The sequence below is a fragment of the Cervus canadensis genome, chromosome 1 (genome assembly GCF_019320065.1).
Source record: "Cervus canadensis isolate Bull #8, Minnesota chromosome 1, ASM1932006v1, whole genome shotgun sequence".
NCBI lineage: Eukaryota > Metazoa > Chordata > Mammalia > Artiodactyla > Cervidae > Cervus > Cervus canadensis.
Window position 1 is genome coordinate 116,367,489 of NC_057386.1, and position 68,914 is coordinate 116,436,402.

General features: G+C 54.3%; 3 protein-coding genes across 10 annotated transcripts in view; 2 read left to right on the forward strand and 1 right to left on the reverse strand.

Moving 5' to 3' along the window:
• Positions 1-15,243, forward strand: part of UBE3B (ubiquitin protein ligase E3B) — a 48,460-nt gene extending 33,217 nt beyond the window's left edge. For all 7 annotated transcript variants that reach the window (XM_043438566.1, XM_043438550.1, XM_043438574.1 and 4 more), the window contains 9 exons: positions 1,036-1,212; positions 1,321-1,431; positions 3,271-3,408; positions 3,751-3,816; positions 6,978-7,036; positions 9,867-10,049; positions 10,538-10,649; positions 12,238-12,330; positions 13,184-15,243. In XM_043438566.1, the coding sequence (XP_043294501.1) occupies positions 1,036-1,212; positions 1,321-1,431; positions 3,271-3,408; positions 3,751-3,816; positions 6,978-7,036; positions 9,867-10,049; positions 10,538-10,649; positions 12,238-12,330; positions 13,184-13,375 (1,131 nt within the window). In that variant the 3' untranslated portion in view covers positions 13,376-15,243. The remainder of the gene's footprint in view (positions 1-1,035; positions 1,213-1,320; positions 1,432-3,270; positions 3,409-3,750; positions 3,817-6,977; positions 7,037-9,866; positions 10,050-10,537; positions 10,650-12,237; positions 12,331-13,183) is intronic.
• Positions 15,244-25,986: 10,743 nt separating this feature from the next.
• Positions 25,987-37,039, reverse strand: MMAB (metabolism of cobalamin associated B). The gene is made up of 9 exons (XM_043438636.1): positions 36,858-37,039; positions 35,300-35,361; positions 34,591-34,684; positions 32,289-32,346; positions 29,776-29,848; positions 29,440-29,537; positions 28,827-28,891; positions 27,001-27,060; positions 25,987-26,385 (listed from the first exon to the last, which is right to left on the reverse strand). The coding sequence occupies exons 1-9, from the start codon at positions 36,971-36,973 to the stop codon at positions 26,286-26,288; spliced, it is 726 nt and encodes a 241-aa protein (XP_043294571.1). The 5' UTR covers positions 36,974-37,039; the 3' UTR covers positions 25,987-26,285.
• Positions 37,040-37,224: 185 nt separating this feature from the next.
• On the forward strand, positions 37,225-56,541 carry MVK (mevalonate kinase). 2 transcript variants are annotated; one of them, XM_043438649.1, is made up of 11 exons: positions 37,225-37,346; positions 38,495-38,586; positions 39,858-40,005; positions 41,078-41,222; positions 42,410-42,565; positions 45,610-45,713; positions 46,965-47,010; positions 50,713-50,803; positions 51,166-51,282; positions 54,681-54,834; positions 55,811-56,541. In XM_043438649.1, exons 2-11 carry the CDS (start codon positions 38,509-38,511, stop codon positions 55,960-55,962), a joined length of 1,191 nt encoding a protein of 396 aa, XP_043294584.1. In that variant the 5' UTR covers positions 37,225-37,346; positions 38,495-38,508; the 3' UTR covers positions 55,963-56,541. The 2 variants fall into 2 exon arrangements, with proteins under 2 accessions (XP_043294584.1, XP_043294593.1); XM_043438658.1 differs by lacking the exon at positions 42,410-42,565.
• The last annotated feature ends 12,373 nt before the right edge of the window (positions 56,542-68,914 follow it).

Sequence of the window (68,914 nt, forward strand, 5' to 3'; positions counted from 1 at the left end):
GTGTCAGTGGAGCATCCGCGGTCACAGCTCTTTAGACTGAGGGTGGGGAATGTGTGTGGGGGGGGCAGGGGGCACAAGAGGACGGACATGGCAACTGATTTGTACCCTGTTCTGGGACAGTATCTGAAGACACAGGTTTGTCCCTGGTTAAGCTGTGGGGCTTCTCACGCCAGGCCAAAGGACTACCGCCTGGGCCCTGTCCTGTCCTGAGCACTGTTTTTTATAGTCACCTCTCCGAAATGAAAGCCTAAGCAGCTTGCCCATCAGTGCCCACATGCCAGGAATCCATTCGATGACAGGATCAGGCAACAGGAAGACCTCAGCAGATCAGAACCAAGAGAGAAACTGGGTGTGGTGATTATCTAGCAGGAGGACACTGACGTCACATCCTAGGTTCTGAACAGGGATACGTGCCCGATGGCTCCATCTTGGGCGTGGACTGCAAACTGGAGGTGCTGAGGCCTCTCCTCCCACTGCCCCTGCCCTCCAGGCCCATCATCGCCCCTGCACCCATCTCCCCACTTCCCACCAGCCCTCGGCTCTGCTTCCAACAGAAAGATCTTCCTAAGACACAAAGCCAGCTGTGTCACTCTCTGCCTAAACCCTTCTGTGGCTCCCCAGCACCCTCAGGTTCTAACCTAAGCTCAGCAGGACTCAGCCTCTCCTGATCTGGGCAGAGGTACCAGGAGTTGAGCGGTGAGGGACTTCTTTTATTCATCTCCCAGCATTTCTCGTGTCTTCGTCTCTCCCATCCTGATGACCAAGAGCTTGCTGTCACGCATCTGGTCTAATTTGTCCATCTCACTGCTAGGCACCCTCCTGAGGGCAGTATCCCCTTGCCCAAGAGTGGTAAAGCCATGTCCCCCAAAATGAATTCCTCTTCTATCAGGCTCTCCTCACGCGCTTGTGCGTCCTGACACATTTAGTAATGACGCCGGGAAGGCTGCACTCGGGGGAGAAGGAGCTTTGAGGAGTGAGCCCTGCATCATACAGGGGGCCTTGGGTTCCTAATGGACTATATTTCTGCCCTCGCAGGACGGCTATGAGCAGCTCCGGCAGCTCTCACAGCACGCCATGAAGGGCGTCATCCGAGTCAAGTTTGTCAACGACCTCGGGGTGGACGAGGCCGGGATTGACCAAGACGGTGTTTTCAAGGAGTTCTTGGAAGAGATCATCAAGAGAGTGTTCGACCCAGCGCTCAATCTGTTCAAGGTATTTAAAGGGTGCAAGTGCGCGGTGGACGGCAGCCAGATTCAAGGTGAGAGATGAAAAGTGGAGGCGTTTCACCTCCCTGCCCCTCCCCGTCCTTCTGCCTTGCAGACGACCAGTGGAGACGAGAGACTCTACCCTTCGCCCACGTCCTACATCCATGAGAATTACCTGCAGCTCTTTGAATTTGTGGGCAAGATGCTGGGGAAGGCGGTGTACGAGGTAAACATCTTAAGGACCATTGAGCTGAAATGGAAAATAAAATGTTGTAAGTACGGAGGGCTTCGTGTACGTGGAGGTGACCTGGCATGTAGTGGCAATTACCTGTCATGAAGCTGAAGTCAAGGACAGGGACAGGGACCAACACCAACCATGTTCTCAGCAGTGAGGTGGTGGGTGAGAGAGCTGGTTATTGGGGTGCTAGAAGTAGTAAGTGAACTGATACAGGTGAACACCTCCCTGGTGGCTGGCAGGTCAGGGCTGCCAGCATCACTGTTACTAGGAGGGAGGGTGTCTGAGCTTCCACTCCTTGGTGTCGTGGCTTTGGGGTGGTTGGACTTCCCAGCCACCCCGGGAGCCCACCTGGCTCCTGGTCCCCCTCCCCTGAGAGCTGCACCCCAGCCATCAGAACTGCCTCCAGGTGGCGCTGGGTCCTCAGCCCTTCCGGTCCTGCTACCCAGGAAGGAAGTAAAGCCACCGCTCCAGCCCATCACCGCCTGTCCTCGTGGCCTTGGCAGTGGACTCCAGAGGGGCAGGGGACCATTCTCTCCTCACCCCAGGGGCCACCCCCTGAGCAGCGCTCACATCCCACCCCTCACAGGGGCCGGGTAGGCCAGGACACTCTTCAGAGGCACAGCCCGCTGCAGGCCCGACTAAGAAAGGTGGCCATGTGGGCCAAAAGTGCTTTGAGTCTTGAATAATCCATCATTCCCCCTGTGTAAACAGCCCCATCCACGGCCTCAGTCCCCGGTATGATGATGTCAGGGGCCCCGTCTGAGTCCAAGTTCCCTCCAGTCCTCCTGCCCGGACTGGTTAGGCGTCCTAGGCCCCTTCTCTGCCTCAGTTTCCACATCTGCAAAATGGTAACACTCCTCAGTTGATCCCCCTTTTTTACAAAACAAGCAAGCAAAATCCCAAGGCACCCCCTCCCCGGTCGTTTGCCGTGTTTTTCCTCTTCGAATGTGTAGCTGTGACGAGACCCAGAAGCATCTAGGCCAGCTGAAGGCACGACTTCCTGGCTTTGTAAACGTCCTCCCCCACATGCTGGGCTGAGTCTCTGCCTTCTCCCTCTCCAGCAGCAAGGACTCCCCGGGCCCAGTGAGGAGCGGCCTGTGTTCACTCACTTCCCACTTGTGATCCTTAGGACAGGGTATCATGGAGTCAGCCTGTCTCTCCCATCTCTGTCTCCCCGGTCTGCACACTCCCAGTGTTCTGTGAGGGCGTCTTGGCCATGTCCCCGCCTCCCAACCATTCCTCACAGGCGGTACAGGTCCACACGTCCCTGCTGGGAGCCCGCCCAGGGCTCGGGAGAGAGTCCAGGCTCCAGGAGGCTCATGAGCACTTTCCAGTCGGGCCCTGCTGCCTCCCCGGCCTCCCCGCTCACCCCCTCCCTCACACACCCTCCTGTGGCCAGACCTGCATCCCAGCCCTGGAGCACACCCGCAGGCCTTGTACTCAGGGCCTCATGCTCGGCTACCCTTCCTCCTGGAAGCATTCCCCCACCCTGCTCGGTTAACCCTGGAAGCTGAGGCTCTGCTGGTGCGCATTTACCGATGAGCAAGCTGGTGCCCCATGGCCTGGCAGCCACGGAGCTGGGGTTTGATGGCTGAGCTGTGAGGTTGCAGGGCCGAGGCCCTCAACCACTGTGCCATGAGGTCCCCAGGAGGCACTCAGCGATGTTGTAAGTGCTAGGGGGCATCGTCGTCCAGAGCGAACATCTCGGCAGTGTTTAGAGGTGTCACTGGGGCCCTCGGAGCCCCCTCTGCAGCCCGAGCTGCCCCGATGAGATCATAAGATGGGGTCCCGGGCAGTAGGTGGCAGCTCCCACCTCCTCTCTGGCAGGGAATCGTGGTCGACGTGCCCTTCGCGTCCTTCTTCCTGAGCCAGCTGCTTGGGCACCACCACAGCGTCTTCTACAGCTCTGTGGATGAGCTGCCCTCTCTGGACTCAGAGTTCTACAAAAACCTCACATCCATCAAGGTCAGTGTGGAAGGCGGGATGGCCTGGCTGAGTGCCCGTAGGGTCTCGGGGAAGGGACGCCCACAGGCTCCAGCTCTGCCTGGCTGTCGTGGGAGGGGCGGGGTCGCCTGCCATGGGGGCTCGGCCCACTCCCTGGTCACGGCAGGCCCTTGTGTCTGAGCACTTCCTCCCGAGACTGATGCTCACAGCCTCCTTCCTGCAGAGGGGCCCCTTACCTTGCTTCAAGTCTCATGGCAGCCACAGTGGCAGCCATGCAGGCAGACACCGTCAGAGGGGGTGTTCAAGCCGTCGGGGGTGCAGGACTCGCCAGCCCCTACATCATCCCTTTCTCTGTTGCTTTAGCGGTACGACGGGGACATCGCTGACTTGGGCCTGACACTGTCATATGACGAGGATGTCATGGGTCAGGTACGTGGGCTTCTCTGGCTGGGCTTTCTGCCTGCTTCCTCCTTTGGCTCCCTGAGACCTGCCCTCAGTTCAGTTCAGTCGCTCAGTCGTGTCTGACTGTTTGCGACCCCATGGACTGCACCACACCAGGCTTCCCTGATCATCATCAACTCCCAGAGCTTACTCAAACTCATGTCCATTGAGTCAGTGATGCCATCCAACCATCTCGTCCTCTGTCATCCCCTTCTCCTCCTGCCCCTAATCTTTCCCAACATCATTTGCATCAGGTGGCCAAAGTATTGGAGTTTCAGTTTCAGCATAAGTCCTTTCAATGAATATTCAGGACTGATTTCCTTTAGGTTTGACTGTTTGGATTTCCTTTCTGTCCAAGGGACTCTTCAAGGGTCTTCTCCAGCACTGCAGTTCAAAAGCATCATTTCTTCGGTGCTCAGTTTTCTTTATAGTCCAACTCTAACATCCATACATGACTACTGGGAAAACCATAGCTTTGAGTAGATGGACCTTTGTTGGCAAAGTAATGTCTCTGCTTTTTAATATGCTGTCTAGGTTGGTCATAGCTTTTCTTCTAAAGAGCAAGTGTCTTTTATTTTCATGGCTGCAGTTACCATCTGCAGGGATTTTAGAGCCCAAGAAAATAAAGTTTCTCACTGTTTCCATTGTTTCCCCATCTATTTGCCATGAAGTGATGGGACCGGATGCCATGATCTTAGTTTTCTGAATGTTGAGTTTTAAGCCAGCTTTTTTGCTCTCCTCTTTCACTTTCATCAAGAGGCTCTTTAGTTCCTCTTCACTTTCTGCCTTTAGGGTGGTTGGTGTCATCTGCATATCTGAGGTTATTGGTATTTTTCCTGGCAATCTTGATTCCAGCTTGTGCTTCATCCAGCCTGATTTTGCATGATATACTCTGCATAGAAGTTAAATAAGCAGGGTGACAATATACAGCCTTTTTATACTCCTTTCCCTATTTGGAACCAGTCCATTGTTCCATGTCTGGTTCTAACTGTTGCTTCTTGACCTGCATACAGATTTCTCAGGAGGCAGGTCAGGTGGTCTAGTATTCCCATCTCTTGAAGAATTTTCCACAGTTTGTTGTGATCTGCATAGTCAGATTTCTGGAACTCTTGCTTTTTCGATGATCCAGGGGATGTTGGCAATTTGATCTCTGGTTCCTCTGCCTTTTCTAAATCCAGCTTGAACATTTGGAAGTTCTCGGTTCACATACTTTTGAAGCCTGGCTTGGAGAATTTTGAGCATTACTTTGCTAGCGTGTGAGATAAACTGAATTGTGCAGTAGTTTGAGCATTCTTTGGCATTGCCTTTCTTTGGGATTGGAATGAAAACTGACCTTTTCCAGTCCTGTGGCCACTGCTGAGTTTTCCAAATTTGCTGGCATGTTGAGTGCAGCACTTTCACAGCATCATCTTTTAGGATTTGAAATAGCTCAACTGGAATTCCATCACCTCCACTAGCTTTGTTTGTAGTGATGCTTTCTAAGGCCCACTTGACTTCCCATTCCAGGATGTCTGGCTCTAGGTGAGTGATCACACCATCGTGGTTATCTGGGTCATGAAGATCTTTTTTGTGTAGTCCTTCTGTATATTCTTGCCACCTCTTCTTAATATCTTCTGCTTCTGTTAGGTCCATACCATTTCTGTCTTTATTGTGCCCATCTTTGCATGAAATGTTCCCTTGGTATCTCTAATTTTCTTGAAGAGATCTCTATAGTTTTTCCCATTCTATTATTTTCCTCTATTTCTTTACATCTTAATCCCTGAGGAAGGCTTTCTTATCTCTCCTTGCTGTTCTTTGGAACTCTGCATTCAAATGGGTATATCTTTCCTTTTCTCCTTTGCCTTTAGCTTTTCTTTTCTCAGCTATTTGTAAGGCCTCCTCAGACAGCCGTTTTGCTTTTTTGCATTTCTTTTTCTTGGGGATGGTCTTGATCCCTGTCTTGTGTACAGTGTCATGAACCTCCATCCATAGTTCATCAGGCTCTCTGTCTATCAGATCTAGTCCCGTAAATCTATTTCTCACTTCCACTGTATAATCAAAAGGGATTTGATTTAGGTCATACATGAATGGTCTAGTGGTTTTCCCTACTTTCGTCAATTTAAGTCTGAATATGGCAATAAGGAGTTCATGATCTGAGCCACAGTCAGCTCCCGATCTTGAGACCTGCCCTACTCTGGTGTTTTCCCTAGGAGACCCACAGACTGGGGCTCTGTCCGTCTGTGCATCCTTCTCCTCTGCCTGCCCAGCCCCTCCCCCGCACTGCCAGGCGGGCGGGTGCTCGCCTCCCCCTGCCATGACCCAGCCTGGACCTGCCGGCCCGCCACAGAGACCCTGCTCTATTCCCAGTGGGCTTCGGGGTTATTCTCGAGGGAACAGTGACTCCCGCTTTTCGTTACCATGGTGAGGATTAGCTGTTCCAAATGGAGGATCTGGACTGGGACAGGGCCAAAGCCACCCAACAGGAGGGACCTCTCACAGAATCCTGTCCTTGCTTCTTCTCGGCACGGAGAGCAGAGCAGGGGAAAGAAAAAAGACCCTTGAAGTCATGGTGGCAGAGGGGCTCCCCCAGACTCGCTGTCTTCCTTTCCCCCGCAGGGCTCCCGGCCCCGCCAGTGGGATCCCTGGGCCCCTGCACGAGCCCCAGTGTGCACATGGTCCGAGGGCTGCCCCGGAGCTCGTAGTACGAGGCCAGCTTCCCAGGGCCTTAGCAGGGTCACTGCGCCTCCCTGAGCACACTTTCCTTAGCCCAACACATGCCACTTGTCAAATGAGTCCTTGTTGGGACCAGGGTCATGTCTTCATCATATTTTCTGACAGCGCCGCTGTATTCCAAGGCATGGTCAGCATGCCACTGTTTATTTACCCGTCTTCCTGTGCTCTTCACTAACACGTTCCCCTCCACGACACCCTGCAGCCTTAATACACACGTGTGAACGAGTATGAGATGAGAAGAAACCTTCCTATTGATCAGGCAGGGCCTGCTTGTTGACATTTAAGCCCTGACTTTCTGTGGAAATGATTGTTCCCACACACGACTCATCTTCCTCCTGTGATTATTATGGATGTCAGCGTCGCGCCTTTCGTCTTCGGGAAGCTTTATTTCCTCGTTAGAAATCTCTTGAATAATTGCTCCCCCTCCTTTCCTCCAGCTTGTTTGCCATGAACTGGTTCCTGGAGGGAAGACCATTCCTGTTACAAATGAAAATAAGTGAGTATGGCAATTAGATTTTTAAGGTCACCACTTGAAAAGACTTCATTCTGGCTCTCCAGGCTTACTTTGATAATTTATTAAGATAGATTGAAGTAGAAAGAGGCCATAAATATCATAATGGAATTTACTGGTTACAGTTCATAGGCCGAAGTCATATTAAATTCGATTTGCAGAATAAGAATTGACAATTTATTTTTTTGCAGTAGCACTTCTAAGGTCAGAGGCACCCAGGCAGCGGTGTTCCTAGGAATTTAATGACGGCTGTAGATGCAGACAGATGGGTTCTGAGCCGTTTGGGTGTGCAGTCCTGAACCCAGAGAGTGCAGAAGCGGAAAGACTCCTCGAAGGAGCAGATTATTTTGGAACGAGGGTGTGTGGCCGTGGTATAAAATGCTGCTCTTGAAAAGACAGCAGTGGTGAACTCAGATGCAGCAGACAGGTCCGCAGTCATGGGGAGACCCTGAGGCCAGACAACCTTGTCCCAGAAAGCAGCCTTTTATAAGTCTATCATCAGTGGTCCCTAAGATCAAAGCCCCTCCAGGCATGTCTGCACCCAGCCCTGTTCTTGCCTAATTGATCGTAGGACCCGGCACAGAGAGTCAGTATTGGCCCTTCTGTCTGTCAGTCTCCTGTCAGCAGGCTCAGCTGAGCATCTGAACTGCTCATCTGAGTTTCACTGACTTCGGTGACGGGTGAGAGCTTAGCCCTGCCTGGTGAGTCACGGGGATCAGATGCATGTCACAGCCGCTGTCCCCAGCATCACGTCCCTCTTGGGTCGGATCGGTCAGTCCTTGCGTTCGGGTAGCTTTTATTTAGACGGTCAGTACAGCAGACCAAATTATCATCACGATTGATTGATTCTTATCATGCAGTTTTGGCTCTTGGCCTCAGAGCCTTTGTGTGACGACAGCTGAGAAAGATCAGGGACCACAGGTTGGGAGGAAGCTACCTGGGGGTGTCAGAGAGCAGGATGGGTCCTGAGCCTGCCTACCACGTGCCTGCAACCATCCCTTCAGAGGGCTTCACGTGAGAGCACCTGCAAAGTACCTTCCGGGATATCTGGTGCCACAGAGGGCCTTAATAAATGAGAGCAGTGACCCCACCATCATCAGATGTATCCCCCATCAGGGGGGCCCTGTTTTGCCAGGGGTGGCACGGGGGTGATGGTTGGAGCTGTGTGTCCAGCAGCCAGTGGAGGTGGGTTGATGCAGTTGGAGCGAGGTTCCTGTCCTGCCTGGAAACCTACGTGGAAAGTCATGTCACAAACTCTTCCCTGTTCTTAGCATAAAACCTCAGTAGGTTTTATGAGGGCAAGGGCATTCCATTCTGCAGGCTCTTTAAAAGGCCTGGCATCACCAGGACCCACTTCTGCAGGTGAGGCCTGATCTTGCACTTCCTGGGTGTTGGCCAGGAAAGTCTCGCAGATTCCCTCACTCTCTTTTGGTAAAATGGAAAACTGTCAATCACCAGCTTCAGCGAGCCCATGAAAGGAGTTGCAGTGATAGAAAAAGTCCTATTTAAGTGTATCATGGGCAGGCTTGCCCCTGGAAGCTTTTTTCCTTAATGTTTATTATCTGGGTTGCTGTGCAGGCTTTTCTCTAGTCGCATCGCCTGGGGACTCTCTGCAGCCGCAGCGTATGGACTTCTCATTGCGGTGGCTTCTCTCGTTGTGGAGCACAGGCTCTAGGCACACTGGCTCCAGTCGTGGCGGCACACGGGCTCAGCAGCTGTGGCGCTTGGGTTTAGTGGCCCCGAGGCACGTGGAGTCCTCCCAGATCAGGGATCGAACCCGTGTCTCCTACACTGGCCGGTGGATTCTTTACCACTGAGCCACCAGGGAAGCCCCTGCAAGCTTTTTTAAAACAGGGACATTTTCAAGGTCAGTAACTCAGATCTGAGCATCATGGGGTAAACAGATTTATTTGGACTGTACGGATTTGGAATTTTGAGAGTTGCACCTGGACTGGGCTCACGTTCTTCCGTCTCTGAGTAAATGGTTTGCTGAGAAATCGGCCGTGCTGGCAAGCCTGTAGGAGTGGCTCTCCCCTGGCCCGAGGCATCGCGTTGTGTTGTGAGCTGCACCTGAGCTAAAAGCAGACCCAGGAGGCCAGCCATTTAGAACCCTTTTTGGTGCTCCGACTTTCTCCCTGAGCCTAATCGTCCGCCAGCCGCATGTGGTTAAAACTTTCCGCAGCCCTGCCTTCCCATGGCCTGGACTCTTTGTCCAGTCTAGGAAGATTTTGACCGAAGTTTCTTTTCTTTTCTTATTTATTTGGCTCCACTGGGTCTTAGTTGTGGCATGCGGGATCTTTAGTTGCAGATATGGAATCTAGTTCCCTGACCAGGGATCGAATCCCGGTCCTCTGCACTGGGAGCTTGGAGTCTTAGCTGCTAGACCACCAGGGATGTCCCCTAAAGTTTCAGCCTGAAACAGTTTTTCTCTGGAGAACTGAATGGTATCTTAAATGGTGCATGTCCAAGAGGATGAAATGAAATAAAAGTCCCTTTGTACTGAGAAGGGCCCTCTCCTTAGCTGGAGCATGTCTCACTGTGATTCTTGACAGTGGAGTGGTACCCCCTTGTCTCACCCACTGGCTTTGGGGAGGCGTGCACGAGGGGATGCCCTTGACACTGAGGCTGTCCCAGTGGCTGGCCGTGGGCCGTCCAGGAGAGCTGTCATCCTCGTCGCCGTAGTTCTGGTGAAATGTCCTGGCGCTCCTTGTGTTTGTATAAGACACCTCAGAGCCGACAGGATTCATCTTCCAGCCCGTCGGCACCCGCCCGCCCTGCCCCGTTAATTCCCGTTGTTTTCCCCTGGTGGTGACAGAATTAGCTACATCCATCTGATGGCCCACTTTCGAATGCACACGCAAATCAAGAACCAGACAGCTGCCCTCATTAGTGGCTTCCGTTCCATCATCAAGCCTGAGTGGATCCGGATGTTCTCGACCCCTGAGCTGCAGCGACTCATCTCTGGGGACAACGCCGAGATCGATCTGGAAGATCTGAAGTAAGGAGCGAGTGCGGGGGGCAAGGGTGAGATTCTTAGGTCTCCCAGAAAGCACACTGCTCTTTCACCGGGCTCCTTTTGGAGGGTTCTCAGGGTCCTGCCTCCAGAGGGATTCTTCCTCCCTGATCTCGCCTTCCTTGTGAACTGCTTTGGAAGAAAACCTCAAAACCCTTGTCTCCCTGGAGACTGAAAAGCGGAAGCAGAGTCTGAGGCTGGGGTGGGAGGACTCTCCGAAGTCCTGGGAGACAGTGATTCAGGGTCTCCTGTCAGCTTCTGCTGAGGAGGACCAGGGCCTGCCACGCAACACTCTGCCCATTGGGCTTTCGGAACCAGGGGTTACTAAGGCATGAACTTCTGACATAAGAGCAGTTGGTCGTCACCCAGGCTGGGCAGAGTTCACTGTGCCGCTTGTCTGAATTCCATGCCTGCCTGTGTCTGCACGCGCCCGGCAGCGTGTGTGGCTGAGCCCTTGTCTGCATTGTTTTCAGGAAGCACACGGTGTACTACGGAGGTTTCCATGGGAGCCACAGGGTCATCATCTGGCTCTGGGATATCCTGGCCTCTGACTTCACGCCTGACGAAAGAGCCATGTTTCTGAAGGTAGTTTATACGTTACCTCTGCATTCAGGGGGCCATCATTCCAGAAGCTAATTTTCAGGAGAATCAGTTTTTCCAGGGACTTCCCTCATGATCCAGTGGCTAAGACCCTGTCCTCCCAATGCAGGGGGCCTGGGTTTGATCCCTGGTCAGGGAACTAGATCCCACATGCCACAACTAAGATCTGCTGCAGCCAAGTAAATAAAAATTTTAAAAAATCATGCCTATTGAAAAAAAGAGAATCAGTTTTCCTAACAGGGCCTCTTGTAAGCATCAAACAGTCTCTGCCAACATACAGCACGGCTCGCCCCCCTCTCCTAGAAAAAAGGAAAGCAGATCTCTCCTAAGCATGCACTCACGCCCCTCATGGCGGGCGAGTTTGTGTCTCTGGGTGGCCTGTCCCCGTACCTGCAGTTCCTCGTCCTGGGCTTGCCCTTTTCTGTGGCTGCAGACAGTTAAGGAGGGGTTGGGGGGCGGCCCCAGAACTGTCGTACAGGAGAGGACATGCCTTCTTTAGATGTAATGATGACAGAGTCCCGCAGCTGCCCCTGCCCTCCGATCCTCCTCCCATCCTAGGAGGCTGACCACGCCTCCCTCCCTGGACCAGCCCTGGCTGGCTTCGGGCAGCGGGCCTGAGCAGCCCGAACTGGGGGGGGCACAGACTCTTCCTACATCTGTCTCCACATCCTTCAGACGGATGGAGTCACACAGTGCCCGAGACCTGGTTAGATGGGGTCGGGTCCACAGTGGACTCAGCTCAGGGTGGAAATGCTTCTAAACCAGGTCTGTTGTTACAGTCTTTCTGGTGGAAAACACAGGGTATTAGGCTAGTAATATATCTTGTCAATAGTTTTTGTAAAAACGGTTTTTGAAGCACAACATACAGACTTTTTGGACGGTCTCAGGACTCTCACCACCATTTATAACATTGTTTAAATGGAAGCCTTTGTCTTCCCAAGCACTCATCTTGCCGTGGAGTTTTGATACCCAGCGCAGCTCTATCAGTAGCAGGTCCCTGGAGCCCCTCGAGAAGGGAAAGTGTTGCACTAATGTTGAACTAAAGAAAGCAAAGGGATTCTTAGCACTTCCTGGGCAGGGGTAGCCGTTGGATTTCTGGGCAGGTCGATGCCTCTGTCCAGGTAGGACTAGTCATTTAGGGAAATGACTCGGGAACTGCCATCTGAAAGATGCCAGGAATTCCAGGGCGGCAGCGGGGATGCGAGGCTGGGCCCACAGCCCCCACTGGGGGCGTCCAGTACCTTGGTCCACCCTCAGCCTCACTGGTGCCCGAGGCCAGGTGTTGGTCAGCCTGCTGAGAGCCGGCCAGGGGCCACGCTCATGGGGACAGCCCTGCCACCAGCAGGCCTCATGCTGGCGTGCCTGAGCTGCCACGTGGGCAGGCAGGTGCCGAGCGAGCGAGCTGTTGGTGGTGTGACGCGTGTTTCGGAGCCTCAGCCCTCAGCTCAGCCTCGCCTGCCGCGCTCAGCGGGCCCCCTGCCTCCTGCCTCCCCCTCCGTGGTGCTGTTGCGTGGTCTCTCCCCCAAGGACAGCGTCTCCCCACTCTGACCACCGGCCCCGCCTTCTGTTGCAGTTTGTGACCAGCTGTTCCCGGCCCCCGCTCCTGGGATTCGCCTACCTCAAGCCTCCTTTCTCCATCCGCTGTGTCGAAGTGTCGGATGATCAGGTATACCATCGCTGGGGTAGGGCCAACCCCCCCGGGGGTCATCTGCTGGGGCCCACCGACCAGGCAGGGCGCTCACCAGGTTGTGTCTACAGGGCGGGCTGCTCGGCGCCTCGGTGCCCCAGGCGGTCCCTTTCTCATGACTCCCTCGGGAAGGAATACCTGTGGGGTGTTTCCGGTAGTTGTGCCGCCCGGGTTCCAGGTCTGAACTGCAGTGTGAGAGAAGGGTTGGGATGTGGGCTCAGGAATGGGACAAGTGCAGGCCTCAGTCCAGTTCCTTTACCTGCCGGCTCTGCACACCTAGGCCAGCAGCCGCCTTCCTCCCCTGCAGAGGGAGAGTGGACGCCCTTGGGGTAACTGCGTTCCGTGTGCCGCCACCTGACCCATAGTGGGTGCTCAGGTGGTGGCTGTTGTTAGACGTTTCTCACCTCCGTGAAAACCCAGGGGTCTCTGAGTGGTTGCTGCTCTCCAAGATGCCCTGTCTGCACTCTGCGCCCTCCTCTTAGGTAATCCCAGACAACTTTCACCCCCTTACTGAAGGAAGGCTGCCCTGAGTTACAGTCTGCGCTGGCAAGATCAGGGAGGAAATGCTAGGCTGCATTCAGAAGTGTTTTGTTACGAAAACATGTGGACAGTGAGTGCTCCAGCTCTTTGAGAATTGGTTCACTGATAGTTAGCGGGTGACCAGAAGGCCCTGTTTCCCAGAGCTGCTTCATGCAGGCCCCTCTGTGGGGGACCTAAGGAATCAGGCTTGCTTCCCGGGCACCCATCTCTCCAGTTGTCCTCGGGGGGACCAGCCCAACCCTCTCCCAGGGCGGCGCCCCTTCCAACCCAAGGCTGTGGGCTATGCTTGCAGGACACAGGGGATACCTTGGGCAGCGTCCTCCGGGGCTTCTTCACCATCCGCAAGCGGGAGCCAGGCGGCCGCCTGCCCACCTCCTCCACCTGCTTCAACCTGCTCAAGCTGCCCAACTACAGCAAGAAGAGTGTCCTGCGGGAGAAGCTACGCTACGCCATCAGCATGAACACGGGCTTTGAGCTCTCCTAGCCCCCGCCGTGCCGACTCGAGGCTCCCAGGCAGCCTCGGCCCTTCTCTATAGCCATGAGATGCCCCTCTGGCCTCAAGAACTTGGATTCACGTGAGGACGCGACCCAGCGCTCTCCAGGTGACACTAACGGGAAGCGGGTGTTGGAAATAAACCTCCAGATTCGGCCATCATCGGTCCCTCTTTCCTGCTTTCCAGGGGCCTCACGCCCGGGCCTGTGACCGCAGCCGGGCTTCTCTTTTTGATAGTCTGGTCTTTTCATGAGTGTTTCTGGTCCTTAACTTCCTGAGCGAGCCGTGCATGAACAAGTCCCAGGAACCCCCAGGCTCCAGAGTGGTTTTCAGGGCATGGGCCTGAACCCACCAAGCCGACCAGGCGGGAGATGCTTCCCTTCTGTTTCTGAAAATTCTCTACTCAGGTAAGGCCTCTCCAGCCTCTCTGCACCCGGCAGTCCCGACCTCCGGCCCTTCCGCAGCGGCCTCTCTGCAGCCAGCCAGGCCCGCCAGCTCCCAGGGCAGCAGAAGCACCTGCCGGGGAGACCGTGGGGCACCGGAGGCTCGGGGTGCTGTTCCCACCTGGGAGCCCCGTGTTCCCGCAGCAGCAGTCCCCTGCCCACTGTCCCCTCGGGGGCTCCCGAGTCCTCAGCGGCCCACTCCCGTCTTGGGCACTTACGTCGGCATCCTGAGCTTGGGAGAGAAAACCCGTCGGCCCTTAAGAGCAGCTGCTTCCAGTGGGCGCTGGCTGCTTGTCCGGCCACCCTTACAGTCCAGTGAGGGACAAACACCAGCTGAAGGTCCCTGGCCCGTCTGGCAGTGGCTTCACTCCGTAGATGGTAGAAGTCCTCAAAACGTGGGTTTTGTTCCCCGTCCTTCCTCAGCACCAGGAGCCCGGGAGCCCTTGACGCTGACGGGGGCTCACGAGGCCGAGGAAAGGTGAGGGCACTCCAGGTTGGTGTTTGGTGTTTCGCTTCGTTTGCTCCTCCAACCCATTGCACTCATCTGCCTTCACCTTTGTCACGAGAACTTTGCTCCAGATCCAGGGAATCGAGGCAGAAGCCATGTTAGTGTCTGTCTGGACAGCCATGCACCCTCGCCCACCTCACCGCCTGTCCCGGCCACCCAGACTGAAGCCAGATGAGAGGTCAGGAGCGCCCGGTCCCTTGGCCCTGCGGAGCCAGTGGAGGGCATGCCACATAACTCTCCTCCAAGCAGAGAAAAAAAAACCCTTCCAGAAAGAACCTTCATGTTGGCGGCAAAGCAGGCAGGACCTATCTCCGTGGCCTCTGGCAGGGGGTCTCAGCTGGGTACCGGCGTCCTGCCCAGGCCCAGGCTGGCCTTGTTAGAGGCCCAGGCTTTTAAAAAACAGAGCGTGTGTTTTACCCTGACAGCAAGGAATCTAAGGACAGACAGGAATTTATTATTTAAGATATGTTAGTAACCTCAGATTCTGTGGACTTGCCACTGTCTAAACACTCAGTTCCTTTGAAAATCTCTTCTAAATATATGTGTTGTGCTCTGGGCAGGTGGGTACATTTATGCTGGTGGCTGAAGGATTGTCAGCCTACATGAAGAGGTTTGATGTGTGTTCCCTAGGAGTCGGCCAGGGTGGGATCACAGAAAGTGGTTTCTATGCATCAACGTCAGCTTCGCCCTTTTGATGAAGAGGGGTAGTTTGTAATTTCATTTAATTTCCGGCTGGCAGTATTGCACTAATGAAGCCCTGAATCTGTACTTTTCTAGCTGGTGTTCACAGACACCATGATGGCTCTTGATGGCTCTAAAAAGTTGTGGGGGGTGGGGTGGGGTTGTTTTCATAGATAACTTATGGATTAAAACATGATCAAAGACTTTATTAAATTTGTATTTCAGCACACAGTGGCTGTGTTCTGCTTTTTTTCCCCTTGGTCCGTGCCTGGTGGCATATGGGATCTTAGTTCCCTGACCAGGGATTGAACCTACACCCCCTGCAATGGAAGCTCATGAGTCTGAAACCACTGGACCACCAGGGAAGTCCCTCTGTTCTGTTTCTCATGTCAGGAAGGCGCGCTTTCGGCCGAGTACCTGGGCAGCTGGTGATGGGGCATCTGGAGCTTAAAGAGCTCAAGGCTCCTGGGGTGGGAAGAGGACCCAGGACGAGACGGCGGACAGCCGAGGCCACTGCCTCCCCAGAGTCAGCGCTGGTGGAAGGTTTGCTCTACAAAGAGAGTCACCTTTCAGACAAAGTTCAAGTCCCTCAGGTACCCTCCATGTCCCCCACCCCCACCCCATCCTTCTCACTCACTATCCAGTGGCATCCCCACCCTGGATCACACGTCTTACCCGGTAACATAATACGGTGACAGGTGTCTGTTGAAAAGAATCCACATAATTTGATAATGCTCAAACTGAGATTTTCTAGCTCCTCTGGGTGTGTTCAGCTTTCCTCCCTTACCGAAAGTTGCAGTTGCAGGACACACCAGCCCTGTCTCATCCTGTCACACAAGCCCAGGTTTACACTCAGCAGAAAACCCATCTCAACCCTGCCCGTCTTTCCAGCTCCTCCCGGGAATTGTCGCTGCCTCCCTTGGGCTGGGAGCACCTGAGCATCTGAGCATCAGGAGAGGTCTTAAAAGCCTGACAGCTGGGCCACCCGGCCTCCCGAGAGGAATCTGGGAGTAACTCTGAGAAGGGGCTGCTCTGAGGCCCAGACAGGAACTGTAGTTCTCTCCAGCCTTCGGAGCGTGGAGTCAGAATGAAACAGCTTCCTCATTATAACCCTCATGATGGTTGACATTTGTTGCAAACATGCTCTTAACAGGTCACAGCTGACTCCCGAGTCCAGCTGAGTGCAGCTCTAACTGAGGGCGCTGGAGAGACCTCGGCCTTCAGAGCATCTGGACCTGGGTTCGTGTCCAGCTCTGCTGCGAGGCTGGGGGGCAAGGCCCTTTGCTTCTCTGGGCTGCCATTGAATAAGAAGCAAGGCACCCTCCCCTGGGAAGGAGAATGAGAAGTGCATCCTCTCCAGAGCTGTTTCCTGCTGATGTCAGCAGGACCCCCGAGGATCTCCTGCTGGGTTCCGGGCTCAGCCCCCAGGGTCACGGCTCCTTCTCTGCCAAGCCCCGACCAAGCTTCTGTGCACTCAGGCCAGGCATCTCCCCAACCCAGGACTCACAGCCACATTCCTTTCGTGCTTATCTCAGCCCTTGGGAATTTGGGGGGACTGGGGTGAGTCTGTGGAATTACAGACCTTCTACCAAGAAACCAAATGGCTGGCATCCACTCCGTGACAATAGAAGCAGTCCTGCTGAAGATGGGCCCCGGAGGACCCTGCAGAGGAGCCAAGTCAGAGTGTCACGGACACTCACCTGCACATTGAGTCCCTGGGGGAGGTCCTACTTCCGCAGGTCTGGCTGGGGCACCGCACCACAGACCACGCTGAGGAGCAAGGGTCAGGGTGCTGTCTTCCACGGCCCAGCCATCAGGTGCACCCTGACCTTGGCATCAAAAAGGGGCACAGATCAGCTGAGTGACCCCAGGTAAGTTTCTAACTCCGTGAACCTTCTTGCCTCGTCAGTAAAATCGCCCCAGTAATAGTTGTCTCTGTCCTGAGAATCTCACAAACGGGAAACGGGCTGTGGGCTCACAGGACGGGTGCTGGGCCCAGCCCAGCCGCCCACTGGATGCAACCGATTTGACCACCTCCATGAACCTCTGGTTCCTTCTCCAAGAACTGGGCGGAGTGAGGACTCCTTAAAGCGCATCTTCGTGGTAGCAAATAGTGCACGGGTCAGATAGAGCAGTTTAAGCAGGGAAGGGCCAATAAAGGAGGCGTTTTTTCATTTTCACTTGGAAAGAGGGTTTCCTCTTTTTTCCTGGAGACGGGAAGGGAGGCATCTGGGGCAGAGGAAGCAGCCAGACCAGAGGGGTGGAGGTGGTGGGGGGAGGTTGGAACACATCTGTCAGCAGGGACAGGAGTAGGGGCGTCGTGCCATGAATGGTGATGGTGGTAGCTACCTTCGCCCAAGCCCAGCTCTGCGCTCAGCCCTCTGCACAAGCAGTCACGTTGCGTCCACCCAAGGACCCTGGGCCCTGGACGAGTCACTGCTCGGTTCTGCAGATGAGGAGGACACAGGTTCAGAGAGGTGGATTCACTTGCCTGAGGCCACACAGCTCAAAAGCACGGGAAGTGGGATTTAGCCCTGCGTCTGCGTGGCCAGGGAGGTCCCCCTTCCACCTCCACGGGCCCTGCGGCCACAGGGAAGTGTCCACACCAGACACCCTGTGCGGTGGGGGCTGCTGGGGGTGGGAAAGCCAAGGGGGCTAGAAGTCATGGGGTGCAAACAGCCCCGGGGGAGCTTCAGGAGAGGGACCTCCAGCAGCAGGAAGGGGAGCCTGAAGGAGGCAGAAAGAGACAAGTCGGGGGGCACAGGGACGCTTTGGCCTCCATGGTCCTTTCCCCTCCCCCTGGGTCTGGCCACACTGACATCCTGCCCTGCCCGTGGCCCACCCAGGGAAAGGGGGCACCACCCACGTGGGGCAGTGCAGGGCCACGTGAAGTCGGCCCTGCAGCCTGGGTGGTGTCGTCCCCATTACAGAGGGTGCCAGATGGGCCTGGCAAGCTGGCAGGTGTCCCAGCCCAGGAGCTGGCCCGGGGAAGCCAGACTGCCAGGGAGTTCAGGCCAAGTCCATTCATCCAGCAAATATTAATAGATACCCAGGACCTACTAGGCTCCGGGCTGGGCTGGGCACTGGCGGTTCTGGTGGAAGAACGTGGACACCACCCTGCTTTGCAGCACTCACAGTGGGGTTGTGGAAGAGGCGTGTCTAATCCGAGGAGACCTCGCACAGGTTGGCGGCTGTGCCTGCCTGACCCTCCAGCGTCTCTGTTACAGCGTTAGCCTCATCACTCTTCGCTCCTGCTAGGGGTTTAGTGAGACATCCAATCGCAGAACTACCTCTGCTTCCTTGACCCCTCCCCAAAGCACCCAACAGGAGCCCGAATCCTCTAAGTTCTTTCTGATACCCGCTCCCTGCATCATGTGCTCACTCTCTGCAACGAGACAATATGCCCAACTATGGGTGCAATCTTAGCGGTCTTTGGCTGGAGGGCACTGTAAATCAGAAACCCAAAAGTGCCCCCCTGAACAAAGCTTTTGCCTCAGCCCAAGGAAGCAGCTTGTAGAACCACAGCCTCTGCCCCCAGGAGACCTGCCTGCTGGGTGATGGAGGCAGGAGGTTGGAGGTGGGCTGGGGCGGGAGGCATCAAGCCATTTCTCACCAGCTTTAATCTTAACTTTGCATGTTTTAATGTGAAATGTAATTACAGATTCTAAATTACAGTGGTGCGCTCGTCAGGGCTGACTAATCAATTAGTCAGATTTATAAGGATCTCGTTCTCAGAGATTCTATGACCCTTGATGTGTTGTCTCAAAGCCCTGAGAAATCCCTTTCCTGCCCTTTTGCTTTCTTGGGAGCCCATAGGGTTGGGAGAACCCTAAGGCAGCCTGAAGATCCATACCTACCTCTGAGGTCCCCACACTTTGGAAATCTGTGAGGGCTTTGGCCCAAGATTCAGAAATGTCAAACACACACGATTTATTCCATTACCTCTGTAGCAAGTCATGGCAGACATTACTAATGGATTACCAAACTCGTTCCTGCGGAATCTGGATCCAGCTTCAGGTTCCTTCTCTCCGCAGCCCCTCAGGCAGCCACTGCTGATCAGTCGGAATTGGCTTTGTTTCTTGCCGTCTCTGGGATAAGCCCTGTCTCAGCAGAACAGAGTTGAAAAAAGGAAGCTGGATTCTGCCCTGGAAGGCCTGAGGTGGAGTGCTGGTTTTTCCACTTGCTGACTGCAGCACCTAGGAGTCATTCCTCTACGGGTCAGGGCGCCAGCTTGTCCAGGTGAACGCAAGGTGATAACGCGGGATGAAAATGCACACAAGATGATTGAATGTGGAAGTCTGCTGTCTCCTCTCAAATTCTGTACAAGTCAAAGATGCAGCAAGCAACCGAGGAGAAAGAAGGATGCCAGTGTCCTGTGAAAAGCTGGCGTGATGCCCCACCGGGGGGCCCTTCAGCAGGGCTGTGATCATTTCTCTTTCCTCTGCCGTCGTCCTAGAATGGAAGCCAAGCGTCCACACACAGGCTGCATGGGGGGCGGCTGCTCTCCAGACAGCCAGCTGTCTCCAACAGAACAAACTCAGAGCACAGTCTCTGGGCTTCTAGTCTTTGGAGAGGCCCTGTGGCTTTGGCTACTGGTGGCTGCCCTCCCCTGGGGCTGTGCTCTTGGCTCTAAACATCCGAGGGAGGTAAATGACTTATTATAGGCAGGGAAAGCAGTTGTCAGTTTCCTTACACTTTTTAAATTATGTTTGTCACACAAGTAAGCCTCTGTTAAATCTAACCCAAATTCATCATAAAAAAAAAAAATTAGAAAATTCATACAAAAATGAAAGCTAAAACCACCCAATAATCCTGTGATTTAGAGGTAAGTGTTATTAACGTAGGGCTTCCCTGGTGGCTCAGACCGTAAAGAATTTGCCTGCAATGCAGGAGACCCAGGTTGCATTCCTGGGTTGGGAAGATCTCCTAGAGAAGGGGATGGCAACCCACTCGAGTATTCTTTCGTGAAGAATTCCAAGGACAGAGGAGCCTGGTGAGCTACAGTCCACGGGGTTACAAAGAGTCAGACACGACTGAGTGACACACACACACACACACACACACACACACATTATTAACATATGGAACAGATCCTTGCATTTTTTTTATACTCTAGTATATTTACACTTATATATCTCTCTTACAGGATTTCGATCATTCTATACCTCTCATTTTATAACTTGGGTTTTTTTTTTCACTTAATAGATTGTGAACACTTTTCCATAGTAATAAAAGTATAGGTACCTTCCTTTTCAGTAGCTTATGATATTTCTTACAGTCCTTTACTGTTAAATATCCCTTCTTGAATAATAAGCTCCCTATTGTTGGGCATTTGTTTCCAATTTTTCTCTTTAATGAGCAGCAAGCACTGAAAACCGTCACCAACAGCCACCCTGTGATTCCACTGATGAATCTCTTTCCTTCGGAGAAATTCTCAGACGTGGAGTTGTGGGGCCAGAGGGACACACATTTCCACGACTCGGATAGGCGTTGCCAGAGCGCCCTTCTGAGAGGTCGAACCTGATGCCACCCCCCAACAGCGCCGAGTCAGCGTTTCTCTCTCCCCGCTGATGTCTGCAGGTGGAGATCCACAGGCTCGGAACTCTCTCCAGCTGTCGGTCCTGCAGCCAGACCCCCGAAGGCCCCAGGACTCCAGTTCCTCTTCTCCCAATCCCCTCCACCCAGTCACCCAGGGCATCCAGTCACCAGGCAGGGCCAGGGTCCCGATGCCACCTGGCACGGCCCCCAGCAAACCCCAACCCCGCTCCCCTTCCACGTGGGCGCCTGGATACCTCTTCTCAAGGCCCGCAGCCCCCACCTCTTGACGGGACAGCGAGCTTCTGAGTTATCGGCAGCCTTATTTCCCTCTACAGCTCCTACGGAGTTAACAGATGTACGCACGTCTGAGGCAGTCATGCGGTAAGAGACTTTGGGGCCAATCCTTCCCGTTTTGACAGTGTGTAATCGAGGTAAAGCCATAAATTTTATAAACAAGAATAAACGACCCTCAGCAACATATGTCTGCTCGACCCTTCCAAGGTGATCATAAATAAAGGCACCTGCTCGCCGGGGAGGGGTGTGGGTACCACAGATGGCCAGAGTCAAGGGCCGGAGGGTCTCTGCCTTGGGAGCATCTGCTGGGGGGAGGAGCCCCCCACCCCAGTCCTGAGTGGACTGGACACCTTTCTGCCATTTATTCAATCTCTTCCCCAGGCTGCCTTTGCCCTGGTGTACCCTGAGCTGGCCTGTGTCTCACCCTTCCTCGGAGAGATTGCTTGAAGCGGGGTCCTCCTGGGTTTATGGTCCCCTCTTCTCCTCCTCAGGGCTTTCCTGGTGGCTCAGTGGTAAAGAAGCTGCCTGTCTAGGCAGGAGACACAGGTTTGATCCCTGGATCGGGAAGATCCCCTGGAGGAGGAAATGGCAATCCACTCCAGTATTCTCACCTGGGAAATCCCCTGGACAGAAGAGCCTGGTGGGCTACAGTCCATGGGGTCCTAAGAGTCAGACACGACTCAACAACTCCTCCTCCTCTGCCCAAGTTATCACACTCTCTGTCCCAAGAGGAAACTCTTGCGGGAATCTGAAGACCAGTCTTCTTGTCCAGCTCTGCTACTGCCCACAGGGAGTCCATGGGTGGCGACCCCTTAAAGCTCTCCCTGACCTGTGACCAGGTCACCTTCCTTTGCACTTTGGCCCTGGTGCTCCTGGAGCCACGTCCCCTGGCGGACCCAGCCCCTCCAGGGGGGCCCTGTCTCCCACAGGCTCAGGACGTCTAAGCAAACCAGAGATGCTGCTCAGTGGTCCTCTGGGCATCACCTGGGCCAGAGCTATTGGAAGTGCTTTGAAAAAGGATAAACACTTGATTCGACAATAGCTACATTTTTTTTTTTTGAGCTGCAGTCATGTGCCACACCCATGCAGGCCCGTGGGCATATTTCCTGAACCCTTGGAAGCTGGTATCATTATTCCCAAAGATGAAAGTAGGAAAAAAAAAAAGAAAGTAGGAGATGGAGGCTCAGAGTAGAGAAGTAGGTTGCAGGATTTTCTCAAGGTGCCTCAGCTTGGAAGTGGCAGAACTGGAACTTGAATTCAAATAGTAACAATCAACTATAATAACAGCAGCTAACGTGTGACAGGGGCACCCTGAGCAGTTTAAACATTGCCTCATTTATCTCTCCCAGTGGCCCTGTGGGGTAGATATGCTTCACGTTCCCATTTTACAGACGAAGAAGCAAGTGCCAGGAAGATGGAATGACTGGCCCAGAGTCGTGACGCTAGGAAGTGACAGACTGGTCTTGAACCCAGGTCTGCCTGAAGCCGATGCCTGCGCTGAGCGTTTGACTGTTGCTCACACCCGCATGCTCCTTGTCACACCTCTGGGGCTCCACACGGCTGGCAGCGAGGCCGATGAAGCAGGCAGCCCCGTGCATGGATTCGCTCCTGCAGCGAGAGCCAAGAGCAAGGGTTCTTCCCTGGGGCTTCCACAGACCTCTTCAGGTTGTACACAGACTGTGAACACCTATCCAGGGAGAAGGTGCACAGAGCCTTCATTGGAAGTTTCTGAATCTGGGGACTTCCCGGGTGGTCCAGTGGTTAAGACTCATCGCTCCCCAATGCAGGGGACCCAGGTTCAATCCCTGCTCAGGGAACTAGATCTCGCATGCCACATGAGGATCAAAACTCCTGTGTGCTGCAACTGAGACCCAGCGCAGCCAAATAAATAAATGTTTAAAAGAAGAAGTTTCCGAATCTGTGGATGGGTGAACACCAGGATCACCCCCAAAGTTCCTGGGTACCCCCCTAACCTTCCAAATGCTATGTCCCCAGTCAGCATGTCTCCTGTTTCTGTTTGCACCCAGGCACTGTCTCCCACGATGGACTCCCAGAGAAGAAAAGTGACAGGTTGAGGCAAATGAACCCCGCACCCCAGCTGGGCTGCAAGGGAGGCCTCGGTCCCCTCTGTAAGCAAGATCAGACCGGCCTGCAGGGAGGGATGAGCCACAAAGCCTCCCAGGAACTGATTTATGTCGCGTTCATGTGGAATTTATTACACAAAGGATTTTATTCAATTAAACTTGAAATGCGTCTGGGTTCTTAAAGGTTCAGTAGTGATAACTGGGACAGAGGGATCATAAAACTGGATGGGTTGTCGGAGAAAGGTGTCAGGGCGGGGTGGGGAGGAGACGAGGGTGACATTGCAGCTGATGGGGGTGGGGGAGGATTCGGTACCGGGGACGTTTGTCATTGGGATGTGTTACAAGTTCGGGCTGTGAAAATTACTCGGTGAAAAAAATGCACATTAACAATAGCCATGAAATATCAGTTAAGGGAAACTAGGTTGAGAAATGAGACAGCAGAATCTATTAGCGCCTGACATTGTTCTCGGCGGCCCAGGTCGTGATTAAAATGACTGTCAAGTGGCGGCAGGGGGAGGGGCACCCAGCCAGGAGTCACAGGGCCACGTCCTGGGCCCACATCCTGGCCTTGACTCCCTGACACGAGTTGGTTCTCAAGTCTGTTCCCTCCACTGCTAAGAGGACACAGACGGTGCAGGGCTGCTGGATGATTTCAACAACATAATGTCGATGGAGCCCCTGGCCCGGGGCCTGGCACATCAAGCCCTTCAGTGATGTCACCCGGAAATGGGCTTCTCGCCGCTGGAATATCCAACCACCTCCGGCCGTGGCACTAAATACATTCCTGAGAGCTAGACCAGGACCAGCAGGAGGCAGGTGGGGCACTTTCTTGGGTGCAAAATGTATGGAAATGCCTCCAAATCCAGGGAGCAAGAGAAATAATGCTTTCATGCCGTAATTTTTTAAAAATCAAAATTATGCAAAAAAAAAATCTATGATCGACAGGGTATCACAATTATAAATAAAAACTGCCTGCCTTTTCTCCGCCAACCCTCGTTACCGTGCGATGGAAACAATCGTTTATGAGGGCTGACAATGGCTGCAAACGGGCCCTGTTGACAGTTGTGTGTTTTGATCGTGGAGTTTCGTTAACTTTTCCCACTGGGTTCCAGACCCAGGCGGATCTTTTGAGGAGTGTCTGGGGGATGAACACATTTTCCCTTTCGCTTCTGGCTCCCATGTGGCTGCGTCAGGCACAGGACATGCCTACATCTGCACGTTTCTCAGGGGTGTTTCTTCAAATGTCTGTTTCTCAGAGATGTTCACAATGGAAGGGATGGTGTGGAGTGGTCGGGACTTGGGAACCTGGGGCTACCATCTGGCCTACCACAGCCCTTCCCAGCAAGGGCTGGTGGGGCGGGGATTTGGCTACAGGCAAAAGGCCTTATTTCAAAGATCAGCCCTTGAGGACGCTATCTACTCAAACCACTTGTCTTCTCCTTTGTAGGATGGTCTACCATGGCAGGGAGTGCAGGGCTGGTGTTTTATTATGTACAACCTGCTCCTTCTTGGATGATGCTACGGTGCAGGAAGGATCGAGTGACTTGATGGATTCTAGGAGCTCCTAGAACATACCCCTCCCCAGCCCAGCCTGAGTGCCCACCCGCTCAGCCACACGCTGCCTTTAGCCTGTTCGGTGCCGTTCTCAGCTCTGTTCACACCGGCCGAGCCGCCTGCTGTCCACCAGACCTGGTGCCGACCGCTGGTCGGGGCCACTTCCTGGAGGGTTTTCGCTGTCACTCACGGTCACCTGCACCTTACCCACTTTGCCCAAGTCCAGGAACAACAGGACCCAGAGGGGAGGAGATATGATGTTCCCTCCAGCAAAATGAGCAGGCAAGTTGGTTAAGAATGAAAGCAGAGGCAAGCACAAAACTCATCATTTTACTGTTTGCTGACTTGCTGGCAAAGGATGGCCGGAGGGACCCGCCTTCCCGCGCTTCATGCTAATGACCGATGGCCGGATGGAGTTCACTGGACCTTTCCGCCCTGCCTGTGAGAGCCGGTCCCCCCCACCGCCCAACTCGTTTCCTGCAATTAGAGGTGTGGAACCTTCAGGATCTCAGGGCTGCTGCCTCGCCCTTCATAAATATCTCCCTTCCCAAGGACACAGCTGGCGCGGGCAGTGTTGCTTCATAGCGGGAGGGAGCCGCGGTGACAACTGAAATAAAATACAGCCGTGGTCTGGATCTCAGAGGCATAAACCAGCCAAGTGCAATATCAGAGAAGTTGGTCTGGTCTGTATCAGCCTCGCTGGAACCGTAAGAGCTTATTCTCTGAAGCTGAAGGCACTCCACCTCTGGCCCCTGGACACTGCTGCCCCAGGCAGGACAGGCCCCCCTCAAAGCGGCAGTGTCCCTCTCTTGCAGGGGCCTCTGGCCCCAATGGAGGGAGACTCTCCTTGAGAGAGGATTCCCCAGGCCGCACCCCCCGCCACGCACACACTTCAAGTCCAAGTGTTTCCAAGGCCTCACCTGCCAGTCTGCTGCCATCCTCCGCCTGTGATGAGTGGCTCTGAGGTGACTAAACTCCAAATCCTGTCTGCCTTCCCCTTTATAAATGTGACATTTAAAGCCCCTTTGGCACAGGTAAATCACAATTACATTTCCAAGGGCCTCTGGTACCATTCCAAATCCTCAGACAGCCAGAGTTGCCAGTGGAAGGCCTCGTGCTCTGACACACACACACACACACACACACACACACACACACACACACACACACACACACACACACACACACACACACACACACACACACACACACACACACGGTGCACGCCGTTCCCACTTTTATTCTTTCCAAGGCCTCGTGCTCTGACACACACACACACACACACACACACACACACACACACACACACACACACACACACACACACACACACACACACACGGTGCACGCCGTTCCCACTTTTATTCTTTCCAAATCCTCAGACAGCCAGAGTTGCCAGTGGAAGGCCTCGTGCTCTGACACACACACACACACACACACACACACACACACACACACACACACACACACACACACACACACACACACACACACACACGGTGCACGCCGTTCCCACTTTTATTCTTTTTTTCTGCTTGGTTCCTCAATGAAGCAATCACTTTTTCTTTCCTGCAGCAGCGAGTTCATTCCCATTTCCTGGAAGACCGAGGAGAATCCAGGGGAAGAGGGTAGGATTCTCCACCAACCACAGCTCCCAAAGGAAGTGGCAGGGCTGTGACAGGAAGCCGGGTCTGGACGGAAGACCAGCTTCTGGCCCCTGTGGGTGAGATTTTCAGGGATCAGGACGTGAGGGCGAAGTCTTCCCTTCACCGTTGTCACTTCCATTCTTTCCCAGAGTCTCAGGTGCGATCCGACGGGTCATTTTTCTTGTATATCTTTTCTGGATTCCCTTCCTTCATGGCTGTGTATCTGGCTAATGTGAAGAGATAGTCGCTGAGTCTGGAGGGGCAGAAGCAGGCAAACAGAATGGACTGAAATGAGAGATCAATGCTAACCGGGTCCTCCCTAAACGAGCCTTCAAGGAGGAAATATCAATCACACACCCCCAGGAGCATCGGGCAGGACAGCGGGTGCTCAGCCAACCCAGGCTTGATGGATGGCACGCGAGGCCAGCTTCCATGCGAGCCCGCCACCCGCTCTGGCGCCAGGGCTGGGCGGTTTCCGCAGGAAGAGGCCGCTGCCCTGCCCAGCCTCATGGGGCTGGCGACTTTGGGCCCCATCCCTGGTTTCTGCACCTTCCGATGACCAGGGCTGGTGCCTCCCAAACTGGGGTGTGCACACAAGTCCCCTGGGGATCCTGGCGACACGCAGATCAGATTCTGATTGGAGAGGACCGGCTGGGCCGGGCCTGGATTTGGCAAGTGTAAGCGACACCCAGGCGATACTGGAGCTGCTGGTCTAAGGAACTCACTTTGAGGAGAGGGGGGGCCTAGGACTGGCTTCTCAACCTCGACACAACTGAAGCAAATGAATGAGGGAGGCTCGTTCCGTGGTTGTTACTCCCCACAGTGTGCCTACGTTTCCCGACAGGCTCTTCAGATCCCATCTGAGTACCTGTTTAAGAACTTGGCCACGTTTGCATCGGTCTCACCCATCTGGACAAGAGGCACCACGCTAGAAGAGGAGGAAACACAGCGTCACACTGTTGTTACGGATTCAACACGCTCGGGGCCCAGGGCTGTGTCCTGAGCCAGCATCTCCCTCCCACTGCAGCCTGACCGGGCATCCTCGCCAGTCTGTGCACAGACATTCTAGAAGATGCTCATTGGAGATGAGGGCCAATGACGTGGCAGCCCCTCCGGGCCCGTTGCCTCTGCTGCATAACCCCTGCTGGGAGGTGCTCACCCCAAACCGAGGCCCAGGTTTATGTCCCCACCCCAGGGGCTTCATCACCCAGGCATGGGTTTGGTGTCCTGAGGACCCTCCTCTGCTCGGCCAGCCCCCATTGTTGGACCTTTCTTTGGACTGTCTCCACGTTTTTGCTACTATGAGCACTGCTGATGTGGATGGCTCTGTGCAAATGACTCTTTTTTTTCCCTCTGAAGCTGAAGCTCTTCTGTGACCCAGAGTCCCTTTACGAACCACTTGGGTCCAAGAGTCTTTCATGAGAAGTGAAACCTTCATGACACGGGGCCGTGGACAGAGCTCAGGTTTGGAGCAGACACACCTGGGTTCCAGTCTGAACTCTGCCATGGACCACCCAGGGGACCCTGGCCACGGTGTCACCTCTGAGCCCCAATTTCCTGACCCCGGCAGAGTGGGGACTGCCACCACCTCTCTTCCAAGCTTACCACAAGGAATCAATGAAATAATGAATACAAAGCGCCCAGCACGGCCTCGTCTGTTGTATACAGACGCTTTATTGTCGTTTTTCTGTAAAGCTGAGTGGCAGCCTGGCTAATGAATCGTGTTAAATGGAGATTTTGCACAATCACTCTTTTATTTATTTCAATATTTATTTGACTGTGCTGGGTTTTGGATGGGATCTTTGTTGCGGCATGTAGGATCCTTTTTTTTTTTTTTTAGTATTTATTTATTTTGCTGCCCTGGGTCGTAACTTGTGGCAGGTAGGATCTTTTTAGTAGTGGCATGTGAACTCTTAGTTGCGGCATGTGGGATCTAGTTCCCTGACCCGGAATCGAACCCGGGCCCCCTGCGTTGGGAATGTGGAGTCTTAGCCACTGGACCCTCAGGGAAGTCCCTGCAATTGCTCTTTTAATGTTTCCTTGATAAGGCTGTCAGCAGCTTCTGGGAGGTTCCCTCCTCTCCGACTCTGAACTTGGGGACAGGGGCAGCTGGTGGCTGGCTGGTCTGGGCCCTTCTCCACCCAGCACCCAGTAGTCACCCCATGGCCTAGAGCCAGTCATCAGCTTTCAGGATAAAGGCAGAGCCCTTGGGTGCAGGAGGCTCTGCCTGGCCTGGCCTGGGCTCAGCCTCCGGCCTCACTGTGCCCCACGCCCCTCACTCTGGACCAGACCTCCGGCCTCCTTTCTGTGCGTTCAGCGCAGACTGCTCCTCTGCCCTTGCTGTCCCCTTGCCCTGGACACTCTGTCCACCATTCTCCCCCACTCACTACTGCGCCCCCATGCCCAGCTGCAGGCTGGGTCACCCTGGGGCCAAGCACCCTCCATCACAGCTGTCATCATGCTGTCGAGCTTTTCGATCTGTTTAAGTTAACCTGAAGAACGGGGAGCCTTCACTGAAGACGTATCTGAATTTCACACCACCTGAGTGGTATTATCATTATGATTAATCAACTAGACCTGCTGGGCCTCCCCCGCCCCGCTGTTGCTGGAGCTGTCCGCTTCAGCACCAGCTCTGATCTCACCAGGGACCACTGTGTCCCCCCCACAGAGGCCCCGCTCCCGGGGGCCCCGTACCGTCTCTCGGCTCGGCGACATACGGCCCGACAGAAGTGCAGTGCGGAGCTGCTCTTGCCTCCTGACTGAAAGCAGAAAGCGGGTGTTGGCTGGGGTGGGGTTGAGGGGGTTGGGGGTTGCCCACTACAGACAGGGAGCTCAGATGGACTGATGGGCATGCAGGCTCACCACAACCCAGGGCAGTGTTCTGCCTCCAGGGGCCCTACTGGGGCGTAGTCTCCGGGTGTTGTCACTCAGTCGTGTCTGACTCTTTATGACCCCATGGACTGTGGCCCGCCAGGCTCCTCTGTCCATGGGATTCTCCAGGCAAGAATATGGGGTTGCCATGCCCTTCTCCAGGGGATCTTCCCAACCCAGGGATTGAACCCGGGTCTCCTGCACCGCAGGCAGATTCTTTACTGTCTGAGCCTCAAGGGAAGCCTCTGGGTACCCACCGTCTAAGGCAGGCAGGGATGGGAATGGGACCAGTGAGGGTCTGGAGGGGACTTGGGGGCTGGGGGACAGCTTCTGTCACCGTTACACATTAAAGAGGGGGACTTTATCACTGCCGGTGTGTTGGGGTCAATACACGCACCCGCCGCCACCCTACAGGCTGAGGCAGCCGGGTACCTACAGGCAGGATGAAAGCGGTGAGTGGAGGCAGCTGGCCAGAGTATCTGTCGATCCACTGCTCCAGCTCCAGGACAGGCCCCGCCTCGAACGTGGCATGTTCTGCGGAGCCAAGGAGACCAGCACTGCGTGAGGCCATGGCCCCGGGATCACAAGGAGCCCGCCCTGGTCTCTTTCCATCCAGGTGCCCCGCAAACCACTCCACTGGCTCAGAGGCACCTTCCCTCTCAGGCTGCAAGGCCAGGCTGACAGGGGTCCCAGGTGCCCCCCAGGAGAGGGTTCCCCAGGCCTCCACAGGGCCCTCTGAGCACACACCCAGTGCATTCAGGGAGAGATTTACTTAAGTGAGCCTCCCTGGCTGAGGAGCGCGGAGTCGCCAGGGCAGAGCCGACGTCCTGCAGGGAGCACTGGATCTGGGGGAGGAAAGGAAGGCGCGGTTCAGAACCTTGTCAAGCAGGCCATGCGAGGTCCCCTGCGTCCATGCACAGGACCTGGGGAGCTGGGGCTCTGGACCAGAGCCCTCAGATCCTCAGGCTGCTAAGGAGCCGGCATCTAAAGGCTGTTAGCAAGCTGTCTGAACCCGCAGAACATCTGCCCTGGTTGGCAGGGGACCTGGTTCCCTTGGGGACATCTGGGTGATACAGACGGTGAGTGTTAAGGGCCCCGGGGTGGTTAGGAGAATCCTCTCGCCCGACCCTCCTCTCCCATATGCAGGGGCCCTGTGAGGTCTTTTTCTTTTCTCTAACCTAACGGCCTTGGTTTTCTAACCTATAACACCTGGGCTGAGAGACCCAAGGTGGCAGTGCTTTTTATTTTATCTATATCCTTCTTTTTCAATAATTTATTTTTGGCTGCACTGGATCTTTGCTGCTGAGTGGGCTTTTCTCCAGTTGTGGCGAGTGGGGGCTACCCTCTAGTGGCAGGGTCTGGGCTTCTCATTGCCGTGGCTTCTCTTGTTGTGGAGCTTGGGCTCTAGGGCTCGGGTTTCAGTAGTTGTGGCACACAGGCTCTAGAACGCAGGCTCAATAAGTTGTGGTGCATGGGCTTAGTCACTCTGCGGCATGTGGCATCTTCCTGGATCAGGGATCGAACCTGTGTCTCTGGCATCGGCAGGCAGATTTTTTACCACTGAGCCACCAGGTAAGCCTGCCAGTGCTTTTTAAACTGGACAGGACAGATCTGCCCTCTGATGAGAAGGCCACCATGGCAATGTGCTGGAAGCAGGACAGAGCTCCTTGGGCCACCAGGCCGCAGACTCTGCTTGAGTTATGTGACCATGTGGCATCTCCATGGCTTCCGGCTGAAAGTGACCTCACAGTCCCACCCCGCGGCTGGCCACCTGCAGTGTTCGCCCTGGGGCTGGAGAGAGGTGACCGCCACCTGGGAATTGGATCCTAGCCCCGCTGGGATTCCTGGCTGCGGGGCCTCGGCCTGAGCCTCACTTTTGTCCTCTGTAAGATGTGAAAGCTGGCCTCCACCTCATGGACTTCTGCAGGGAGAGCTGGGAACAGGCTGCCTGGCCTTCTACAGGCCCCGGAGCAACCTAGGAGAACAAGTCACAGTCCACATCCTTGGGGAACCCAGGCCATATGCCTGGTGATTCCTATCTGTGGTAGCTCAGATGGTAAAGTGTCTGCCTGCAATGTGGGAGACCTGGGTTCGATCCCTGGGTTGGGAAGATCCCTGAGTTGGGAGGATCCTCTGGAGAAGGAACTGACAACCCACTCCAGTTTTCTTGACTGGAAGATCCCATGGACGGTGGAGGCTGGTGGGCTACAGTCAATGAGGTCGCAAAGAGTCAGAAACGACTGAGTGACTAACACTTTCACTTTCGACCAGAAGCACAGGAACTGTGGGAGCCTGGGAGAGGCACAGTTGGAGGCGGGGGTGGCCTGAACAGCCTTGGAGAAGATGTTGGAACTGTCACTCAAAGTATGCGGCCTAAAGTAAGGGGGGCTCATCATGTCATTGCACCCCCCTGCCCCCAGGCAAACCCTGCTCAGAGGTGGGCACAGCAGACCAGAAACGACCGCTGTGGGCGCCAACCGTTCCTCATGATGAGGCTGAAGACCAGTCTCCCTCACACAGGAGGTGCCGCATTCATAGAATGTTCCAGCTGTTTATGCCTCCCAACCTTGGGCAGCCCCTCACTGCCCTGCGTCTGCTCCCAGGGGCCCCTGCGTGCTCCAGTCTGGCCTCAGCGGGCTGAGGGCTGACCCCCCAGGGGCCAGCAGACTCAGGTCAGCATGTAGACTGAAGCCTGGGGTGTGTCCTTTGTGCTCTAGGGGTGGCAGTCCTGCCTCCATTTCTGAAGTCCTCTCTGAGGGCCAAAGCCTGGCTGCCTCTTAAGGAACAGAGCCGTCATTCTAAGAACCCTACTATCCCCCAACCAAGGGTTTCCCGCAGCTGGGCCTCCCGGGTTTCTCAACCTCACAGCCACTGACACTTTGGCCCAGGTTATCCTCTGGGGTGGGGGTGGGGGTGCGGGGTCGGGGGTGTCCTGTGCGTTGTAGGACATTTAGCTGCTTCTCTGCCTCTACCCACCAGACCCCAACAGCACTTCCACCTCCAGTTGTGACGACCAAAAACATCTCCGGACATTGCCCCATGTCCTGGGCTGAGACCACTGACCTCACATTTCCCTCTCTGAGAGACAGCCTCCTCACTCACCTGTGAGGGAGGGTGATCTCTGTGTGTTCCCATCTTACAGATGAAGAAACTGAGGCTCACAGAGGGAAAGTGACTAGTCCCAGGTGACACAGAGAGGAAGTGATGGTCGAATGACAATTCCAGTTATGGCCACCAGGCCTCGGGTGGAAAATTCCCAGCTCCCGGTAAGACAATGTTACTCACTTTCTGAAGCTCTTCCACAAACGGGTGGCCCTTTTCTGCAATTAATTCCATAGCAAACCTACGAGGAAAATGGAAAAAGAATTTGCCTTGAATATAACATCCCTAGGCCCCGTCTTGAGTGTTAGTTGCTCCATCTTTCAGATCTGTAGCTCACCAGGCTGCTCTGTCCATGGAATTCTCCAGGCAAGAATACTGGAGTGGGTAGAGATTCCCTTCCCCAGGGGATCTTCCCCATCTAGGGATCAAACCCAGGTCTCTCACACTGCAGGCAGATACTTTATCATCTGAGCCACCAGGGAAGCCCTGTCTTGCTGGAAGGTAACACCTTCTCAGCTGACAGACCATTTTGCTAACTGAGCTATCACAAGAAAGGGTTTTTTTTTTTGTTGTTGACGACAATGTTTTTAAAACATCATAACCTTACATATGATTGGGGGTATTTGTTTTTCATATCACTCATCCAGTCAACAACTCTTCTCTCAGTGCCCTCTGACCAGGCCTAGGTGATCCATATGAACAGAGGTGACACAGGCAGCAGAATCCACAGCTGAGTTTTGGCCGGGCCCCTGACCCACGTCACCTGAGGGATGATGGGCTGCTGATTGGCTAATTCCAAACAACCAGTGATGCTAGAACCTGCTTCCCGGCCCTCTGCCTGCTTCATCTTGTGTCTACCTCTCCTTTCCCACACTCTTCCCACACACACCAAGAGGTCTGCCCTCTACTCTGCTGGCAGTCTAGTTCCACCTCCCATTATCCATCCTGAAAACCTTATTTAGTCAGGCTTGTCATTGAGAACTGACAGCCCTGAACAAGTAGCTCTTAATAATTAATAATAATGATGATAATAATAATAGCAAGCATTACAATTAGTGCTAGCTACCTGGCACTAAGCGGGGAACATGGAATTCTCTCATTCCATCCTCACAAGAAACCACTGAGATTGGATACTTTTACTATGATCATTTGACAGAACAGAAAACAGGCTCAGAGGCCAGGTGATTTGCCTAAAGTCACACAGCCAGTCGGCCAGAATTTGAACCCACATCATTGATTTCTTGGAGAAGGAAATGGCAACCCACTCCAGTGTTCTTGCCATCCCCCAGGGATGGGGGAGCCTGGTGAGCTGCCGTCTATGGGGTCGCACAGAGTCGAACACGACTGAAGCGACTTAGCAGCAGCAGCAGCAGCATTGATTTCTACTGTTGCCTTTGAAATGTATGATAAGTGAAACTCGCTCAGTCTTGTCTGACTCTTTGTGACTCCATGGACTGTAGCCGGCCAGGCTCCTCTGTCCATGGAATTCTCCAGGCAAGAATACTGGAATGGGTTGCCACTTCCTTCTCCAGGGGCTCTCCCCAACCCAGGGGTTGAACCTGGGGCTTCTGTATTGCAGGCAGACTCTTTACCATCTGAGCCACCAGGGAAGTCCTTCATACTATGATCATTTGACAGAACAAGAAACTGAGGCTCAGAAAGACCAGGTGATCAGCCTGAAGTCACACAGCCCGTCGGAAGTGTGAGAGAATTTGAACCCAGGTCCATCTGACTACCATGACCTTCACCCCCAAGGCCACACCAGAGCTCAAGAACAAGCACTGACAGTAACAACAGCTCACACTGCCAACAGCCTCCGGAGTGGCTTGTACTTTGTTCTCTAGTATTTGCTGCCCCTCCCACCCCTGCCACTGGCAGGTATGTCCACATGCCTGGCTCTGGCCAGTGAAACATGAGCAGAGATGGCACATCACTTCGTGGAAGCCTTAAGAGCCCGCATGGGCATTGCCTTGACCTCTCTTCCCTCTGCCGTGATTACTGGCCAACGCCAGTAATCGTGTTCCAGACAGAAGCTGTCCTGCCAGCCTGAGTCCCAGAGCGAAGGCCATGCAGAGAAACACACCCAACCCAGGATGGGCTTGAAGTAAGAGGATGAAATATCCCTTTGGTGGTGTTAAGTCACGAGATGTGGGCACCATTACCCCAGCAAGGCCTGGCCGATCCTGACGACTTCCCCAAGTCCACCTTCTAAGTCATGAGCACAGTGAGGGAGCAGGGAGGGAAGGGTGAGGCAGGGGCACACAGCCCGGGGACACACAGGGACAGAAGGCAGCACATGAGCCAACGGGAAGGGTGAAGGGCATCCGCAGCCCGCAGTCTAGTGGAGCTGACTGGCTGCCCCTGTGCCTCCAGGCCGAGGAAGGTGCATTGAGGGCAAGCAGCCTCCGGGACTGGCTCTGGAGGGCCGCACCTCAGTCACGCCTGCTAATGACCCACTCACACCCAACCTCAAGTTCAGCCTTACCCGATGGCTGAGCTTAACTCATCTGTAGTTCCCACGGCTTCAAACACCTGGTCGTCTTTGGGTCTTCTTTCTCCAGTGAAGGTGCTAGAAAATCCTGTGAAAAATATTTTGCTTCCCAAATTAAAGAGTTTGTTTTTTTTTACCTTGATATACTCCCTCCCCCCCCCAATATTTATTGATTTATTTGGCGGCACTGAGTCAGTTGCAGCATGTGGGATCTAGTTCCCTGATCAGGGATTGGACCCAGGCCCCCTGCATTGAGAGTGCAGTCTTAGCCACTGAACCACCAGGGAAGTACCCTGTTCTGACAGATTTTAAATTATCAAAACAATATATGCTCATTACAAAAGACAACAGGATAGGATAAAAGTATGTACAGCAAACAATGAAAGCCTGCCTGTTCATTCCTCTCTCTCACTATTCAATCTCTCTCCCAGGTAACAGTCCAAGGTGTAACCTTTCACACTGCCTTTCTGAACACACATATAAACACACACACACTTTCATCCAATGTATCCCAGCTCTGGATTGTTCTGCAACTTGCTTTTGTCATTTAATTTATCTTAGGCATCTTTCGTTTCGCATCACGCTTGGGTGATGCCTACTGAGATCTGTCGCATACTTTTTAATGTCTGCAAAGAATATGGAAGAACTTTAAGACAGAAGCTGCCATCTCTTACTCTGCATTTTTCACCTGTCCCCACTTTACCTTTGTCTCCTGTTTTGGTGTAGATCTTGGGGACCTTGGGAGTCTTCAAGGAAGGCTGTGTCCTAAGGAGAAATACACATCAAAAGAGGGTGAGTGAGGATGGATGGCATATCCAGTGAGACACCTTCTTCAGTGGGTGACTTTGCTACCTGTACCCTTAGTGTGAGAACTTACCCCTTCAGCTTGGATCTCTTGAAATCTTTCCCCTCTGTTCCTCTTAGTTTTAAGCCCTTTGTGGGCCAGTTCTGTGTCTTGTCACACCTGTACCTGCAGAGTAGCTGATGTACTACATTGCTTAATGCAGACACTCAATAAATATTTGCTGAAAGAATTTATTGATCACTTTCCTAGTCTCTGCACTGTGCTAAGTGAGTTACTGGCATTATCTCCTGGTATTATCCCTGGAATCTTCCCAAGCCCCAAAGGGAGGCACTATCTATGATGTTCATTTTATGTTTGAGGAATCTGTAGCTCACAGGATGAGACTCACCTTTCTAGGTCACCTAGGGAAGAAGTAGTAGGGCTGGATTCTGGCCCAAGACTTATTCCACAACCCCAAACCATCACTTCTATTCTACCAAGCCAGGAACTCTCTTTTTAAAAAATATTTACTTTTATTTATTTGGCTGCACTGGATCTTTAGTTGGGCATGTGGTTTCTTAAATCTTCATTGTAGCATGTGGAATCTTTAGTTGCAGCATGTGGGATCGAGGGATGGAACCCAGGCCCCCTGCATTGGGAGATTGGTCTCAGCTACTGGTAAAGAATCCGCCTGCAATGCCGGAGACCTGGGTTCAATCCCAGGGTTGGGAAGATCCCTTGGAGAAGGGAAAGGCTACCCACTCCATTAGTCTGGCCTGGAGAATTCCATGGACTGCATAGTCCATGGGGTCACAAAGAGTCAGACATGACTGAGTGACTTTCACTTTCACTGGAAAACAAGGGAAGTCCCAAGCCAAGGGCTCTTGAAAGGGGAAAAAAAAAAAACCCTTCATACTATGAAGTTTCAAGTATACTCTGAAATGGAGAATTGCCAAAATAGGGTTCAAAAACAGGCATTTTCAAATAGCAACACCTTTAATACAGACTTCAACATTAAAATGTGACATTAAAAGGTTATTCAGAGGTTGAATTACCGGATCTATAAAACATATTAATCCAGTACTAAGTCAGGTTCTGAGGTCCGGGATGGGGTGCAAGTTTCAAGGTATGTGATGAGAGCCATCTTTACATCACGCTGGTGTCTCTCTGTGTCTTGACTTCTTTGCAGACAGGTTAAGATCCGAATTGAGGACACCTCCTGATTGTGAGGTCAGGCAAGACGACCCTCTTGGTTCACGTGGGCTATGCCCGGTCCTGATGGATGCTGGGTTTCGTTTGGACTTGTCTCGTGCTAAGAAATCTTGGTCTCTGGTTTCCCCGGAGCCCACGTTGCCATGGTGAAGTCAGAATTAAAGAGGATTAAATCACCTGGCGATTGCTGCGGTGACCTCCCAGTGGTGTGACGTAAACACCGACAACAACTCAGGTCAGGTGTCTGAGTTAACCAGGTACTCACCTGTCCCCGTCTTCCACGCCCTGGGGGCCGCGGCTCTGGAAACGGGGACACAATAGCTTGCGGGCTCCAAGGCACCCGCGCAAGCCAAGGCGACCTCCCGGGCCCCACACAGCCATGCCCCAGGCCTGTTATCAAGGGCTGACCCCGCCAGCTTCCCGTCCAGGTTCCGAGGTGACTCCACCTACCGCCGGCCGCGCCACCGCTCAGCCGCCGTCTTCTATTGGTCCGTGCCTCTCTCCCCAGGGCGGGACACTCCCAGGGACTTGCTTCCCATTGGTCCACGGAAGGAGTTGGGCGGGGAAATCCGTGAGGACTTGGTAAACAAGAGCTATTGGCCAATGCTCAAGCCAATTGGTAAAGAGAACTCTCGGCTCGCGCGCTCTGATTGGCTTGGCAGAAGGAAGAAGCCGCCTCTCCTCCTTACCCGCGAGCTCGGGTATGGAGTCCTGGAGCTGCTCGGCTTCGGGAGCAGAACACCTGAGGCGACAGGTGAGAGAGGTTGGGGTTGCGAGGCGGGGTGGCGCGAAGTTCGAGGCCGAGACCCAGAACGACCCCGGACTGGGCTCTCGGTCTCTCAGGCTCAGTGTCTCCTCAGCTCTGAGAATCCGTCCTCAGGAGCCGGAGACCTGGAAACTGACAGGATTTTGAATCTCGGACAAGCAGTAGGTCTCCTCACTCCGAGCCTGAGTTTCCCTCCCTGAGGAACTGGGGTCACAATAGCACTTAGCTCATAGTTCGGTTCAGGTCTCACGCTATTGAAGTAAAGCCTTAAATAGATAGTTTTTTTTCTTTTCTGTTTTTTAAGTCGCTCAATCGTGTCCAACCCTTTGCGACCCCATGGACTGTAGCCTGCCAGGCTCCTCTACCCATGGGATTCTCCAGGGAAGAATACTGGAGTGGGTAGCCAGTCCGTTCTCTGGGGGATCTTCCTGACCCAGGATCGAACCCAGGTCTCTTGCGTTCAGGCGCATTCCTTAACGTCTGAGCCATCAGGGTAGCTTTGCATTATTTATAAAAATCTAAAATGTGCACACGCACACCCAGCAAGTCACTTTTTAGGACTCTGTCTTGCAGAGATCCTGACTTAAGTGTGCAAAAAAAGGGGGGGGGGTGGTGAAGAGGTGTAACAGCTGTTTTTCTGCAGCTTGTTTCTAATTGCGAAATGTTAGAAACAGCCTGAAAATGCCCAAGAAAAAATTTCTTTCCAGTCCATGATTTCATTTAAATTTCTGCCTTTAATAGTAGTAATAATAAAAGCTGGTACCAAAAACAGAGTCAGTAATAAAGAACTATCAGTTAACTGACTGTGGTGTGCCAGACACTGCTAAGTGTTTTGCTTGTGTTATTTAGTTTAACTTTCTCAAAACCCATTAAGGTAAATAGTTACTGTCCCTGTGTAACTTTTAAGGTTCGTGGCTTTTTGATGGCTATGTGGCTAGCTAAGTTGACATCACTGGGGAGCAGTGGGTTCAAACTCAGATTTTTTGGTATGTTAGGCTGATTGCTGCTCTGTACTGCTTTGGGGGCACATAACAAGTGCTGAATGTAGCTGCCTTTTTTGTTATCATGGGGTGCTTGAATTAGGCATTCTCTGAGGTCTGGGGACCTTCCATTCTCTCTCTCTCTTTCCTTTTAAGGACTCCCAGGAGCCATGTCATCAGAAGTCCTGCTGGTGTCTGCTCCAGGGAAAGTCATTCTGCATGGAGAGCATGCCGTGGTCCATGGCAAGGTACAAGGCCACCTGAGCCTTTGAGGGTTGGGAACTGCTGCTCCCAGACACTAATCTTTTCTCTTTCTTAAATTTATTTTTGGCTGCTCTGGGTCTTTGTTGCTGCGTGAGGGCTGTCTTTAGTTGCAGCAAGCGCAAGCTTCTCTTTGCGGTGGCTTCTTTTATTGTGGAGCACAGGCTGTAGACAAGTTGGCTTCAGTAGTTGTGGTTCGTGGGCTCAGTAGTTGCAGCTCTCAGGGGCCTGGAGCACAGGCTTTGTTGCTCCACGGCATGTGAGATCTTCCTGGACCAGGGATCAAACCTCTGTCTCCTGCATTGGCAGGCAGATTCTTAACCACTGGACCACCAGGGAATTCCCCTGACGCTAATATATTTTTAAAATATTTATTTATTTATTTGACTGTGCTGGGTCGCAGTTGCGGCATGTGGGATCTAGTTTCCTGACCAGGAAATCAAACCCAGACCCCCTGCACTGGGGGCATGGCGTCTTAGCCACTGGACCAGCAGGGAAGTCCCCTGATGCTAATCTTAAAACATGCTGAAAGAAAGTCTTGAGGTGTATCCTGGGAGATCAGAAAGGTCAGTTTCTTCCCAGCTGGGCAAAGAAAAGGTAGGTATAAGGCTCTCTGAAGGACTTCTCTGGCCCACCCAGTAAGATAGCAAGAAAATGACATGGAAACCAATGTGGGCGGAATGAAGTCACTTAGGAAGTGAGCTTCAGTGGAGAAGAGATGAAGTTTAAGGACTAAACTCTGGGGAAAATGAATAGGATCCTGCGAAGGAGTCTGAGGCATGCATATCTCATTTAACTCTTACAACTGTCCTCAGAGGTTAAACTTTTATTGTCCTATTTTACAGTTGTGGAAGTTGAGGCTTAGGAGAGCGTTGGCAACTTGTTCAAGGTCCCGCACACCTCGGTAGAGCTAGAAGTGACCCTATCTGCTTGAACCTAAAGCCATGCTTTCTCCGCTCCTCCATGCTCTCATTTTTCACGTTCTTATATTAATCTTTGAAAACACGGTGATCAGGGAAGCCGTCCCATGGTGTTGAGAAATTCTGAAGTTTTACGTGGGAAAGGAAAAGATATGTAGGTATTAAGTCCTAACTGATTGGTAGCGGTTGTGCCTGTGAAGAAGGTGCCAAGGTTGATGAGAAGCATCTGCCAAGGGCATAGTTCAGAGTGGCCCACGTGCTAGTATCTAAGTTAGAAGCCATGCATGTTGCCAGCGACCCCTGGGATAACTGCTGGTATCATGCCCTTTGTTCTATAGGTTGCACTAGCAGTGGCCTTGAACTTGAGAACATTCCTCCGGCTTCAGCCCCACAGCAATGGGAAAGTGGGCCTCAACTTACCAAACATTGGCGTCAGGAGGGCCTGGGATGTGGCCAGCCTTCAGCTGCTGGACTCCAACTTTCTGGGTAAGTTCAGGGAGCAGGAACCAGGTGTGGGAAGAGCCTGGGCCCTGAGGAGAAGGAGGAGGAGGATGGCTGGGCCATCATCCCAGGCTGTCCCCGAGGGACCCAAGGCAAGTCACTCCGGGGGTGTTTTCTCTCCTGTCCCCCATAAGAATAGCTTCACTTATTTATTAATATATTAATTTATTTAAAATTTAAAAGCCTTCTCCACGTGCCGGCCTTTCCCTTCCACCCAAGCAAATCTCCACTTTTCATATTCGCTTTATGTGCGTGTCCTTTTCTCACTAATCATGTTTTGGGAGAGGGCAATATTGGGGAAGTAATATGGCCTTTAATTTGTGTGTCTGTGTTTTTAAATATTTTGTAGCTAGCAATTTTTAAGTTACTGGGCAATCTTTTAAAAATATATCTATATACTTATGTGGCTGCGCTGGGTTCTTAGTTGCAGCACATAGGATATCTAGTTGCCGCATGCAGGGTCATTTAGTTGTGACACGTGAACTCTTACTTGCAGCCTGTGGGATCTAGTTCCCTGACCAAGGATCGAATCTGGGCCGCCTGCCCCAGGACCCTGGAAGCTTAGCCATTGGACTGCCAGGGAAGCCTCATGGCCTTTAGTTTTGATATTGTACCGTGGAGGTCAAACCCAGGCCTCTGAGTGATATGTGTGTGTGTGCACACATGTATATGCGTGTGTGTTTGAAAACTACTAGCAATTAAGCCCTTACTACATGCCAGGAGTAGTGCTAAGGGTTTTCTGTACCTTTTTTTATTATCTCTACAACAATCCTGGGAGGAGATACCCCTGTTACCTGAGGTGCAGACAGATTAAGTCCCCTACTCAAGGTCAGAAAACCAGTCTTTGGCACAGTCAGGACCCACCCAAACCCAGGCCTGCCTGCCTTCCAAGCCTGGAGTCCACCGACAGCCTCAGCTGTGGTGCTCGGACCCTGAGCCCACATCTGTCCAGATTCTGACGCCTGGAATGGCTCAGTTGCTTTGTGTTCTGGTGTCTATAAAAGCACCGAGGCCTCCTCATCCCCCCCCCGGGGACACTTGTTTGCCTGTGTGACAGGGCACAGTGACGGTGCAGCGCTCACCCCGGAGCATGTGGAGAAGCTGAAGGAGGTGGCGGGCTTCCCCGAGGACTGCATGGACCCCGAGCGCCTGTCTGTGCTGGCCTTCCTCTATTTGTACCTGTCTATCTGCCAGGGTCAGAGGTATGTGTGCCCTTGGGGCAGGGAGCCCAGGTGCAGCCTGCCCCCGAGGTTGAGCCGAAGTTTTGGCCGCAAGACAACACATGGGCTGCCTTCCAGGCTCTGAATACCCATCAGCTATCCTTGCTGCATTCCAGGCACCATACTGGTGATTGTTTAGTTGGTGGCTTAGTCACTTGGTTGTGTCCAACTCTTGCGACCCCGTGGACTGTAGTCTGCCAGGCTCCTCTGTGCATGGGATTCTCCAGGCAAGAATACTGGAGTGGGTTACCATTTCCTTCTCCAGGGGATCTTCCCGACCCAGGAATCGAACCCAGATCTCCCGCATTGTAGGCAGATTCTTTACTGACTGAGTTACAAGGGAAGCCCACCTTGCTAGACCCTATATATGTGTGTATATATATATATGGTCTGCTTTAGGTATTCACAGCAACCTCACGAGAAGGACACCCTCTCCATTTTGCACAGGGAGAAATTGGGACCCAGAGAGTTAGAGACTTTCTGGGCTACAAAGCTAGTTAGTAAGTGCTGAGAGAGGGGAAATCAATTCCATTCTCTTCAGTTCAACACCTGCCTTTTTTTTTTCCTCAGTTGATCTTTTTTTTTTTCACTTATTTATATTAGCTGGAGGCTAATTACTTTACAATATTGTAGTGGTTTTTGCCATACATTGATATGAATCAGCCATGGATTTGCATGTGTTCCCCATCCTGAACCCCCCTCCCACCTCTCTCCCCACAACACCTGCCTTTTTAACTCACAATGCCTCTGGTCTTTCAGTTTAGCCAAACCAAAGCCGGAGTCCATTCTCGGATCTGCTGGGTGGCTTCTCTGTGCCGTGGCCAGGGAGACACGCTTGTTCCATGTTCCATAGGCTCCATGGGATCTCTGTGATTAGCAGAGTGAAGCCTGTGTTATGATAAGATCTGGGTTGTCTGCCCGTGGGGAAGCCAGCTCCTAGAGAGGGACATTCCTGTTGAGGTGGTGTCACGGGGTGATACAGGGCACGGGCTGCGTGCGGCTGAGGGTCAGACAGTGTTGGTTCAAACCCCGGGTCACTTTCTAGCTTGAATGAGATTCTTAGCCTTCCCAAGCCTCAGTTTCCTCATCTGTAAAATGGGGGTGGTGACAGCACCTCCCTCCAAGAGGTTGTGTGGAGAGTCAGAGCGCTGCCGCCCGGTGTGTTTCAGAGCCCTGCCCAGCCTGGACATCACTGTGTGGTCGGAGCTGCCCACTGGGGCCGGCCTGGGCTCCAGTGCTGCCTACTCCGTGTGTTTGGCAGCCGCCCTCCTGACGGCGTGCGAGGAGATCCCAAACCCGCTGAAGGATGGGGAGGCTGCCAGCAGGTAATCAGGCATCCCCCTGCTCCTTGTCCCTCCTGGGCACTGCTCCCCAAGGTCAGATCTGTCCTGTGGGCCCCTTACAGCTGGGCATGCTGAGGCGCAGGGCGGCCACACAGCTTCTGATGGTGGAGTGGATCTGGACCCGGTGGTCTGAATGGAGAACTTGAGCTCTTTGCCACCACCCCCTCCCCCCCGCCACCTCATTCCGACCTTGCCTCCTTTAGGTTCACATGCTGTGGTTTTTTAGAAAGAACCTGAGCCCAGATGTAGAGGGCAGTGGATCAGACGAGCCATCACCCTTGTCACCAGCTCACTGTGGGACCCTGACCAGCCCACTCCCCCCACAGGGAGCCTCACTTAGTGCCAGTTTCTGTAAACGGTGCTACCAACACCCAGGGGGGCATTGCCAGGTCGTACCAAATGGTTACGACAGACAGAGTAGCGTGCTGAGAAGGAAACACAGACGGAGCGTCGGTCTGGTCAGGACATCTCCCCTCCTGTTGATCTTCAGGCCCGCAAGGTCGTAGCACCTCCTCTGCGGTTCTCACTGTGAGTCACCGAGGCTTGTCCAGACAGGGCTGCGGTGGGCCGTTTCTCTTAGTTGGGGAAACTTGAGAAACCGGCCCGAGCATGGATAATGCAGTTTGTCCTGGGAGTCGGGAATGAGGCCGCAGCATCCAGCCTGGCAGCTTCTTGCCGAGGCCTGTCCTGGGCCCTCATGGCTCCAGGAGCCCTCTTGCTGGGGAGCTTCCAGTAGCAGCCATGTGGGCCCAGCTGTGCTGTGTCGGGGAGGGTGTGCTGCTTGCCAAGGCCCAAAGCTCAGTTAGGTCCCTGTGGCCACAGTGGGTCCGGGGGCTGTTGATAGGATTCCCGGTCTGGGCTGCTCTGAAGGGCTCACACTCCGGGGGGTGGGGGCCGGTGGAGACGGCCTTGGCAGGCATCTGACAGGTAATGAGCGATTGCAGCTGCGGGGGGGCCGTTTTTCCGGAATCGCAGTCACATTTGCCTGTGAACTCGCTTCTCTCTGGGGCTCTGTTTCTTCATCTGAAAAGGAGTGGCTGCACCTGATGAACTCTTGGGTGGGGGTGGAGGAGCTTCCAGCCTTGACACGTGCTGATTCCAGGGTAAGGTGGTGACACAGGACAGAGGCGACAGGACCGCCGCTCAGTACCTCATGCTGATCGCTGATTCTAGCGCAGAGCAGTGGAGGCCAGGTGGCCTGGGTCCCCCAGATAGACATCTGCCCACGGACTGGCAGACCGGCTCTGCCTTTCAAAAGATAAGGGTGGTTGTGGGTGTGTGCGTGCATATGCACGCCTATGGGTGTCCAAGTATGCATGTGGTCTTTCCTGTCCTGCTTCTTTGCACCTAGTTCCCCCACCTCCCCTGAAGACCCATCACTGCTTCTCAGAACCGGTAGAGAGACCAGACCTGGCCCCCACCCTCCCTGCCCCCAGCGTCTTCCAATCAGAAGAAAAAGTCAAGTTTGCTGAGTGGACTGGACCCTGGGCCGTGTTCAGGTGCCTCTTGCCCACCTCGCTCCCAGCTCATCTGTGGTCCTGGAAAGGGCCAGCTCTTGTCCAGTCCCAGGCACGGCACAGGCTGCACAGCTCTGCCCCCACATCCTGCCTCCGTGACCCTCACCCCTTGTCCCTTAGGCCCCCCATCCCTTTCAGAATGGGGTGCACTCTGTCCAGTTGGCTTTGCACTTCTCGGAGGCTATAGTTAAATACCGGTGACTTCCTGACATCCATTCTGCATTAGACTCCAAGGCTGCAAGTAGTCAGGGACCACATCTGTGTGCGCTTAGTCACAGGCACATAGTAGATGCTCAGTGTATATTGAACAAGTGAGCGAGTCTCGTCAGCACCCCAAAGGTCAGTAGTTATAAGCTCGGGCTCTGACGAGCGGATGTGGTTCTGATGTCACCGTGAGTGGCACCGTGGTCTTGGGGATGCTGTTTCACCTGTTGGAGCCTCAGCATCCTCTTCTTAAGAAAGAGGGTGGTGACTGTTCCTTCCCTGAGAGGTTATTGTGAGGACTACACAGGGTCCATTAGGGGAAGCCTGTAGCACAGTGCTCGGCCCTGGGTAATCAGTAGCTCTGAGCAGTGTTGACTGACTGTTAAACATAGCTTCACAACCACTGGGTGAGTCTCAGGTCCATAAAATCCTCATCTGACCCTTGAGGAAAGCACTTCAGAGAGGGTGATTGACTTTCCCAAGGCGCCACAGCGAAGGAGTGGGTGGACCGGGCTTGGAGTGACTCCAGGACAGAAACCCCAGGTGGAATACACACTGTCCCCTGGGCGTTTTGCAGAGCACCAGTGGGCTTTTCCATCCCATGATGTCCTCTGTGATTTGACACCTTTGTCCCTGTTTTCCGAAGGAGGACACTGAGGGTCAGAGGTGAGCGGCTGCTCAACGACACCCAGTGAGTCGGCGGCAGAATGGGGCTCAGCCCAGCCCCCTGCTTAGTCCACAGCTCAGCTGCACGGCCCCAGCAGCTTCTGTGGGTCTCAGGGCAGGGACCGCACAGAAGGGACACAGAGCTGAGAGAGGGCAGGGCGGTGGGGCTGAGCACGTGGCCGCATGTGGGCCTCGCAGGTTTTCAAGTGATACTCGCACTGTCATAGTGAGTCCACACCCCTCCTGGGGAGGAATCCAGAGAGGGCTGGGGCCAACGGGCCCACATGCTCAGGAGGCAGGAGTTGCGTTCCTCCAGAGAGGGGGAGAGGGGCTCAGAGAGGGCTGGCAAGGGGCCCAGAGTCCTTCAGCTCACGAGAGGCAAAGCAGAACCCCGTGAACTCCAAGCCTCAGGTCTCTCTGCTGCATTGGGCAGGAGCGCTCTTCAGGGCCTGCTGTTTAGCCAGAGAGGTTCGGAGCTGTTTATTTGTCTTCTTTCTGAGTTTGGGGGCCCAAACCCCTTCGCCTTTTGGTCTCCAGCAAGCCCCGCCTGTGACCCCGGCCCTCTGCTGCCCTCAGTGACCCCCCAGCTCCCCATTCACCACCAAGGACGGTAAAGATGAATCTCTGTGTCTCCTTCAGGTGGACCGAGGAGAACTTGGAGTTAATTAATAAGTGGGCCTTCCAGGGGGAGAGGGTGATTCACGGGAACCCGTCTGGAGTGGACAACGCCGTCAGCACCTGGGGTAGGTGCTGCCTTGGGCCTGCGTTCTCAGTTTTTGTTCTTTTTATTTTTATTTTATTTTTTTTTTCACAATGCTTATGCAGGAGATTTATTGCAACTATTTGCCTTCATAGTCTATTATACCTAGAGGTCACTTTATTAAGCAGCAAAATAATTCACATCACTCAAATTCAGCTCAAACCAAGGCATAAGACTGCTCTAGACAACAGGGAGGCAGTGGGGGGCAGGGGTTGGGGGAGGTATCCCCACTGCTTTCAAACCTGTCCTGCTCTGCCTCCAGGTGTGCCAGACTCTTCCGTTTCTGTAATTCAGGCCACTGTCACTTGAAACAAGCTTGACCTAAAGGCTATCAGGTCCTAGGGCCTCCTGAGCCAATGACAGTTACTTTCTGTGCCAAACAGAAGGTAAAACCCTCTATCACACATACAAGTGCAACCTGGGTCTGACACCACAGCCTGGTTGTCAGAAGAAAAACTACAATTCAAGGGTATCCTATATCCATTTATTCCATCCCTCTGTTTCTTTAACGAGAGGAGTACTGAACAGATAGAAAAGATTCAACTATTTTTAAAAGACACACCAATAGATATGCTGAAAGCAAGGTGCCCTAACACTGGTTTGGGCTGCTCCAGGAGACTAAAACTTAAGCTGGGGTTGAGAAAAACTAATTACACGTGGGTCAAAGTTTTTGTTCTTTTTAGAAATTCCTGTGACAGGCGTAGCCGCCCAGGCTCCATGGTTTGGGATGAACATACAGTCAGTGTGTTCTGAGGAGGATAGCATTTTCCTGATGGAGGGGGACAGGAACTTCAGGGTTTCCCACCTTCCCGATCCAAATCTCTGGGGGTGGGCCAGGGCCTGGGAAGCCGTGGTTTCAGCGAGATCCCCGCCCCCGGGGATCCAGAGGGCGCAGCTGCGGAACCACTGCCATGGGGGCTGCAGACCACATGAGTCGGCCTCCCCTCTGGGAAGGATGCCTGCTCACTGCAGCTGGATGCCCTCTGGCCCCACCTCCACTGCATCACCCTGCGGCCTGTCCAGGGACGCCTGGACGGAGGGGTGGGACCCCTGGCCCTGGGCATGGAGCACCTCCACGCCCTCCTGGGCCTTTGGTCCTTGAAGCTGAGATGCCTCGTTACGGGGCTGAGTCTGTTATGGTGACATTCTCCCCAGCCCCAATCCAGCCCCTCTCCTAGGAGGCTCAGATACAGAGCTTTTCCTGTGACCCTGACCCACCTGTTCTTCTCTTTAGGAGGAGCGCTCCGATACCAACAAGGGAAGATTTCATCTTTAAAGAGGTAATTCTGGGGGAGCCGCAGCTTCTGCATCTGATGGGGGAGGGGGAGCCCCATTTCTTTGTGAAGGAACCCAGAGCAGGTGCCCCAGGCATTCCCCTCCCCCATGTGGTCCCACAGGCCGTGGGCATAAGGAAGCCTGCTCTTTCCTCTCCACTTAAGCTCTGAAGTTGCCGAGAGATCAGAGGGGGTGGTCAGGCGAGGCTGGGCCATTCCGCTTCCAGAATGCGGCTGTTCCCCCAGGCGCTCCTTCAGTTAGCAGTTCATCTATCCATCCATTTAGTAAACAAGAAGTGATTCCTTCCTGTGTTCCAGCTGACCCTACCCTAGGACCCTTGGTATAAAAATGGATCTCGGATATAGTTCTGGGTGGTTAGAGACAGACATGCACACGTGAGCCACCAGAAGACTCTGTGGCAGTTGCCGTAGTGACGCCACCATGTCTGAGCAGGACTGGAGCCCACAGGAGGCTCATGGGAGGCCTAGTGGAGGGACGTTTGGCAACTTTCAGCCTGTTGTGGATTTCCTTCCTCCCTCCTTTCAGAGGCACTGGAATTACAGATGTGTGTATTAAACTCCAGTATCCTCTGTTCTGTTTGCTTTCAGGGTGGGACCGGCAGGGGCAGGGCGTGAGCCTGCAGCCAGAGGAACCCTCTGAGCCCCTGAACCCTCCCCCATCAAACGGGGGTGGGGGATGATGGTTGTCCCAGGGCACTCTGCTGCCTTGCGGGGGCCTTGCCACACTCTGAGGGTCCCGGGGCCTCTCACCTTCTGCAGCCAGGATGGTCTTCTTGGCAGCCAGACAGCAGGTCCCGGACCTCTGCTGCCTCCAGTCGGGCTGCTGCATTCGGGGCTCAGGGGCCTGGCAGGCCATGGTGTGGACCCCTTCTCTCTATACTTGTAGCTTCTTCTCACGCCTGGTCTGTCGGCTTCCAGAAGCCAGACCTGCCTTTCCAAGGCTCCAGGTCAGCATTCCTTTAGCCTAAGCACTGTGGACATTTGGGGCTGGAGAATTCCTTGTGGGTGGACCGGTCCTGGGCAGCATGGGATGTTTAGTAGCTTCCCTGGACTCTGCCCACTAGAGGCCTGTAGCCCCTCCCCCGTCTCCAGTGCAACAACCAAAGATAGCTCCAGATGTTGTCACACGGCCCCTGGAGGGCAAGTCCCCTGAGTGACAACCCCTGCACCACACGGAGGAGGGAGCAGGGCCATTCAGGAGGGTGGAGCAGCTTCCTCTGGCTGCTTGTGGAAGTGATGGCGGGGAGGGAATGGGAGGTCTGGTCCCCAGGGGTAGGTGGCTCTGCCGGGTGGCCTGAACCCGCATGCGGTGAGATCAGGAGCAAGGGTGGGAGGCTGAGTGTCTGGGCCCAGTCCGCCTGCAGCCCACGGTCTCTCAGAGGAGACAGTCGTGATGTCGATCTGGAACAAAGGTGTTTTTGGGGCTCTAAGTTGTCGGGGCTGACAGCAGGGAGGTCACCATTGGGCTGCAGATCTGGGGAGTCCTTGATGGGGCAGGGGCAGGTCTCTTTCCTGCGAGCCTGTCGTATCCTAAGCCCTGAGCTGGCCCTGGGCTCAGAAGACCAGTGCAGATGTGGCCGGGCAGGCTCATGGCCTGCGGGGGTGATTAAGAGTGAGCGATGGAGGGTCTCCCAGGCACGGGAGGCGGGGGAGAGACCCAAAAGTGTGTGCAGTTCCAGGGGGACAGGGAGCAGCAGGTGCTCTGGGGTCCCGGGGTCCAGTTGGAGCCTGGCTCTGCCATTTGCCTGCTGTGGGCCCTCAGGTGAGTCACTTTCCTGAAGACCTCTGTCTTCTCATTTATAGAATGGGAGTCCTAAGCATGAGAGTCCATGGCAGAAACTGTATCTATGAGTGCTTTTTACTCTTTCCTGACGGAATTCATCCATCCAGTCCATAAGTATCTCTGAACCGGGTGCTGGGGTCTCAGCAGGGAACCCAAAGTCCCACCTTCACGGAGCCCCCACTTTGTGGGAGGAGACGATCCCTGGACAGTTGGCTCTGTAAGGACACGGAAGGCCATCCCCACGGCCTCAGTACACAGAAGGAGAGTAAGGGCTGGGACGTGAAGGAGGGAACTGGAGCCCTCTGCCTGGATGGCATTTGAGCAGAGTGCCAAGGCCAGGGGGCAGGTCCCTGGCAGCAGAGATGCATGTGCAAAGGCCCTGAGGCAGGAGTGGGGCTGAAGTGTTGAACAGCAGCTAAGAGGCCAGGGTGGCTGAGTGGAGTGAGCTCCAGGGAGGAGGGAGATGAGATGAGCTTGGGGATGTCACCGGCCCAGATCACACAGCACTTAGAGGATGTGGCCCTAGGGGGTGATCACTGGATGTCACAGGAGTCCTGAGTTTTGTGGGGCTGGCAGGGCTGGCAGCAGGCCCGTTTGCAAAGGACTTTATTTAAGAGAGATGAAGACATGATACCCAGACTCCTCCCACCCCGATAGATGGGGACACAGAGTGAGCGACCGACCTTCGTCGCTGGCTGCAGGGAGCCGCGGTGAGCAGATGGCAGGTTCTCTGAGAAGCCGCGAGGCCAGACTCCACATTAATCCTGCCCATGGCTTAAGAAGAAGCCCTTTACCCCCAAACCACGCATGGTGCTTCTCAATAAAAAAAAAAAAAGAAAAAATGCATTGTTTGCCAAGTGGATCAAGACGCAGCCTCCCAGAACGCTGCCCTTTTGAGGAACGGCTTGTCTTTTAAGGGAAGAGAAAAGCCAAATAGAATGTTCATCTTTTGTAAAGTGAAAAAAAAAAGAAAAGCCGGCCTCCAAGGCTGAGAATCGATATTAATTTCATGGGCTTATGGGCGGTGAGATCAAGCAGGTTTCTGGCAGCCTTTCCCAGCCCTGCTGGATTTTACAGCCTTGATTGGTGAAAAGAAAAGCGAATAAAGGTATTGGGGGCCTGTCTGTCTGCAGCCGTCTCCGGCCAGAGCTCATTCAGGTCCTCCACCCCCTGTCCCCAGCCTTGGGGCAGTGCTCTGAAAGGCGCACAAGATGACAAGAAACGGTTGCTTAAGTCTCCAAAGACAGCCAACCACAAGGACCACTGGGGCTGTGGTTTGGGGAGGGATTATAGAGCCCAGAGGGCAGGTGAGGACAGCGTGGTGCTGGAGGGCCAGCTGACGGTGACCGCCCTGGGGCATCCATTCTCCTACCTGGGCGTGAGTGACTCCCTCTGACCACACCTGGGGTCCTGCCAGGTCTGGGCACCAATGAGGCAGGGCACGAACAGGCTCACAACACTGGGACCCGACTCTCCCCATCCATGACCCATCCCTGGTCTCATGGCTTTTTGGTTCTCCAGCACCCTCCCCTCCAGCTCCCTGGGGTGGCCCACAGGATAGAGCCTCAGCCCCTTCTTGTACCCTTGGTGGTGGCGCCTTTGAACTTCTAACTCCATGCATGCCAGGCCCTCTGCACATTCACTCAAGGTTGAAACGACTGAATGGAGGAGCGAGTCACAAGCCAAAGGAAAACAACTGTCTGCCTCGGGGCCAAAGTGGGGATGCGGCTGTGGGCACCCGCAACTGGGCATCAGGAACCCTGCTTCCCAGACCTGTCTCCAGCTCACCTCCCTGGGCCTCCACTTCCTGCCCTGGGTCAGGGTGGGGCAGAGTCCAGGAGGGCCCCCAGCCCTGGCCCAGCTGCCCTGTCCTGGGCTCACCTTGGACCCTCTTTGCCCTGCAGGCCACCAGCTCTGAAGATCCTGCTGATCAACACCAAAGTGCCTCGCAGCACCAAGGCCCTGGTGGCCAACGTCAGGAGCCGGCTGCTGAAGGTACTGCTGGTTCCACTCCCGGGAGTGTTCCCGGTGGGGCCACGACACTTACGTTTGGGTGTCCGAGCCCTCCTTCTGCCTCCTGGGTTAGTGGGGGGAGGGGGTGGGGGGGCAGGGACTTGGGGAGGCTCCGTGCACCCACAGCCCAGCAAGGAGGCAGGACAGGAATCCTTAAACAAGCTGCCTTTGCAGTGAGAACCTCCTCTCTGCTTGGGTCCGTGGTGGCCAGGCAGGGCAGAGACCAAGCCCGAAGGAGAGGGGTTCACTCAGAGGATGGGTGTGGGCCATGGGGTCACCTTCCCCCTCCACCAGGTGTCTGCCGACCCCTAGGCCTCACGGGCACTCGTCTCCTTTCCCTGCAGTTCCCGGAGATCGTGGCCCCTCTCCTGACCTCCATAGACGCCATCTCCCTGGAGTGTGAGCGGGTGCTGGGGGAGATGGCGGCGGCCCCCACCCCGGAGCACTACCTCGTGCTGGAGGTAAGAGCCCAGCTGCAGGCTCGGGGTCCCCCACCTGCGGTGCTGGCCCCGGGCAGTGGCTGCCCGTCTGCGCTCGGAATCCCCGGGAGCTAAAACGCAGAGGCTGGGCCTGGAGCCTGTGTGTGCACCCGTGAACAAGTGGGTCTTCTCTTGAAGCCTCTTCCCAAGTGATTGGGAGCAATCAAGGGAACACAGACACCCCTGAGGGTGGTGTCTAGTGTGTAATAAGTGCAGCGGGCCAGGCTTGGGGTCATGTGTGTAAGGAAACGGTCCTCCATAATTCCAGGAACGATTTCTCCCCTGGCCACTTCTTTCCTACTCTGTTTGCTAAGTACATTTAGTTAGTACTAAATACATCAAGTTCACGCTGTAGCTGTCTCTCACATGCTGTGGATCAGACATGGTCTGAAATCTTTCATCAATGCTCCAGCCCCCACCCTTTGCCTAAATCTAGCTCAGAGATTGAGACCTCACACATGGGATTTCATCAGGCCCATGTCTGAATCCTGACCTCACTGGAGTGTCTTAAGAATGAAGTGAGATTCCATGGGCAATACAGGAGCACAATGCCCGATGAGCCACCAGCTCAGCCAGAGGGCATGGGCTTATTCCCAGACCCAGCCCATCTGGCCCAGTGAATGTGGACTGGCATTAAAAAGCCCCTTGGCTTCCATGGAAGAACCAGAGGATCCGGCAGGCCCGGCTAACATGGCTGTGCTGCAGCGGGTCAGCCAGAGGTGCTCAGGGAGCCGCCTCGAGAGAGGCCCTGGGGTCTCCGATTCTCCACCTTCCCCACCACTCCCTGATCGTCGCCCGCAGCCGCTGCCTGGGGCCTCCCTGTCCTGCTGCAGGCACTTGAGTCTGCAGCCCCTGTCATGAGTGGGAGCTGGTACTCTCCAAGTCTCTTCACAGATGATTCCTCACTTAATCCTCAAGCAGCCTACCTGTGAAGTGGGTACGTTGCCACCCTGTTACAGACATAAACACCACGACCTAAAGAGAATGACTTTCTCTGAGATGTTTCAACTAGTCAGTGGCTGAGTTTGGAGTCAGTGACTTGTTCGTTTATTCCTTTAGTCAACTTTTTTTTTTGGTCTCACTGCACAGCTTGCAGGATCTTAGTTCCCTGACCAGGGATTGAACCTCGTCCAGGGCACTGAAAGCACCAATTCCTAACCACTGGACCACCAGGGAGTCCCCCCAAATTTTTAAGATGGCTCGGTGCAGGGATTCCATCTAATTCATTTCCAGGCTTTTGCCCTCATTCCCCCAGCTATCTCCCTCCATCCCTTCAGCCTTTTCCCGCTGGTTCTCGATTCGTTTCACGTAGAAAGGAAGGTAACACAGTCCTCCTGAGGAGGAAATTAATAATGATGGAGTGCTGCCTAAAATACACCCCGTTGAGCCCCTGGAGAATGCCTCAGAACAGCACGTCGATTATACAGTGTGTATATTTTTGGCTGCGGCAGCCGCTGAAATGTGCAGCTCGCCTCCCGGACAGCTCTGCACTCACACCAGCGAGCTGTTCTCCTGTGTCACAGCCTGTCATCCGATCCTTGACAGATTTTGGATCAGAATGTGACAGGTGTCTGGGACCTGCCTTGGCAACCTGACACCTGGTGCTCAGGCACCGAGAAAGGCCCCAGAAATTTCCCCTCCCCTCCAGCCCCCAGGGCCGGTGAAAGACACCCAGGGCTGCCACCGGGCCATCACGCATGTCTGCTCGTTTGTCACAAGTGCTGGGGTGCAGGAGGCAGGCTGCCGGGGAGAGGCAGGCATGATCCTGCCCAACGGCCCCGGGCAGGAGAACCAGGTGGGCCTCAGCACACAGCCCCATGACGGGCATCCTCCTGGCACACAGGTCCTCCCGGGACCCCGGGGCAGAGCTGCGCGCTGTGAAGCCGCACACGGCAAGGAGAGGGTGGTGACAGGGAAGCCAAGGGTGCTCTCAGAGGCGAGAGGCGCGCGCGTCACATCAGGCAGACCCACATGTTGGTGCCGGCTCAGCTCTTCCCAGCTCAGCAGCCTTAAGCACGTCACTCTCCCCTCTGAGCCTCAGTTTTCTTCTTTGAAAAATGGGGATACAGTAAATGAAGCATAAAAGTACTAATAGCAGCTGATGTTTGCCGAGCACTTACCTTGTGCCAGACTTCACGGGAAAGACGCCTAATTCCATCTTCCTGGCAACAAGGCAGATACTCTTAGAATCCCTGTTTTACAAGGGGGAGCCCGGGGGCTTTCCAGGTAGCACAGTGATAAAGAATCCACCTGCCAATGCAGGGGACTCAAGAAACTCAGGTTCAATCCCAGGAAGATCCCCTGGAGGAGGAAATAGCAATCCACTCCAGTATTCTTGCCTGGGGAATCCCACGGACAGAGGAGCCTGGTGGGCTACAATCCAAGGGGTCGCAAAGAGTCGGACATGACTCAGCAAGCAGCACACAAACTGAGGCTCAGCTGAAAGACCTCATCCCAAAACACGCAACCAAGAAGTGTCAGAGCCGGAACTCACACCCAGGCTCAGCTGCCTTCAGATCCCACGTTCATAACTTCCCAACAGCAGGGACTAGAGTTCATTCTTAGAGCCCCAACATCTAGCAAGGTGCCTGGCATTTTGATGGGATTTGCTGACACCACTGGAGTAAATGAAATATAAATAGGGAATGCCTGGGCAGTGGAGATTGTAAGCTTTTTTATTTCATCAACCTGCCTCTTGTTTGATCTGCAGGAGAGCAGGAATTTTATTATCCATAATCAGAGAAATCTGAACAAACATTTGGCAGTTCCCCCAACTCATGACCTAGTTAGAACTATACACACCCATTCTTATTTTGAAAGTTGGTTCCTGAGGAAGCAGTAGGACAGCATATTACTTGAGACTTTTTCCGTAAATGCCCAAAATCCATCTCAACCAGGCTTTAGCAGAAAAGGAATTTATTGACTTCTAAATGGGAAGACCAGAGGCGACAGCTTCAGGCATAGCTGAATCCAGGGGCCAAAGACAACCTCGTCTGAAATGTTTCTCTGTCTTCAATGTTTTCTCTGAGAACATATGCGGGGAAGATAACTCCGGCGGCATGTCTCTGAGGGTGGCCAGTTTTAGCAGCTCCAGTGGAAAGAGGCAGGGTAAACCCTGGGAGGGCTTTTATTGTCTGACCAGTCCCCACGGCCAGAGCCTTCCATGGCCAGACCTGGGACGTGTGCTCACTGCCAGCTCCATCCCAGCCCCACTGGGAGTCCTGCAGGAAGGGGAGGGTCTCTTTTATCAGTGGAGAAGGACAGTGTGCTGGACAGTCAAAGCCTTTTGAGGTCCCAGACCAGCGGCTGTCAGATGGATGGGGTGGGCCCAGGACCTCAGCTCAGGCAGGCCAAGCCAGAACAGAGAACCTTCTCCCCAGGAGCTCATTGACATGAACCAGCACCATCTGAACGCCCTCGGTGTGGGCCATGCCTCGCTGGACCAGCTGTGCCGGGTGACCACGGCCCACGGACTGCACAGCAAGCTCACTGGCGCAGGCGGCGGCGGCTGTGGCATCACGCTCCTCAGGCCAGGTACCCCGGGGGCAGGCGGGGTTGCCAGCCTGGGCGCCCACAAAGCTTCCACGCGGGCAGTTCTTGGGGGAGGAGGAAGAAGCCTGTGAACAGTCACCTCTGCTGTGTGGCCTTGGTCAAGGGAATTAACCTCTCTGGGCCTACATAGCATCTAGTTTATGCAAAATCATTGCCCAGATTCAAGGAAGTAAAACATACTCAGAGAGCCTGGCACAGGGCTTGTTCCTCCCATCTCCTTACCTGCCAAGCCAAGCACAAGCTTGAGAAATGACCAAGGCCTTGTCACCGTGTACCGCCACCACTACCGGCCTTGCAATCCCTGCTGTCACCTCCTGATGTGGCCAGGACGGGGACTGACCTTGCTACAAAAGAAACATATCTCTACCCTCTTTAGTCTTTGGGGAAAGAGCAGGGCTGAGGAGCGGGCTTACAGCAGCACGCCCTGTGCTGGGGCGTTGAGTCACCGCTGCTTTCGGTTGGCTTCCTCTCCATCTCCTTCCTTTTCTCGTCCTGCTCTCCCTCTTGCTTTGCTGTAAGCCCACAGCAGTCCCCTTACCCGCAGTAGGACTCCCAGGCCTCAAAGAGAGGCCGCGCCTTAACTTTGGCCGACCTTGACTGTGGGGGCCTAGTTCAGGGGCAGTGACGATGGCGGGAGAACATTCCTGGAGTGTGTGCGGTACACTGGGCCAGGCCCTCCACCTGTCGTAGCCCGTGTCAGCCTCTCCGTAACCCTTGAGGGGTAGCTCTCATTGTCAGCCCCACCCCCAGATGAGGAGATGAGGCTCAGAGAGGGGACGTCATTTGAGGCCCCACGGCCAGGTTCCACCTGACTCAGGGGTCCATAACCTTCCCGTGGAGGATGCCAGGCTCGGCATTACAACAGGAACACTGGTCCCCTGCCTGTGCTGCAAGCGGGGCTGAACGTTCTCTGAGGGAGCCGATGGTGGGAGTGACCTGCTGCCCTTCCTGCCCGCAGATCTGGCACGGCCGGAGGTAGAGGCCGCGAAGCGGGCGCTGAGAGACTGTGGCTTTGACTGCTGGGAAACTAGCATTGGTGCCCCTGGTGTGTCTGTCCACACGGCCGCCTCCCTGGACGCCTCTGTCCAGCACGCTCTGGACAGCCTCTGAAAGGAGCCCACGCAGCTACAGCCCTACCACGAAGCCCCTTCCCAGATTCCTCTAGGTGCTGAAGTTGGCTTCTGTGCTGGCCAGCGGATGCCCAGCTCCTGATGCTGATGGGAGGCCCCCAGCCCCTCTGTGACACCCCTCCCACCAGCTGTGCCCCTCGTTCCGCACCATGAGCCAGGCTGCCCGGAAGCCGTGGTCTGTGTTCTACAACATTCTCTTGAGCCAGCCCATCAGTGGGGTGTGTGTGGCCGTCTGAGACAAGAGGGCCTATTTCCCAGTCTCCTGGAAATTTCCACGGCCCCACAGACTCCCTGGCTGAGCTGCTCGGATGCCACATGCAGGGGTCTGGTTCGCAGAGCAGCGGACCTTCTCCCTCCCTCCGCGTCTGCACTCCTGCCTGTCTGTCCCACCTCCCCCAGGAAGCCTTCCTGGGGTGTTTGGGTGGTGATCTTTGCCTTCTGCCTTCCATCTGGCCTGAGGGTCGGCCAAAGGCAGGATCGATGTGCAGTACCCTCTGGTCTGTATCCGAGGGGGTTGCAGACAAGATGGCAAAGGGGAAATAAAAAGATCTTGAGTAAACAGTGCTTCACTCACTTCTTTCCATGTCTAGAAAGAAATGGGAGGGTCTGGTAGTCTCCCGTCACCCATACCTGCCGCCTCTCTCCTGTCCCTTCTCCAGCCACTTTCTTAGTGGAAAGGGCTTTGGGTCACTTGGCTGTATGTGTCCATAGGATAGGGCAGAGTTTCTCCAGATGGCCCTGGTGGACAGGGTGGATGCCCGAACATCAAACTCTCAGCCTGTCAGCACAGCTCCAGCCTGCTTTTCCAGAAAGGGGGATTTTAAATTTCCCAGCTCAGGAGGAACTTCCTAGCTCATGTGTACTTACAGCTGATTCATGTTGTTGTATGGCAGAAACTAACAGCATTGTAAAGCAATTCTACTCCAATTAAAAAGCAGAGACAGTACTTGACCAACCAAGGTCCATCTGGTCAAAGCTATGGTTTTTCCAGTAGTCATGTGTGGATGTGAGAGTTGGACTATAAAGAAAGCTGAGTGCTGAAGAATTGATGCTTTTGAACTGTGGTGTTGGAGAAGACTCTTGAGAGTCCCTTGGACTGCAGGGAGATCCAACCAGTCCATCCTAAAGGAGATCGGTCCTGAATATTCACTGGAAGGACTGATGCTGAAACTCCAATACTTTGGCCACCTGATGCGAAGAACCAACTCGTTGAAAAAGACCCTGATACTGGAAAAGATTGAAGGCGGGAGGAAAAGGGGACGACAGAGGATGAGATGGTTGTATGGCTTCACCGATGTAATGGACATGAGTTTGAATAGGCTCTGGGAGTTGGTGGTGGACAGGGAGGCCTGGCATGCTGCAGTCCACGGGGTCGCAAAGAGTTGGACATGACTGAGCGACTGAACGGAACTGAAAAAGTAAAAAATAAAAAAATAAACTTCCTAACTTCTCAAATCATGAGTACACACTAATTTGCACACTTTTCTAAGAAATGGAAACAAAACCTGCTGGCTTTGGTCGTCAAATATTCCTTCCTCTCTAAAATTGACTGGATGGGGAAAAGAGACTTGAGTGCCGGTAGCCAGTGTCTGGCACCCATCTTGCCCTACTGGAACTTTATATTGCAAGTAAGGGCTCTTTATGAAATGTCAGAATCCACTCAAAACCTCTAGTAGCCAGCACATTACTACCGGCAGCTCTCGGAGCCCCGGGTCGACAAGAAGGTGGGGGCGCCGGGGCAGAGAGTGCAGGATTTGGTTTAAATGGCTCTGCGCTTCTGCCCTTGGCCACTAGGGGGCAGCTGGCTTCTTTCCCAGTGTCTTCAGGGGAGGTGGGTAAGAGCAGCCTTAGAGCAGTCTCCCTCCCCTCCCCCAGACACCAGGGTTTTGTCTCTCTAGGTTCTGCCTGGGGTCACTGCCAGGAATCAGGGTGCTGGGAAGAACGTCTGCCTCAGCTTAACATGTGAAAATGGCCCCGGCGTCACTGACGGGCAGTTGCCTGCCTCTGGCCTTCAAAACAAATAATGCATAAAATGATATCAATACCGGGCCTTACTGTCTTACTGTGGGGCACTGTCCTAAGTGCTGTTCCTCAGTCATCTCTTTTTATCTACCCCCAATCTTGGAGAATAATTGCTAGTCCCATTTTACAGATCGGGAAACTGAAGCTCCGAGAGGTCAAGTAACTTGTCCAAGGCCACACAGCTAAGCAGCATCCAAAGCAGGATTCCGCGTCAGCCGGTCTGGCTCCAACACCGGCCTCCTGCCCCTCTGTGCTACTGCTTGGACACAGGTTTGTTGTGATTCTTGCTGTTTTCCATGCTCGGGCTCCTGATTTCCTGCGGACGCTGATGTACTTGGTTAGAGTGGACCTGGGCCTGGGTGTTTTTCGAAAGCTCCCCACATGATTTGAATGAGCAGTCAGGGCTACACGATGCCTTCTCAGGGCTGATGCTGGTTGACAGCATTCCCGCACTGCAGGAGGTGGGCCTGCAAGGGGGGTGTCCAGAGGCCGGGGGCCCAGAACCTATCTATCTGCTCCTTGAGACCCTCCCTCTTCCTCCTGGGGACCAGGTGTCACTCCTGGAGCACAAGCCAACCCGTTACCCTTGCCCCACCGATGTCCCCACCCGGCACGCCGTGGCCTGCAGCCTCTCACCCCAGCCACCACTATCACTGGCCACCATGTGGCCTGGTGGCCCCCACTCCTGGCCACCTGTCTTTGATGTCACATTTGTAGGCGATTTGCATTTGTAGCCTCGCTGTTCTCACTGCCGGCCGCGCCTAGAAACCACCTCCGAATGCCTCCCCCCAGCCCCAGCCCTTCTGATTTAACACATCTCGAAGGGGCTCAATCCTGAGTGGTTTTCACAAGTTCCCAGGTGATTTTAATGTGCGGCCAGGGCTGACATCACTGAACTAGATGTTGCCTAAAGTCATACCTGCCAAGAGCTCGCCTCTACCTGGGCTCCCATTTGGCTCTGCCAGCCACTCTCCACTTGACCTCTACTCTTGCAGCTGCGGGCTACCCATGGGGAAGATGGAAATAGTAATGCCTACCTTATAGAGTGCCATGAGGAATGAATGAGAAAACGCACGTACACCCTTGGCACGGTGCCTGGCACATTGTAAGCGCTCAGAAAACACTCACTATTATGATTGGTATAATTGTTGGCTGCATCACGTGGCACGCAGAACTTCCCCAACCAGGGGTTGAACCCGCACCTTATTATAACTGTCCTGAGCTGAGAAACACGGGTGTCTCTCAGGGTCCAGAAGTCTCAGAATGGTGCAGAGAGCCGGTTAGAAGCGCCCAGTCCTGCTGATTCAGACCCCCTGGGTGGAGACCCCCAGGATTGCTGTTCGGGAAGCACAAGAGAATGCCAACTGGCTTTCCAGCCTCCTGGCTTCCTCCTGAAAGAGGCGGTGGCACAGCCCCGCACCCTGTCCGCCAGCCCGAGGACAGCAATTTCTCAAGTCAGCATCTGGAGTGGCTCCCAGCCTCTGCAGCCGACTTAACACCCACCCTCACAGCCTGAAGTTCGCAGGAAATTTCCCTACTCTGGCAGAGGTCTCGCCTTGGGAGACAGGCAGCAGACACTGTGATCCCTGCTGACAGAGGAGCTGCTGCGGTTGCACCCTTGTTCCTCCTGTCAGTGAGGATCGTCTTCTCTCTGAGACTGGCTCCTGTGGACCACTCGCAGCCCGGCGAGTTAGGCTGCGCTGGTTGCAGGTGGCTGTGGCCCCGCCCCTTTGCCTCTCAAGGTCCCCCTTTTCATTCTTGTTCTCTGGCCAAAGCTTTTTCTTTTTTTTTGTTTTTAAAAAAAGAAGCCAGCACACACCCCCTTCTGCAGCGCTGCCTGCCTTCCAGCTCACTTTGTACAACTCCTGGGCTGTCTCTTAGCACCTACTCTGCACCAGGCTCAATCATCAGCTTAGGTGAGGAAGGCGAGGCCCAGAGGGGCATAGCAATATGCTTACAATACGTTTTCATCTCCAGTGCCCAGGGCATAGGCACGTTTCCTCCCAATCGTCTCCCAAATGTCCAGAATCCTGTCTAGGACTATGCATCAGACTGTTACAGCCCTAAATTCTCTCTTAAGTTAGCACCGCAGTCCTGCACACATATACCCACCTTTTCATTACGTGCCTTACCTGGCCAGCCATCCTGCAGAACGTCCCATCTTCTGCACTGGTCATTGCAAGTTACACCCCTCCCCGTGGCTCTGTCAGCTCCGAAGTAGCCAACAGCAGCCATCCCGAGCGCCTGCTCCATGCCTAGCATGGTGCCTAGCACTTGAGGTACCTTCTCCCTGTGAATCCCCTCAGGGAGGTGAGACAGGGAGGTTCTTCTCATCCACTGATGAGTAACCTGAGGCCCAGGAGAGGGAAGTGAGTTGCCTGAGGTCCCGAGACAAGCAAGCGGCAGAGTGGGAGTTGAACCCAGGTCTGTGTGACCCCCGAGCCCCGCTCTCAGTCGCTGTGGTGGACTGTTTCTCTGGGAGGTGACCCTCCCCACGTCCCCCTCTGGTCCCTGCTTCACTGTCATGAGTTGTCACACCTGCCCCCGAAGTGCTGGCTCAGCGCACCCCACCAGCCCCCTTGGCCCTCATCGCTGCCCACACACCTTGGACCCCCCCACCCCCCACCCACGATCCTGCCAACACCATCTCCTGGGCACCCCCCACCTCCCTCCAAGCAGCGGGAAGGGATGGGGAGGCCCAAACGCATGCATTCTCACCACCCTCATGGGCTCACTGAGGCGGAGGCTGCCTAATCACACACACAGGGGAAGAGACGGGAACTGGGCCTCTTTGGCAGGCTGCTCTGCCAAACCCCCCTGGCACAGGAGATTAACTGGGTCTGTTCTCACACAATGTTTTAAATCTGATAGGGAAAACATCCATTTTGACGCATTTGCGTAATGCATTGGCTGAGGAGGTGTCCCCGCCGTGGATGCTTTCCTGGGATGCACCTGGCCTCCCTCCTGGGCATCCTCCCTGCCCGGAGAGGATGGGGCTGCCTTGCTCCCCATGGCTGCCCAGGGCTGTCGGTGGATTCTGGCCCTGAGCTCCTGGACGCCATTCACCCAGCAGATATTAAATGTGCACTTATACATGCCAAGGGGGCCTCCCAGTGGCTCAGTGGAAAGAATCCACCCGCCAATGCAGGAGACACGGGATTGATCCCTGGGTCAGGAAGACCCCCTGGAGAAGGAAATGGCAACCTACTCCAGTGTTCTTACCTGGAGAATCCCATGGACAGAGGAGCTTGGCAGCAACAGTCCATGGGGTCTCAGAAGAGTCAGACACGACTGAGCACGCACACACGTATGTACATACACATATATACGTGCCAGGAACTGGGCTGAGCCCCGGGGAAGCTGGGTGACCAATATGGGCTGCTCCTCCTCTTGTCGGCACGCTGGTCTGCGGCTCTGGATACTTTCACGTTCTTTCTCTGCACCTATATCTGTGAGGCACAAGCCTCGGAGGAAAGTAGGGTGAACCTCGCTTTACTGATGAAGAAACAGGCCCCCAGAGGGAGTCCCTGCTCCAGGCCATGAAGTCAACAAGTGCAGAAGCTAGGCCTTGGGATGGGTCTCTAGACACCAAGGACTGTGCTCTTCCTAAGATGCTGTGGCTGTGAAGAGAAAACGAAAAGGCAGCTTACTGTGTGAAATGAGGCAGTTTCTTGCCTTCTCTGGGACTGAGTTTTCCCATCTGTGAAAATCACAGGGCTCGTTCACTGTGCCAGGAGCTCGCCCTCATGCCCTGGTTTCATCCTCCCAGTGATTACTGTTTCGTGGTCTCTGAGGTCAGACAGGTCTGGCCTTATTCTATGGCCAGATCATCTCCAGCTGTGGGGCTTGCAGCGGCCATGTCACCTGGCCATCCAGGTCATCTGGGCATCCGATTCCTCGTCTATAAAGTGGGGATGCTAGGTCACAGTGCACTTCAGACAGTTGGCCTGGAGCCTGGTACCCGGAGTGAGCATCCAAGATGCATCAACTCTTGTTGTTATTAGAGGTGGGGAAGCTGAGGCTCAGAGAGGTGATGGGACAGCTCTGAGGTGGCCAAGCTGGGACTGGGACCCAGCAGCGTCTCACTCCAAAGCCTGGGGTTTCTTCCACTTTCCTTGCCTGGCATGGCTGGGTTTTGTCGATGGGACGTCCTGCCCCAGGAGAGAGAAGACTGGGTTCTGGTACATCCCCCGATGCCCGTAGGGGGCGCGGAGCAGAGCCTGCTCCCAGGAGGGGTGATGGGACAGCACACAGATGCAGGCGTCTTTACTGCTTTGCTGGGGAGCAGGGACAGGGAAGGATAGGGGGCATAATCAGGACCCCCATCTCCCCACCTGCCTCATGTAGTTGAGAAGAGTGCTACCCACAAACTGGGAGATTTCTGAAATGCTGTGTGACTTAAGCCTGTGGCTTTCCCTCTCTGGGCTTTGGTTGAGTATTTCTAAGGATATTATTTTCAGTCCCATGAAAAGTGCCCTGCGGTCTCAGCCCCACTCTGAGGATCCCTACCCACCCATCACAGCCTCCAGGGGCCAGCCAGGCGACACCCACCAGCCAGGCCCCGCCCGGGGAGGGTGCAGCACCCCACCCCAAAGCTCCAGACAGTTGTTGCCCTGCGGGGTGGTCGGTCCACAGTCACCCAACCTTTCTATTTAGTTTTTAAAGAGAATTCAGAAATCTGGAGATTTTGGAGGGTATAATAATAAAGTAATAAAGACTGTAAATCAATTTTTAAAACCCCCAAGGGTCAAATCCGACTCTTCTGCAGCTGGAAAACTGCCAGGGGTTGAGACCTCTTTCAGAGCCCGTCCCCCCAGCTCCGCTGCGCTCCGGAGAGTGAGCTGGGGAGCGGGGGCGCCACCTGTGGGCGGGCACCCCGCCCCCGCGGAATCTGATTACCCCCGGGCGCCCCTCGAATGGCAGACGGGCGGGTGGCGGGGGCGGGCGGGGGCGCCAGAGGTTGAGCTGAGAGCGCTTCCCCATCAGGCACAGATGGTATTTTTTTTTTTTTTTTTATCAGTGTCAGCATTGGCTTCTTTCTGCTCTGATGAATAGATTCTAAAGAGGCAGTGACATTATTCGAGATAGCAGAGGGAACAGAAAAAGGGTCAGCGACGGAGAGGAAATGGCAGAGCCAGCAGATAAAGGGGAGGCCGGAGGGGGCGGGCTACTGCGGCTGGGGCGCGTCCCCCGCCCCCCGCCACCGCGATGCCCTCCAAGCCCGGCTCCCTGCGGCGGGGGCTGCGGTGCCGCCCGGCCCCGGGCCGGGGAGGCCCCCGGCAGCTGCGCGCGCCGCTCCCTCCCAGCATCGCGGCCGCCCATTCCGCCTTTTCAATTCGATTCAATTAGGCCTCCCCGCTCGGAAGCTTGTCTCCTCTGATATCCAGTTTAACTGACAGGGGATTAGAGCTGTTTGTAATACACACACACACTCTCCGCGGCTAAACCACAGGCAGGGCCCAGGGACCCGGGTTATTTATGGAGCCTGCAGCACTGTTCTTCTTGACCTGCTGCCTTTGAGGGCGGGGCGGGGGGGGGGTGGTTATGGGGGGATAGGGGGCCTGCTCCCCTGCCGCACTCCCCATGCCCGCCTCACCCCCACTCCGGGCCTGGGCAGGGGAGCAAAAGAGCCCAAGGGGAACTGAGTTTAAATCCCAGCTATGCCACTTGCTGGCTGTATGGCCTCCGGCAAGCCTCAGTTTAGTCATCTGGCAAATGGGAGACAAGCGACTCCATCCTCTTCATGAAGGTGGAGGGGAGGGGAGGGATGACCTGTGGGGACAGGTGTAGGACATTTAACCCAGGACCTCTGCGTTCCCTTGGCATGCATGCGTGCATGCTCGGTCATGTCCGACTCAGCCACCTGGTGGACTAGCCCACCAGGCTCCACCGTTCATGGGATTATCCCAGCAAGGATATGGAGTGGGTTGCTATTTCCTACCCCAAGGGGTCTTCCCGACACAGGGATCGAATCCACGTCTCCTTTATCTCCTGTGTCTCCTTTACCTCCTGCATTGCAGGCGTGTCAGGCGGATTCTTTACCATTGTGAGCCACCTGGGAAGCCCACCCCCCTTGGCATATCACTCAACAAATACAATTTTTTTTTTTTTTTTTGGCTACAGGATCTTAGTTTCTCAACCAGGGATCCAACCTGTGCCCCCTGTGGTGGAGGCACAGAGTCTTAACCACTGGACCACCAGAGAAGGCCCAACAAGTATGATGGGGGGACAGCTCTGTGCCAAGCGCTGGTCTGCATCACTGAGGACGTAAGGCCCTGGGCCTGCCTTCAAGAAGCTTACATTCCAGAGCAAGACTTGGAAATAAACGAGGACTCCCTCCCCGTGCGACATGGGGAGGACCAGACAGGTGAGACGGAGAATGGGGGTGATGACGGTGATGGAGCGAGTCCCCCTGCAGGGCCTCTGCCTCTGCTGTGCCCGCTGCCTGGAACGCCCCCACCCCGCCCCGTGTCTCCCTTTGTTTCCCCTCCAAACTGCTATCACTTGCCGTTACATCACCCGAGTCGATTGCCATCTCCCTGGGCAATTGCCAGCTCTCCAAGGGCAGTCACCTTAGCTGTCTTCCCAACTGCCACCTCCTCTCCAAGTTAGCACAGTACCTGATAGGAGTGAAGGGTGAATGAATGGGAAATTCCCTGGTGGTCCAGTGGCTAAGACTTCACACTCCCTAGCAGGGGGCCCTGGTTCGATCCCTGGTCAGGGAGCTAGATCCCACATGCCGCGACTAAAAATCCTGCATGTCGCAATGAAGATCAGAGATCTGTGTGCCACAGCTAAGCACAGTCAGAATAAAGTGTCAGTAGGGCCACACTCTCTCTGAGACTCTAGGTAGAGACTCCTCGCCTCTTTCAGCTTCTGGTGGTGGCTGGCTGTCCTTGGTATTCCCGGGCGTGATCACGGCCGCCTCTGTCGTCCCTTGGCCATCTCGTCTCTGTGTGTCTCTGTCTTCTCAGGCATTTCCAGGGACTTCCCTGGTGGTGCGGTGGTTAAGACTCTGCTTTCCAGTGCAGGGAGCACAGGCTCAATCCCTGGTTGGGGAACTGAGACCCCCACATGCTGTGCAGTGTGGCTACAAAACCCCAAAAATCACTCTGCAAAGCACACAACATTTCCTCTTCTCATAAGGGCACCAGTCACACTGGATTCGGGCCCACCCTCAATGACCTCCTCTTAACTTGATGACACCTGAAAGACCCCATTTACAAATAAGGTCTCATCTTCAGAGGTACCAGGGGTCAGGACTTCATCTATTTGGTGGGAGGGGGGATGCAACTGAACTCATGACACGCTTCAGGGCAGTGGTCTCGGTTTGTTTTTGCGTCTGTGGTCCCTGGCACAGAGCCTGGCGTTACATCACAGCTTACAGGGGAGTCGTGGGGGCGAACACGAGAGCGGACGGAGTCCGGATGTCCAGCCTCTCCTCCGTGGTTGACCTCGGCTCCTCTGGTGACCGCAGCCACCCCAGCACGAACGGATCCCCAGGCCGGGCAGATCTCCGGGGGCGGCCTCTCCCGGGAAGCACTGTCGATGTCAGCAGATGCCTATCAACTTTCCTTCCCCAGCAGTCTCAGCTGTCAGAGGAAGTGAAACAGTCATTGCTTAGCCTTGCGTTTGAGATTTTATTGACAGTTTCATTGTCATCCAAAAAAAAAAGAAAGAAAAAACCTCCTTTTCTCTGGTGGCGTTTTCATCAGGAGAGCCTGGGGGCAGGAGGGGAGGCAGGGCTGGTTCCCCAAAACTGGTTTTGGCAGGCGGTGGGTGCTGGTTCCGCTGGGCTGGGGACAGCGGTGGCAGAAGACTCCCTTTGCGTGATCCGCCTCGCCTGGGCTTCAGGCCTGCGTGGCATCCCTCATCCAGGGGGCAAGAGGGAATGAGAGGGAGGCACCCTGAGGGCCCCTGGAAATAGCCACAGTGGCCAGATGGCCACAGTAGCCCAGACCCCATGGCGGGTCCTTGTGCCATCCTCCAGTCCTTCCCGATGGACATTTGGTGGCCTCAGTGGTGGGTGAGAGCCCAGGCTATGCGATCAAGCCCTCTGGGATATGATTCTCAGCCCAGCCTTGCACTTCAGGGCAAGTCCTTCACCCTGCCAAGGCTCAGCAGCCCTGTCTGTCCAGTGGGGTAGTAACACGCAGCCTCAGTGTCCGAGGCATCGTCTGAGCCAAGCACCCCTTATCCTAGCCAGTTCTCACGAGAACCCCGAGAGCTGGTGCCGTCAGGAGCCTCACTGTCGTGATGTGGGACTGAGGCTCAGAGTGGGGAAGCCTGGCCGTGCCTCCATGGCTGGGACGGCTGGAGGCTGCATCTGGACCCAGGCTGAGGTGCCAAGCCTGACTGTGGACCTCCTCTTCGGGTCAAAGTGTCACGACACCTGCGCGCTGGGAAAGCTGGCTGCTATTACTGGGGTTGTTGTTTGCATAGGGTGGAACCAGGCCCCTCAGCAGCCACTCTGCCCCCAGGACCCTCTGGATGTTGCTAGAAGGTGTTGGCCGCGTGGCGAGGTGAGCTCAGGGCACAGAGTGAACTCAGAAGCCGAGGGTCCGATAAGGGGTTCTGTTCTCCATGCCGTGGCTCCTCTGTGAGCCCCTCTCCTGGCCCCCAGCAGGGCTCCAGGTGGGGCTGTCAGCCACCTGGTGGGCACGGGCAAGGTCAGCTGGCCACAGCATCAGCCTGAGACCTTGCAAGGCCGCTTCCCCAAGTCCAGGCCTCACAGATGGGTAACAAGGGCTGGACAGCCGCCCCCGCTTAGGACCACCCAGTCAGGCAGGTGGGTGCTCTAGTGAAAACACATCCTGGAGCCCATGAGTTTCTGGTGTGGCCACGTGCTGGCCGGCAAAAGTTGCTGAATGTCACTGAGTCTGCGTTTCATCCTCTGTAGGATGAGATAATAAAAGGTCTCCCTTGTGAGGTCCAGGGGCTAAATAATGCTCACGGAGTACACTTAGCACAGGGTCTGGCACACAGTGAAAAGAAGACAGAATTTTATAACCTAAAAGCTTCATTTTTAAAAAATATTCATTTTTACTTACTTATCTGACTGCTAGTTGCGGCATGCGGGATCTTAGTCTCCTCACCAGGGATAAAACCCAGGCCCCCTGCATTGGGAGCATGGAGTCTTAGCCACTGGTGCTGCTAAGTTGCTTTAGTCGTGTCCAACTCTTTGTGACCCATGGACTGTAGCCTGCCAGGCTCCTCTGTCCCTGGGATTCTCCAGGCAAGAATACTGAATTGGGTTGCCGTGCCCTTCTCCAGGGGATCTTCCCCACCCAGAGATCAAACTCTTAGGACTCCTGCATCGGCAAGTGGGTTCTTACCACTCACCCACCTGGGAAACCCCTTGGCCACTGGACCACCGGGGAAATCTTGCACCTAAAAGCTTCTTAAAGGATCTCAGGCTGTCAACCCCTCCACGAAGAAGAATCCGAAGCCCAGAAAGGAAAGAGTCTCCTCGTATAACTGGTCCCCAGAGCAGGGCTTGCACCTGGGCCCCTGGACTCCCAGTCCAGTGCTCTGCCACCACCCCACTCAGCCCTCGGGCCCCTGACCATCCTTCTCCCTGCATCCCCCGTGGCTTCGAGAGCCCGAGCCACAGGCCCTGCAGCGAGGCACGCCATTCTCCCTCTCCCTGGCACACGGAAGGTTTTGAAAGTTAAAGTATTACCGTCGGCTTTGTTGTTGCCTAACTACGACAGACAAATTGAAAACCAGTTGTCAAAATGTCAGCGCACAACAAATCAACATGCAGAACGAGTGGCGGCCCTCTGCGGTGTATAATTAAACAAAAAATCCCTTTTAGAAATTTCAGCGAGCGTTGGTTCCACTTTATATTTGTCTGTGTGATTAATAAAGGCAGCTAATTTTCAGACTTTAAAAACAGCTAGAAAATAGCTCCTAATTACATATTAGGTTCCTAGCGGCCCCCGCTGCGCTGCGCCGGCATTGGTGGGCCGAAGAATTTGGCAGAGCCTTAATTGCATTCTGAGCATCATCTAATTTTAGTTAAATGTAATGTAATCAGCAGCAGATGTCTGAAATAAAATATGAATTATGAATATGATGAAATTTCATTCTTGAATAAAAAAGTAATTTGCTATTTAGTTCATTAAAGTCTTAGAGGTTTATTAGGAGCAGGTATATACAGCCCAGCGAGGTGATGTATTAAATGATATCTGGGAGAAAGAGACCCCAAAGAAATGGGAAGCTTTATTCAGAAGTGTCCAATCATGATTAATTACTGTGGGGCCTGGAGAAGGCCCCTGGGTTGTGGAGGGGGTTCTGATGGATCTCTCAGGATCCTTGAGGTGGGCCAGAGTTTTTGGGCAAGGAACTTGGAGTGGGGAGCCATGGGTGCCTCTAAGGCCTGTGCCACCCCTGGGATCCCACCCCATCTCCCTACCAGCCACGGCCGATGTTCCCTGGCTTCTGAGATGAGCACATGAAGGGCTTGCTCCCGGTGACACTGCTCTATGGCAGGAACCTCGCTGGGTTTGGTGACACGGTGTGGGGCAGTGAGGGGCATCCCAGGCCAGGATTCAGCCTCTGCCTCTCACCATCACTGTGACCTTAGTTCAAGACCTCAGTTTCCCATTCTAGAAAATGGGCATAGTAATAGCACCTCTCAGACACTCAGAACGTGGCAAAGCCACCTGCTTTGCATTGACTGTTGTTGTTGGAGTTATTATTATTCAGAGAGGTCACAATCCATAAGTATTAAAAATGCCTTCTTTGGTTTCATTTTTCAGAGCAGCCTGTGATGCAAATTGTAAACTCTTTTGCTTTTCAGCTGAGGCTCAGAGAGGTTAAGCAACTTGCCCGAAGTTGCACAGCTAGAAGTTGCCAGAGGCAGGATTTGAATCTGGGACCATCACTGCTTCCAGAGTTTCCTGCAG

Coding starts and splice junctions, on each gene's coding strand:
- MVK (XM_043438649.1), top strand. CDS start 38,509: ATGTCATCAGAAGTCCTGCTGGTGTCTGCTCCAGGGAAAGTCATTCTG. Junction 41,223..42,409: donor TCTATCTGCCAGGGTCAGAG/GTATGTGTGCCC, acceptor GGTGTGTTTCAG/AGCCCTGCCCAGCCTGGACA. Junction 51,283..54,680: donor AGCACTACCTCGTGCTGGAG/GTAAGAGCCCAG, acceptor CCTTCTCCCCAG/GAGCTCATTGACATGAACCA.
- MMAB (XM_043438636.1), bottom strand. CDS start 36,973: ATGGCTGTGTGGGGCCCGGGAGGTCGCCTTGGCTTGCGCGGGTGCCTT. Junction 35,362..36,857: donor GGCGTGGAAGACGGGGACAG/GTGAGTACCTGG, acceptor ATTTCTCCTTAG/GACACAGCCTTCCTTGAAGA. Junction 27,061..28,826: donor TGTCGCCGAGCCGAGAGACG/GTACGGGGCCCC, acceptor CTCCTCTTCTAG/CGTGGTGCCTCTTGTCCAGA.